This window comes from Petromyzon marinus, chromosome 27 (genome assembly GCF_048934315.1).
Source record: "Petromyzon marinus isolate PM22_M1 ecotype Great Lakes invasive population chromosome 27, UKy_Petmar_22M1.pri1.0, whole genome shotgun sequence".
In the NCBI taxonomy this organism is placed as follows: domain Eukaryota; kingdom Metazoa; phylum Chordata; class Hyperoartia; order Petromyzontiformes; family Petromyzontidae; genus Petromyzon; species Petromyzon marinus.
This window is the reverse complement of record NC_133693.1, coordinates 755,545-820,812: the sequence shown is the minus strand read 5'-3', so window position 1 is coordinate 820,812 and position 65,268 is coordinate 755,545. Positions and strand designations below refer to the sequence as shown.

The following is a 65,268-nucleotide window of genomic DNA, read 5'->3' as shown; positions in this document are numbered from 1 at the left end:
GTTATTTTACGCATGCCATGCATCGTGTGGGCCGTCTGATAACCATATTTCTCTCTCCATAAACAGCCCCCTTTATTTCAACCGGGAAAAGTCCGGTACAATGTTCCGGGAATTATTATGGCACGCCACATCCAATCTTCATCTCTTAATAGGATTACATGAATACTGCGCCTATGATTACATGAATATAAGTGTATAATAATATAGGATTACTATGGATAGGCGTACCGATTACTCATTGTGGTAGTGCCTTTTCGTTGATAATTAATACTCCAAGCCTTGCCTATCATCCTTGAGAAAATAATACGTGTGTAAATTAGTTTGGTAGGCCAGAGGTGACGTTCGCTGAGATTAACAGGCCTTTGCCCAAAACGAAATGCGTCTGTTGTCTGTAGTTGTGTTTGCGCACATGGAGATTGGTAACCGTGAGAGATGGAGACAGCTTGGGGAAGACTTCATCGAGCAGTGGGTTGCTCGTGGCTGATGATGATGTATGGACATACAGGACGAATCATTGTGCAGATGCCGATAACGATCTATATGTTGCACACAGCCTGATCAGTGCACTGCTGGCTGAGACGAGGGACTTCCTTGCACACACACAAGCCGTGCAGGCCGTGGGGTTTTATCTGACCATACTTCACCACGCTGGTCAGTGAAGGTTGGGGAGTGCAGGGAGACAATGGGCTTTGTTGGACGGCCTCCTGTTCCCAAGATAGCCTGCTCCAGTCAGAAACTATATGGTTCAGAAAAGTGTAGGTTATCAAACTGTGATATACAGGGTGACCCAAAAGTCACGACACATTGGAGTATGTTGATTATTTTAATACTGGAATTAAATAATTTGAATTGTTTACTCTGAGTAAGTAAATATTGTATCAATGACTAATTTATTTTTTTCTTCTTCCTTCTCAGATAACATTTAAAAATGGAAAGAAAATTTAATGATTTGAGACGAAACAAAGTTGATCTTAATCTTTTAAAAAAGTCCAAAATTCATTTCAACAGAGAATTCATGACTCACGCTTTGCTGCCAATGGAAGCCAGAGTTTGGACATTTGTGAAAACAAATGGAACACCCCTCTGTGCGACTGGTTAACATAAATAACATTAATATATAACATTACAAATATATAAATATAACAATCCGCTGTGTCTCCTGACTTTTGGGCCACCTTGTATGACCTTACCAAGTTAAATATGAAAAAATATATCAACACATTTATCAATACCATTGCCTTTACATATATAATTGGAGACGTTTCGGACAAAGGCCCTTCTTTATAGCACGTATAGTTAGTTTTTTTATACATCTCTTTCGGCAGTGTGATTGAATAATGTGTAGAGGTTGTCTTTGTTAATCATGAGTATGCACCCGTCAACGCAGCAGCAGCAGCAGCAGCCACACCACACGCCTTTTCAATCTGGCGTCGCATCACAATGATGCCGCGCCTCCGATGAGCACGGTTGGCTACGTACGGTGCGAAAGAAGTTCGACTTACTTGTATACAATGTCTTATCTGCGTGGTGTTGTGTGCGCCGCTGTATGGACGTTCATGTTCATGAAGTGTAGCACGTAGGAGGCTTTCGCGACCAATATCATCCTTAATACAGATTTTTTTATTAGGTTTATTATCATGGATCTATTACAGTCTAACAAAAAAATGCTTTTGTTTCTGTGTAGGAAATGTTATTTTCTAATTGCTTATGCCTCAAAAGTACATAAAATGGCTATTATTCCCCACAAACTTTGCTTTTGTGACCAGGGCAGTTATATTTTGAAATGTAACTATTTTCAATGAGAAAACGTGGTGTGCATTGGTGTCTTTCCTTCACATAAAGTCCTGGTCACAAAAGCTATTTTTGTGGGGAATAATAGCCTTTTCTATACTTTTTAGGCATAAGAAATCAGAAAATAACACTTACTACCCAGGAACAAAAATCGTGTTACATAGCTGCCGTTTACTCAGAACGCTTCCTATTCCGCGTACTCGGCACGGGCTGTGCTTGGTGGTAGCTACCCTTGATATAATTGCCCCACTGGCTTTGATGTATGTGACGTGGTTGCCACCTTATTGAGGGATTCAATTTGAAAGTCAAATGCGGAGGGCAGGTTAACAATGAGCAGCCCAACGTGTTCGCAATCGACTATTAAACAAAAACCCAACACATCTGTGAGTAACGTCGCGGCCTAAAATGAAATAAATATAAACAAATATAGGATGCAAATTCTAGAGCTAAGGCTAAAACGTGTCTTGCTTCAACCAGCGCAGACAAATATACACTTGGGGCTTTGGTGAAACACTAAAATGTTTGAAACAACTTCTTGTTGTTTCAAGTCACGTAGAATGAGAATAAAATAATAAAATAAGACAATACAATTCTCACGACGTTTCGGCCACAACACAAGTAGCCTTCTTCAGGTGAAGGAACAAAACTGTCGGGACGATAGAGCTTCAATGAACGCTGCTAAGATTCGTAGCGTCTTTTAAGCTGGGTGAGAGAAGTGAGGCACCTTGACAAAGGAGTTTACATATCAAACAGGAGAATTTAGCATTGAAATAGCTGAGGGATTAGCTTGTGACTGGTCACAGAAATAGCTATGTTAAAGTCAAAGTTTACACATCAACAGAGGCACCTAGTACATGGACGCCAAAGGGGCTGCAACTACCCAACTATCATACAGTAAACCGATGTGAAAAAAAACTAAGTCTAATTTACATCAATATAATAAATCTCCTCAATATATTCTTCAATAAGCTGAGCTATTAACAGCAACTGGGTATACACTACACTATGTAATGAATACCATATAGTAAACCAATAAAAGGATGTATAATATTCATATAATTTGTGTCTATATATGTATTGCTCTTTGAAGGCCGAGTTGTTTGTATCATTGCCGAGCTTGAGCTTGCACCAATGCCAACGCAGCTTCCAGTGCTGCTGCCGCCGCTGCGTGTCTCAGCCGTTCGCTACAATATTCACGAGCCACTCCGTTTGTTAGTGAAAGGGGCCGTGGCCCATTGACAATGCCGCTCCTCTCGAGCGCGCGGAGCGCCGCCACCACCTCCTCCCCACACACATGTAAACACGCTGCCCTTTGGAAAATCAAATGAGATGCGTGCTCAATTTGAGGGCCTTAGACAAAGGGCATGCATTTGTTAAACTGCAAGTAGAAACAATAGTATTAACTTCCAATGGAATGCAGCTGTTTGAGGTGAAAGCCGCGGCGAGTATTACGTTATCCGAATTCGTGACGAATCACGAAGCCTTTTTATTTGTTTGGGTATGGATCGACGACGACTGAGAGAATGGAAATCCTCACGCGTGAGGATGGCTCCAGAGAGCCGAGCGTGACCGTGAAGAGGTGACCGAGTCTGAACGAAGAGGCGCACCGCCATACTCGAGTCGAGGAGTCATTAGAGACCGCAGTGCACCGAGGGAGAAAGGGCGTGGGAATTGGATGGACGTGGGAATTGGATGGACGTGGCAATTGGATGGACGTGGGAATTGGATGGACGTGGGAATTGGATGGACGTGGGAATTGGATGGACGTGGGAATTGGATGGACGTGGGAATTGGATGGACGTGAGAATTGGATGGACGTGGGAAGGATGGACGTGGGAATTGGATGGACGTGGGAATTGGATGGACGTGGGAATTGGATGGACGTGGGAATTGGATGGACGTGGGATTTGGATGGACGTGAGAATTGGATGGACGTGGGAATTGGATGGACGTGAGAATTGGATGGACGTGGGAATTGGATGGACGTGAGAATTGGATGGACGTGGGAATTGGATGGACGTGGGAATTGGATGGACGTGAGAATTGGATGGACGTGGGAATTGGATGGACGTGAGAATTGGATGGACGTGGGAATTGGATGGACGTGGGAATTGGATGGACGTGAGAATTGGATGGACGTGGGAATTGGATGGACGTGGGAATTGGATGGACGTGGGAATTGGATGGACGTGAGAATTGGATGGACGTGGGAATTGGATGGACGTGGGAATTGGATGGACGTGGGAATTGGATGGACGCGGGAATTGGATGGACGTGGGAATTGGATGAACGTGGGAATTGGATGGACGTGGGAATTGGATGGACGTGAGAATTGGATGGACGTGGGAATTGGATGGACGTGAGAATTGGATGGACGTGGGAATTGGATGGACGTGGGAATTGGATGGACGTGAGAATTGGATGGACGTGAGAATTGGATGGACGTGAGAATTGGATGGACGTGGGAATTGGATGGACGTGAGAATTGGATGGACGTGAGAATTGGATGGACGTGGGAATTGGATGGACGTGAGAATTGGATGGACGTGGGAATTGGATGGACGTGCACATTTATGTGAAGAGCCGATCATATTTTTTGGATGGGTGTGGTACAAAATTTTGCGTGCCACTCACACGAACATTTAATCAAGGAATGGACTACAATGTCTATAAAGTCAACTCTGCTATAATGTGCGCTGCTTTGGTCGACGAGACTAAGGCAATCCACGGACTCGGACTCGAATAAACCTCCGCAAGTTGTAGTCAACCAGATTCAGGCTTTGACTAAAGTGAGAAAAATAAAAGTGCTGGCGACGTTGACACCGACGAAGCGAGTCATGCTGCCGCCGCTGTAGGAGCAGGCGGCTTGACGTTGGTGGATGGCGACGCGGTGAAGAGCTCGAGACGACGCAGATAAGGCGCCGTGAGTTCGTGCAGCGACGCGCACAGCTGTCCGTGACGGGCGTCACATGCGGCTCATCCCGACAGCTGTTCGAGCCACGGGCACGTTGGGGAGCGGTGGTCTGCGTCTCTGATGCGGCCACGTAACCTGCACGTCAATTGCGCCATGTGTAGGACATGTAAATAATCGTGTTTCCCTACACAGTGGCCCTACCATAAACTCTCTTTCAGTCAATTATACGCAATAAAAACAGTGCAAAGAGGCAAACAAAACGCGGAAATACAATCATGAATGTTACAGCGCTTTGAGATACTTCAATATGAAAGTATATTTATAAAATAGAGGTTATTATTGTTATCTCTCGGCTGATACTGGCCTTGGGGAGCCCTTCATCCAGCAGTGGATTCATTCTGGCAAGTGATTACTTACCTGATGTGCTTTCCACTCTTTCTTGTCGCGCTGATGCAATGCTCGTGTGCACACGCAGCGGGGATGTGCGCAACCACGCAGAGTGAACTCCTGAAAACTGCGAACACGACGCAGGGGTGACGCCGCTGTCTTAGCGCAATCTGCGCCTCAGCCCCCTTCAACAGCCTCATCGGGATTCACGAGGCCCCGTCCAAGGCTGATATCAATTGTCAAGTCACAAAAATGCAAAAGTACAGCCCTGCAATTGCTCGTTGACGCCACTGCTGATAGAAGGGCCTCTGCGAAGGGATTTCCAGAGAGCCCCTCAAAATGGTATTTTGTGCCAAGTCTTCCACACTGGCAGTGGTGGTGTGCTCCAGGGCTTGCACAGACAGGTTCACGGGCCCACTTGCTGTACTCTCCCTTTCCAGCACCTGTATACATCGCTACGTGATCCATCGACCACCGTCTCATGAAAGCCGAATCACGCGCACTATTCATCTTAGAGTAAATATGCTGCCTAACCAATCTCGGCGATATGCTCTACAGGTGACGTTTCAGGTGACGGGCCTTCATCAGCAAAGCACACTTGTCCCCGTTCACTCAATTTGTCAACTACTGAGTTCATCGCTTGCAGCACAGACAATCTAAAACGCAACTCTGCAATGCACTGCTCTGGTGGTGAGACACTGGTGGCGAGACACTGGTGGCGAGACACTGGTGGTGAGACAAGGCTCTCTCTGGTGTAGGCGAATCCGTTTCAAAGGCAATGCGTACAGTACCAAAGCATATTTATTTGCATGTTTTTACCACAAAGCATGTGTAGTTAACGTCCGCTTGACGCCTTGCAATAGGTGTCTATTTGGCGTTTGTACATCTGAACACCTCCTGCAATATTGTTGCCGGTAGGGGTAAAGCCTTTCCGTGTCGCACGAGTCCTCTGCAGCAGTGCCCCCGCGTGGTGATGAGTGGGTGAAGCAATTGCTGCCTGCCTCAGGTTGGACTTGCCGATCTAAAAAACGGTGAAGGCACCGCGCACACCGCCCGCGTGTGTTCATAAACCCGCTGCTGGATGAGGGCCTCTGAGGCCGTGTGGACCGCGAGGGATATATTGACCATACTTCACCACGCTGGTCAGTGTATTTGGTGGTGGGAGGAGTGCCCACATCGCCTGTCCTACAGGGTGCAGTCATGCAATATCCGGCTCACGTCACTGCTGGCGGAAAGGCCTCCACCAGAGCGCCCCTCTAGATGGTATGTTGGCGTCCTCTGCCACACTGACCAATCAAAAACTAACATCTCTTGTGCTGTCCCAGCACGCCCACGAAATGTATGTACATATATTGAATTCATTTCGCTCAATACATAAATAAGCCAACTGTGCTAATCGGAGGTGCTCATCGAATTAAGAGCCGAAACAGCTCATTGGGCCCCCCAAAGCACGGGGCCCGGGGTGGTCGCCCCGATATGCCGTGGCATCTGCCGCGTCCACCACTGCTTCAAGTGCCGCGCCGGGCAATGCAAGAGACCACAGCGATCTTCATCGCCAGGACGGTGTGGTGCTCGGCGCGACCCCACCGACACGGCACGCCGCAATTGGGCCTCGCAGGAACGGAGCATTTGCAAAAAGAGTGGCATCCGACAGAGATTAAAATGTGGGTTACAACGGCCAACATTTATTTTAGAAAGGTCAATAATACGTTCAGCACACATCCACGGTTCACATTGCAGGGTGGGGTTTAAAAAAAAAGTAGCCCGTGTCATTATCAAGGACTAAGGATTTATTTGTTGGTAGAAAGAAAATGGTTAATCAGATTTACAAAAAGAAACAAGAAAACCCTCCATCACTGGCACATTCAGGGGCTTTAAAACTGAAACTAATCTCCGTGCACGGAGCACACAGCACACGCCGCTTGAAATATTCACAACCAACACGTATGCACGGGTACATCCAGTTATTTTGTGCTTCCAGAAGAAGTTAGTTTGATGCAGCTTTACAGCACACATTTACAAAAAAAAGGTAATATGCACATTCACGGTATTTTTTTTATTCGTTTAAAAAGGGATTATGTAAAGTTTAAATTGTTTGCTCACCGTAACAAAACTTTTTTTTGCGGTCACGGTGAATCCACTGCACATCGACTCGACGGGCCGCACGCCGCCACACAATTTAAAGAGTACAAAACAGGGAGAATTAAACTACCACTGTTTTTTTTTTGCTGGTTCATAAAAAAAAAATATACACCTCGGGGATGGACACGACGAGAAGTACAAGGACGGAGCGCGGCGGCGGCGGCGGCGGCGGCGGCGAGGGGTGGCCAAGCGCCGAGCGCGAGTCGGCAGAATCGAGGGCGAGCGCGGTGCCACCGTCGCTCCCCCACCCCGCGATCGCGATACGAGGGGGACGCTGGACTCGCCGTTGTTTTAGGTGCCTCCGTGAAGCACGCCGCAGAGACCAAAAGTTCATCACTCGAGAGGCCACCGTGGCCAAAGCCGTCGACGCCACCGCACCACGCCAACGCGTTCTCCCCTCCGCCAGAATCCCGCTGCTGCTGCTGCTGCAGTCGACACGCAGCGACCCGCCCTGACGGCCTCCCACCACCATCTACTCTGAGGCCTTCCATCAGGTGCGGCCGAACGCCGAACACTTGAGAAACCAGGCCCCCCCCCCCACAAAACCTTGGCAAGGTGCTTTGCCGACAAATGCGGTCACCAAACTCTTGGCGATAATTGAAAAGTGGGGCAAGGTGGGTCAGTAGTGACCAACAGTCACAAGCCCCCACAGCGGCCCTATGGGCAACTGGTACACTGTGGGGTTGACTCGAGAATACATTCAGAGGACATGCTTGCTGCTACTTCAGTAACCTCAGTAGCACCCTGTGCTGGGATTCAACTCTCACCGCAAACGTCCGGATGAGCTGCGCCACCTCTCTGGACTTGTGGACACGGTGCAGGGTGCGAGCGGCGGCCCCCGCACCACCAGGAGGCAGTAGGCGGAGCCGGGGCCGGATCAATGAGAGGTCAAGGGGCAGCGCTGCAATTGCCTCGCTCAACACCACTGCTGGCAGCAGAGGCTCCGCTCGAGGTGAGCTCTAGAGACTCCCCTCTAGAGGTTAACTTCGCTAGATGTCTTGGGTGAGGTCGGAGTACCGACACTTTATCCCACCATAAGGGTCCGCCAATCGACTGTGTTGTACCCATTCATGCCGTTGGGTAGACAGAGGCAGCGGTGGGCCAGCGGGCAGAGGGGAAGGGAGGTTCGAGACACTTGCACCGCTTTCAACTGCCACGCCCGGAGATCGAATCGAACCGGTGGCCTCTGGGTTACCAGTTCGATGTGGCAACCATTGGCGCACCACAGCAATAGGGCAGCTGAACTTGACCTCTTTTACCGCCAATGAGTCGGCTCGCACGCCAGCACGGGGTCGACAAGGCCGAGAAGAAGACGTTCACATCACGACCAGGGGGAGTGGGGACCCTCAGGTGGAGTGGGGACACCCACCACCCAGAGTCGGTGAGCCCAGAAAGTCAGCGGCCGTGGCGCTGCACGGTTGGCGCGACGGCGACGTTTCACTCTCCCATGATCACGCCTCCTCTCTCGCGTGGTGCCGCCCGACTTGGAAGGCTCGGTGAACAACGTCGGCCGGACCCAAATGCGCCAACAGCGGCCGGTAGCGGAATATAAACGAGCGAGAACGTGAGCTGCTCGATTCAGTTCCTGGAGAAGTTCCAAGCATGTGGAGCGAAACGTCGGACGTCGTGCAAAATGGCACACGGCACGACCAAAAAACGCATCGGAGAGATGCACAGCCACAGCCGCGAAAACAAACACAGTCAAGTTTCACATCCACCACCCTCCCCTGCCACTGGGACCGGAGCTCACAACACTCTGAACACAAAATACTGAAGCGCGTCGACACAACATGCAAACGTTCACTGCCCGCTAATCACGACGAACCACACGACCACCACCACCACCACCATCATCAACCACAATCGACCGATGTAGGAAACCGCAAATCGTTCGCCGACGGATCCGGTGATCGAGCCGGCGGGCACCACGTGTCGACCCGCCACGGCGAGGGCAGCGCCGCACGCAGCCTCAACGTGGACAGCGCTCGGCTTCCCCCACCGCTGGTGGCCGTGACTCACGTGGGATGCACGAAGACACTCGTGACCCACGTGAGACGCACGAAGACACTCGCAGGACACACACGGAGACCGCCGGGGTTCCCGCTTTCGTGTTTTTGGTCTCTCTCCGAGCTGCCGCACGTTTCACAATAAATACTGCCGCGGCTCGGTTCAATTAATTGTGGCGGCCGGACCTTCCCGGAGACGGACGCGCCGCACTTCCGCGGCACGCCTGCCGGTGGAAGCGCGACACGTCCGCTGGGAAGCAGCGGCCGGCTTGCGTTGTGAACACCCTCCTCCAACGCACCCCGCCCCAATCTCTGCCGACCGTAATCCCAAGCAAGTCGTCGGTGCAATTCGGGATAAATCGCACGCACACGCCGATCTAGCCCAGAGACATTCAGCCACCAACAGCAGCAGTAGAGCAAGCAGAGGGCTCGCGTGCAAATACACCACTCGCGACGCCCTCCCCGAACATCGCAGGGGGCAGAATTAATAAGAGGTACAAATTAATGAATGCACAAGTAAAAGCCAAGGTATTGTGTCGATTAGATTTTTTTTTGTAAATAAACTATTGTGATCTTAATGATGCAGGACTGTTTGTTGTCCGGAAATGCATTAATTTTAATATTTAGTTTAATTTTAATATTTAGTTTCAACGATGCCTTCTTAGGCAGGGCCGGATTTAGGGACCTGTGCCCCCCAGGACACGAGCAATAAAAGCCCCCCCCCCTCCTCACATACACACACATACACACACACGTAAACATGCATATACACAAACATACATAGACATGCACACACATACGCACATACATAGACATGCACATACACACGAACTTGTTATTCATGATTTTGGCTGAGAATCGTATTTGCAAGTCTACACGACTTCATCGTGAGAGAGAGAAAGAAAATGATGAGAGATATTATTCTAATTCACGCATTTAATAGCTTATGTATGTATTTATTTAAGGCAATTCAATAAAATGGTAGGTTTTGCTAGGCCACTATCCATGAGCATGTATCCCTCGCGAATGACGAGGGAATACTGCACACACAAAGACAAAGATCCACCTCATCGCCTTGAAGGGCTTTTGGGGCAGGTTCTGTGAGCGAGCTGTTAGTGAGCCGCCTTTGCCTCTATAGTTTACACACACAGCAGACACTGATCTTAGGCCGAGTCGACCTAGAGGAGACCCAGAACCAGTTCAGATAATTGTCACTGGTGTTAGCCATGAGCAGGAATTGAACTCGGGTCGCTGGGTTCATAGCGCAGCGTAGAGCTAACCGCCACACTACCGCTCTCCACACACTCACGTACGACAATCACACCAAGACACAAAGACAAAGGTCCCCCATATAGCCTTAACATACTGTAGGGGCAAGTGTTGTTAGCAAGCACCTATGAAGGCCGGAACGGTACACGAGGGGGTGGGTGGCCAGCACCACGCCCGACCGCCTTTGTCTCCCTAGTGGCAATGTTTACACACCGCACCAGGTACTCATTTGAGGCTGAGTCGACCTAGGGGAGGCCCGGGACCGGTTCAGATAATCGTCACTGGTGTTGGCCGTGAGCGGGAAGCGAACCCGTGTCGCCGAGTTCATAGCGCAGCACGCTAACCGCTACATTATCGCACACCCAGACGCACATACAGACACATGCACACACACACACATGCAAAGACAAAGACACATATACCCACACACATACAGACATAGACAAATACACACACAGAGAAAGGCACACACACTCCCACAAAAACACATACATATACACATAGATAAAGAAACACACACAGACAAAAAGACATACATGCACACAGAGACAGACATAAACACACAGATAAAGACACACACACCCAAAGACACCACACACAGAGGCAAAGACACATAACACACATAGACATAGACACACACAGGGACAAAATCCACAACCCCCACTATGGGGGGAGAGGGGGCTGAGCGTGACGCGGGAGGGTTGGGGACACAGATGACATCAAAACCTAACTGGAAAGCTCTTAGCAAGAGCAGGTTTATTGACTTGCATCATTCTCGTATTAGAACGACCTGATGAATTAAGTCCAACTTTATATTCCCCCCCTCCCTTCCAATGGGGTCCCCTGGAGTTTGGGCCCTCAAAAAAATGTCCCCGATTGGTTTCCTAAATCCGGCCCTGTTGGCACGACCGGAGGGTTATGCTCCGTCCTGGTCGCTCAGTCCAGCGGAGACTCCCGAATCCCTCTACAACTGGAGGAGACGCTACCGCCCCCCTCCCCCGCGGAGCGCTGGATCGGAGGGACGAGCGACGAGGAATGGGGCACGCGTGCACCCAGCGACGGAGCGGGATAGTGCATTCACTAATTGGGCCCTCCGCGCCAATATTTACACCGACCAATTAAAGCTGCCTTCCCTCCGCCATCCGATCGTGTTCCGTTACTCGTACAAGGGGGCTGTCACGGGGAAACATGAATATTCACGCGGCCATGCAACGGGGCTCAGCATCTCGGAGGCGGCGGTGGCGGCAGCGTTGTACGTGCGGCACCACGACCGGGCCGCCCGGTCCGGTGAGGCCTCCGCAGGGACGGGATGATGCGGACGACTCAGACGACTCGGACGATTCGGACGATTCGGACGACTCAGACGACGTGGACGACGCGCCGCCCTCACCGCCACCGATGGTCGCGCCGTCCGGGCGGAGCGGCGTCCGTCCGTGCGCGCCCCCCCGCCCCGGCCCCCCTACTGGAGCATGCTCTTCACCTGCTTGGACGTGTTCTCGTCGTTCAGGTGTCGCGTCGTGTACCTGCGGTGCGAGGAGGGAGGGGTTCACGATTGACTACTCGCGCTCGCTCGCCCGGGAGAGGCTCGCCAAGTCGCAGGACCCTTTTTGGGGAGGGGGTGATGTTGTTATGCGTGGTCCCTACGGATGTAGGAGGCGATGTTGTTATGCGTGGTCCCAAAGGATGTAGGGGCGATGTTGTTATGCGTGGTCCCCACGGATGTAGGGGTGATGTTGTTATGCGTGGTCCCCACGGATGTAGGAGGCGATGTTACAATGCGTGGTCCCAAAGGATGTAGGGGTGATGTTGTTATGCGTGGTCCCCACGGATGTAGGGGTGATGTTGTTATGCGTGGTCCCCACGGATGTAGGGGTGATGTTGTTATGCGTGGTCCCAAAGGATGTAGGAGGCGATGTTGCGATGCGTGGTCCCAATGCAGTAATTTGCAGACAATGTTCCAGGATTGGAATTTTTAGCCGATACCAGTCACCTTGTACAGTGAGGGAAAAAAGTATTTGATCCCCTGCTAATTTTGTACGTTTGCCCACTGACAAAGAAATGATCAGTCTATAATTTTAATGGTAGGTTTATTTGAACAGTGAGAGACAGAATACCAACAAAATCCAGAAAAACGCATGTCAAAAATGTTATAAATTGATTTGCATTCTAATGAGGGAAATAAGTATTTGACCCCCTCTCAATCAGAAAGATTTCTGGCTCCCAGGTGTCTTTTATACAGGTAACGAGCTGAGATTAGGAGCACACTCTTAAAGGGAATGATCCTAATCTCAGCTTGTTACCTGTATAAAAGGCACCTGTCCAAAGAAGCAATCAATCAGATTCCAAACTCTCCACCATGGCCAAGACCAAAGAGGTCTCCAAGGATGTCAGGGACAAGATTGTAGACCTACACAAGGCTGGAATGGGCTACAAGACCATTGCCAAGCAGCTTGGTGAGAAGGTGACAACAGTTGGTGCGATTATTCGGAAATAGAAGAAACACAAAAGAACTGTCAATCTCCCTCGGCCTGGGGCTCCATGCAAGATCTCACCTCGTGGAGTTGCAATGATCATGAGAACGGTGAGGAATCAGCCCAGAACTACACGGGAGGATCTTGTCAATGATCTCAAGGCAGCTGGGACCATAGTCACCAAGAAAACAATTGGTAACACACTACGCCGTGAAGGACTGAAATCCTGCAGCGCCCGCAAGGTCCCCCCTTGCTCAAGAAAGCACATATACATGCCCGTCTGAAGTTTGCCAATGAACATCTGAATGATTCAGAGGACAACTGGGTGAAAGTGTTGTGGTCAGATGAAACCAAAATAGAGCTCTTTGGCATCAACTCAACTCGCCGAGTTTGGATGAGGAGGAATGCTGCCTATGACCCCAAGAACACCATCCCCACCGTCAAACATGGAGGTGGAAACATTATGCTTTGGGGGTGTTTTTCTGCTAAGGGGACAGGACAACTTCACTGCATCAAAGGGACGATGGACGGGGCCATGTACCGTCAAATCTTGGGTGAGAACCTCCTTCCCTCAGCCAGGGCATTGAAAATGCGTCGTGGATGGGTATTCCAGCATAACAATGACCCAAAACACACGGCCAAGGCAACAAAGGAGTGGCTCAAGAAGAAGCACATTAAGGTCCTGGAGTGGCCTAGCCAGTCTCCAGACCTTAATACCAAAGAAAATCTGTGGAGGGAGCTGAAGGTTCGAGTTTCCAAACGTCAGCCTCGAAACCTTAATGACTTGGAGAAGATCTGCAAAGAGGAGTGGGACAAAATCTCTCCTGAGATGTGTGCAAACCTCGTGGCAAACTACAAGAAACGTCTAACCTCTGTGATTGCCAACAAGGGTTTTGCCACCAAGTACTAAGTCATGTTTTGCAGAGGGGTCAAATACTTATATCCCTCATTAAAATGCAAATCAATTTATAACATTTTTGACATGCGTTTTTCTGGATTTTTTTGTTGTTATTCTGTCTCTCACTGTTCAAATAAACCTGCCATTAAAATTATAGACTGATAATTTCTTTGTCAGTGGGCAAACGTACAAAATCAGCAGGGGATCAAATATTTTTTCCCTCACTGTATGTGTGTGTTTTTAAATATGGGAGGAAACCGGAAAACCCAGAGGAAACCCATTGGAGAACAGGGGGAGAGAACATACAAACTGTGCACTGCAAGGTACCTGAGACGACAGGAGGGAATTCCAAAGTGGAGCGGTAGATGAAGGCTTCCCCGTACCATTTTGTTCATGGGGATTTATTTACCTTACTTTACCACTGGTTGGTTGCATATTGGTGAAGGGGGACACAGCCAGACTGGTTCCGATTGCTCTTGCCACTGATGTTAGCCGTGGCCAGGAATCGAACTCAGGTCACCCAGTTCACAGCTCAAGAAGTAATCAGTTAGTGTACCGCGTTTTGGTCGAGTACTCAGCTCACCAGAGAATGGGAACATAGCTGGTAATGACAATAGTGGAGTGGCAGCCAAGGGATGGGACGCATCCATGCAGAGATGAAGCGATGAAATATGTTCACGATGGCGGTGGATTGGGGAGGCCTTCATCCAGCAGGGGATTTATCATCGCTGATGATGACTCGTAATTAATCATGATAATACCTTGGAGGAATCAGACAATTGCGTTTCCCTACCGGTGAATGTAAGCGTCCATGTGGCGTGCGTCCTTTGTACCTGAGTGCATTTAGCAGACCTTCCACGCTGTTCGGAGGCTGTTCTTTGAGCACCTTTATACAACCTTTCATCTGCAAGAAACCCACACAGATCCGCGCGGTGATCGTGACATCACGGGTTAATCCACGCTCGCGAATGCTGCATTCAAACCCGGTGCACAGAGCCTTCCAACTCAGAGAATGAACAAAGTTCGGTTACCTCTCAGTTTCAGTGCCCTGAGCAGACTCCGGAGGGCAGCGGCGTTGCAGCCGTTAGCGCAGCGCGCTACCAACCGCGACACCGAAATTAAATTCCGACCGTGGCTAACATTGTCGGAGAGTAAAAACGCTGCTCCCTACCGTGTGGTACGGAGGTCACTTGAAGGGATCTCAGAGGTAGCTCTATGATTTCCACTTCCGTGGGCCCATCTCTAAGATGGCTGCACGATATATCAGAGCGGATTCTTCACCTGACGATTCTTAAAAGCACACTCGGGATTCGATTTGGGGTTAAACGTTCGACGGCGTTGATGCGCGGTCACCGGGCGGCATGGCGGTGTCCCGTCGGGGGCGTGGGTGTCAGAATGTCGGTGGCGAGCTCACGTCGATCTTGGAGCTGCGAGCGAACGCGCCCACCGGGTGCACGTGGTCGTAGAGGATGATGACGCCCACCATGACCCGCAGGCAGAAGGACACCGTCTCCTCGTTGGTGAACCGACTCCGGTACTCCCTACGCACACCACCACCACTGCCGCCATTAGCGCCGCGCAAACACCGAGCCTCCACCATCGCCACCGCGTGGCCACGAATGCCACGCACACGTCGCTCGTCACGTGCCGCCAACTCGGCCAACGAAGCGGAAAATATTCTAACAACGATACGCAACAGAAGCAATTAGAACCACTGCTATTCATGATAAATAATAATACACTTTATTTTATCAGGGACCTTTCATATCGAAATATCTCCAAGTGCATTACTGTCAAAAAAACTACACTTCAAAAGTATAGATCAATCCAATCGAAATCCAGTAAAAGACAATAACCATAACAACAATGACGATGACATTCCCAATCAAGAGAGAATTAACAATTACGACAAAAGCCGGCTGTAATAATTGCAGCCGTTACAGTACCTCTTTTCTCGCATACCTCTTTTCTCGCACCCAAACTGTATTCACAAATGGTTGGAGGTCAAACAGTGTTAAGATAACAAAAGGGGTTCCACAGGGTTCCATCCTCGGCCCCCTTTTGTTCTCTCTTTATGTCAATGACTTGGGCACTGACCTGGATCATTCCAGGTTAAATCTTTTTGCAGATGACACGATACTGATTACTGCTGGCCGCTCTCCGGATGACGTGATTGCTAAGCTACAGCGTGATTTCAACAAACTACAACATCAGCTAGTTGCTCTTAAACTAGTCCTGAATACCTCCAAAATCAAGGTACTATGCTTCTCACCAAGACTAAAGCAGGAAGTTATTTTTCCCCAATTACATTCCTTAAATAGTTATCAAATAGAGCAAGTCAAGATCTATAAGTATCTTGGGGTCATCCTGGATTCAAAACTGAATTTTGAAGATCACATTGATTATATTGGTAAAAAGACAAAAATAAAAATTGGTTTTCTGTATCAACACAAGCACTGCTTCCCCCCAATGTTCCGTTTGGAATTGATAAAAGCTACCATACTGCCTCTACTTGACTACTGTGACATCGTGTATAAATCAGCCCCAAGTACTGTACTAAAGAAGCTTGATTCCATCTATCACTCGGCCTTAAGATTTACATTGAACTGCCCATATAGGACTCACCACTATGATCTCTACATTGGGTCAAACTTAACATCTCTTAATGTTCGACGGCTTGTGCACCAGATCATATTTATTCACGATGTACTTACAAAAAAATTCGCAGACTACCTGCTGGATCTCCTCTCTGTTTCAAAGAACAAATTTGACCTCAGGTCTTCGCTCATTTATCAGCTTCACATTCCCTATTGCCGTACAAAAACTGGAGGAAGGGCCTTTGCTATTGATGCCCCCAGGGTCTGGAATGCTATTGCCAATACACTGCAACTTGAATCGCTACCAATGAGATCTTCTCTCAAAACTGCTCTAGAGGAGTTGTACACCCCTAGCTGCCACTGCTATTCAGTGGCCTAAAATAAATTAAAATGTTTCGCTCCGGATGACGCTGCAAAGTATTATCTGTATTTTGATATAGCGTGCTGATCTTAAAGGTGCATTGAAAAATTTGATACTCCGACTGATACTCCTGTTGTTTGTGGAGTGACTCATGCAGCCAGCTATGGCTCTAGGATTTGGTGTTACATGTTATTTATGTAGTTTATTGTAAAAATTCGGTCACAATTCCTGTGATCACTGTTACGTTGCAATAATGGCTTTATTTTTTGGTGATTTCGAAAAGTTTTTTGGTTTGGACGTTTGTTTTGTTGTAGTACGGAGTTAGACTGACGGCCTTAATCTTAGTTGTCTTGTGGTTGTTGTTTTAATTGCATCCCACTGGGATTTATTGCACACAGCATTGGTGTACGGTGCTTTTTTCAGGAATATTTTGCTGTTTTTTTTCATGGATATTCTGTATGCACAGTCACATAGTCACTTTAAGATGTTTATCTTGATTGTGTTTTTTTTTATTGTTTGTTGTGGTTGCACCCGATTCAAGAGCCGAATGGCTCACAGGGCTATACCAAAATAAATAAACTGAAACTGAAGGTAACATACAATCAGACTACAGGACGAGCCATTCCTGATGTAGACAGGCATGGCAGCTTTCCTCCACAGGCTGTGCGTGGCAGCAGAGTGCACGATCGATCGCCCAGCGTCCGCCTCCTTGAGGTCAGTATAGAGAGAGAGAAGGGGCCACTCACGGAGTCTCCAGCATGACCTTGCAGACGCTGGCCATGGTGCTGAGGCAGTCGGTGGTGTTCTCGATGGGGAGCGTCTTATTCTGCACGAGGAGACACACACGGCGCGGAAGCACGTGTTGAGAGGACAAGTCTGGCTCCATCACCTCGCGCAGTCTTAGCCGAGACGCCAGCGCTCCCAGGTCGCGCCCGCGAGTCCCGTCTGTCGTCGTCCAGTCGAGCGGCACTTCCTTCCCAGGCTCGGGTCTCCTAATCGTCAGCGCAACGTCTCAGATTTGTGTTCTGCCCACGCAGGCACGCAAGCTACGAGCGCGTAGACGCCCGCCAAGCGCTGCCGCGTGACGTCTTAACGTCGCCACAACGGCAACGACTGCCGATCAGTGCCAGAAAGGCATCGTGTAAAAGTAACACAAGGTGCGAGTTGAACCCAGGTGCCATTACCGAGCAGCTTCCAAAGCGACAGAATGGCGCACTCCTCTCTCCGTTGTCACTCCCGTTGAACGGCAACGCGGCACGTCGCATGAACGTCGCACGGCGGCCAGTAACGGCACCGTCGGGAGGGAAGCCCGAGAGCCATCACCCACCGTCCCTCCCATCGGCGCTCCGCCGCGAGCGGGTCTTGCAGCACGCCGAAGGTCAGCGGCGCTTCACCCAACGATTAATTGCGGCGGGCAGAACTCGCGCTAATCACGGTGACCTCGGCCGACCTTCAGACGTTTGCGACCGCGGGGCGGTAGGAGCGCCAGGGGAGGGCGCCCAGGCCACGTGTTCCGAGCACCGCGTCACGGCACCGGGGGCACGCTCACTCTGCCGAGCGACATTCTCGGGGCGGGAGGTGTGGGGGGTTTGGCGACCTACTTCAGAAACGAACTTCGTGGTAACGTCGCTGAGGGTCTTCAGCATCGGGGTGGCCTCGGCGTAGAACAAGGACATCCGGTTCGCCATCTCGTTGTTGACTTCGTTCTCCGCGATTTGCTGTGGATCGTCCGGTAAAGGTTAAAGGCGCAGCCCTGCAATTGCTTGCTCGTGCCACTATTCGAAGAAGGGCCTCCCTAAAGGGGCATACGGACGGAGTTGTAACCAACTCGTCCACGCTGGCCAGGCGTCTGGGAAGAGTCTTTTATTTAACCAGGAGATGAATACAGACGCTTCGAGACACGTGAACATCGCCTCTTTTGCAAGCGTGACTTTGAGGTCGAGTACCCACACTTTACCCCACCACGGGGGGGACCTGTCGATTGGCTAACTGCGGGAAATACATTTAACGCTGCCGGGTGGACGCGGGCGTGGGATTTAAGAAACCCGTCGCGTCGTGTCCACTGCCGTGCCCTCCAGGAGACCAAATCTTCGATTGGAGACCAAATCGAACCGGCGACCTCTGGGCTGCAGCACGCCGCCCGCCACGACACCGGCGCATTCATACAAACACGCGCGGAGAGCGCCGCGTCGCCGCGCGCGTCTCTCTCCGCGCGTACGCTACCGCACACTCACGCGGCGAAGCCGTAACTCGCGAGTGTGTTGACGAGAGACGCAGCGGGCGCCGGTCACGTTGCCCCCAAAGGTCAGAGGAAACGAGGTGCGGGAGCAGGCACAATACAACGTGGCTGGCCAAGAGAGCCCCAATTAGATGGCCTCGTGTGTGGCGAGATAAAAAGTTGTCTTTCAAAATGAAGCGCTTTTTTTTTTTGTTTTACGGCTTGGCGAGATTTTTACGCTCCACAGAAAGCTCGAGCCAACACTCATCCGCGGCATCAGCGCGGAAGAGTCGCAACTCCGTGCGAACCCCGAACCGCTTGCCGTAGCATGCTCTTGCTGTTTACTCGAGGGTTACCAATGGGGGCCAATTTTTACAACTCGCGAACTATAAACGGCGGAGGCGTCCCGCGATGGCGGTGCGTAACGAGCCGCGCGTTTTTTTTTATTTGGGCCGTGCTGATGGCGGGGGGCGTGGGGGTGTGGGTGTGTAACACGCACGTAGGTGTTGTTTATCCTGTTGCGGCTCAGCGTGCGCCTGTAGTAGCTGAAGTCGTTCTGAATCGCTGGGTTCGTCATCTGCACACAAAGCGGCAGCAGCAATGCCGTCATCAGGCAAACGCTCTCGGGTGGGAGATGGAGAGAGACAAACTCGTCTGCCGGAGCGAGCGCGCGTGGCCTCATGTAAACGGTGTACAACACACTCGGCACGATTTCACGACATTGACGAACCACCGTGGACCATGACTCTCCCGTAACATGCAGATTACGCACGATGACGACGATGAACCATATGTAAAAGCAGAGATATCATACTGCTGATAATGTACACCGACGGTGATGATGATATCAGATGGTGTGTGTGTGATTGGCTTGTTGCAGAGGCTTGCATACAATACGCACCGTCTGTTTCACAGTGGACATTCAGGTACCCGTGACGTCATTAGAAAACAGTAGGCTATTGCGATCTGGTGTCACGATCCAATTTTACCAAATTGTAAAAGTTGCCTACAAATTACTTCATTGGGAAACACAAAGCAACATCGCCTAGCAACATCGCCCCCTCATGCGAAACGATGGCAGCCTGTGTCCGTGAAACACAGCAGCACCTTGCTTCATGGTGAACAATAGCATCCACACCGAGCGTACTCAGTGATTGTTACATCAGAGTGTGTGGAGGGGAGGAGAGTGAGATGAGAGGGGAGAGGTAGGGGAGTGCGTGGAGGGGAGTAGAGTGAGATGAGAGAGGTAGGAGAGTGCGTGGAGGGGAGTAGAGTGAGATGAGAGAGGTAGGAGAGTGAGGGGAGTAGAGTGAGATGAGAGAGGTAGGGGAGTGCGTGGAGGATCCCAAAGACGCTCAGCGGGCGATCGTCGAGGACCGTTCCTCACGTGCGATTCATCGCTTCAAGGAGCGAGATAAACGGACGAATCGACGCGCACCGGGCGGCAACAGCGATCGCTCATCGCTGGAGTCGTCGTCACGCCCCCCGCCCCCCGTGCCCCGGCGGCGGGCACCTTGAGCTCGTCGAAGCGCAGCGTGAAGTGGAGGATCTCGGCGAACTGCTTGGCGAGCGCCTGCTCACGCTCCAGGTGCTGCGTGGGCGTGCAGGGCGGGCAGGTGAGCGCCGTGAGCAGGCTGCGCAGCGCCTCCGCTACACGGGCCCCGCACACACCGTCACCGCCACCGTCACCATCAATAACACCGTCACCGCCACCGTCACCGTCACCATCAATAACACCGTCACCGCCACCGTCACCATCAATAACACCGTCACCATCAATAACACCGTCACCGTCACCGTCACCATCAATAACACCGCCACCGTCACCGCCACCGTCACCACCAATAACACCGTCACCGTCACCGCCACCGTCACCATCAATAACACTGTCACCGTCACCATCACCGTCACCATCGTCACCACCGCCATCAATAACACCGTCACCATCTTCACCACCACCATCATCGTCACCATCATCACCATCTTCAACATCATGATCACTATCATCGTTTAGACACTATACGAATCCACATTGTGCTGTCGCACAATGTTCCACATTTAATGGGAGGGAACTATGTTGTGGTTGTGCTAAATCCCAAATGAGCAATTTGCATGCAATTTTTCAGCATTGGGATGTTTGGTTTCATTGTGTGAGGGATCTTATTAGCTGCGCTAAGAAACCGGGGAACTCGGGGGAAACCAACGCAGAACATGGAGGGAACAAACTCCACACAGTAAGGTGGCCGAGTCGGGAACCTAACTCAGGTCCTTGTTGCTGCTGAGAGGTACAAATGTTACCGCTGCGCGTCCGTGCCCTGCTGTAGGCAAGAGCTGGGAGAGTAGGAGGCTGGCTTCTTACCCAGGCAGAGGGAGAACTCGTAGTAGCGCTTGAGCTTGGCCACAAGTGGACACACGGCCTTCCACGCCTTCTCCTGCAGCTCGACGTCGTTGGAGTTGGATATCGCCTGCGGCCCGGCATCACCGCCACCACAGCCACCGCCACCGCCGCCACCGCCGCCACCGCCGCCACCGCCGCCACCGCCGCCACCACCGCCACGCGCAACAAAAAGGAAATCGTTTTAGATGTCACGAGCGTTGTCGGCTCCACTGACCCACCACGCCGTGTGGCATAAACGCCGTGAAAAACGTGCCCGGTGGCTCCGCAGAGTGACCGCTGCCACCTGCAATTTGTAACGCGCGCACGTGCGTGTGTGTGGAGGGGAACGCTGCGTATGTCGCGTGCTATGCACATGACTGCAACCGCGAATGCCGATTATCCCGTGCATCTCCCCCACTCTCAGCCGGTCCTGGCTGTGCATGCTTTTGTGTGTGTGTGTGCGTGTGCGTGCACATGTGTGCATGCGTGTGTGCGCATGTTTATGTGTGCATGCACAAACGGTCATCCATGCATCACAAACAGGGTGAAAATAATTACAAACTCGTCACGTTTGCTCTTGACGCTGACTGTAATGGGAAAACATGCAAACGGCGTTTTGGGCGACGGTTCCTCAGAAAGGAGAAGGCAGAAATCAACAGCGCATAGCTAGACAGACGAGGACATGTCCCCCCGCATCCCTGATGCCCCCCACTGCTTCCGTGCCGTGTGACACCGTGTCCCCCGAGCCCCCCCCCCCCCCGCATGTGGCTCCATGTGACCCCCGTGCCCCCCGTGCCGGCCAGGCCTCCGCTGCCGCCATGGACCGGGCCGTGAGCGGTGAGCGCACCTCTCGGATCTCCTGGCCGGCCCCGCGGTAGGCCTGCAGCTCGGTGAGGATGCCTTCGCTCTGCTGCAGCACGCCGTTCACCTGCTGCCACGAGTCCCGCTCCGCCTCGGTGGGCTGCGCATCTTGGGGTACACGCCGAAACCACCACCGCCGATTACCATCGACCGACCCGACAACCACCGCCACGATCATCAACCACCACCAGCCACCACAGCCATGCCACAGGGAAGGAAATGCGCTTGATAAATGTGTTGTTGTGGAGATGGACGCTGCCGTGCACGGCTCCCATGCACGTTTCCTCGTGGCGTTTAGCGACTGACAAACGCTGACCTCGGGCGACACTGCACGGAAACACACAGCCTCAGTCTGAAATGTATTAAACAATTTAACGTAACCGACTTATGACGACGACGACGACGATGCTGATGATGAAGATGACGACGATGACAACGATAACGGCAATGATGATGCCGATGATGACGACGATGACGTCTACGACGATTATGACAATGATGACGAGGATGACGACAACGGATCTTTGCAGAGCGCCATGCGATGCTCCGCCGTGTGCCACAGCCGTTGTCCGGCCTAGGCTGCGAGCATGAATCTCACTTTGATCCATAAATGGATGACCGTGCAGGCGGCTCTCGTGCGTGCACTACCCAGCAGGAGCGTTATCACATGCGTGTGTGTGCGATGATCGGCATGCGTAAACAACCGGGCGACTAAAAACAAAAGTAAAACTCGTAACAGCGACATGCATGACGGCATTCGGGAACACTGCAGAAGTAACGTTGTACATAGGCTGGCTCCGATCTCATATTTGAAGTCTTATACAATTGGTTTATTTTGGCAAAATGCATCTCCGCAGCATTTGTCAGGACGACAATGAAGGTATGCAGTGCACGTTTCCTTTCCAAGCACTGCTGGATGGCGCCAGGCCTATGCACAACGTCGTACGGCAAGCGCGGAGAAACCCAGTGGAGGACGTCATGGAGCGGACAGGACAAGCAAATGCGTCACACCGACGACGGCCGGCTCTCACTTTCAAAGTCAAGGAAAAAGTTTGGCCCCTGTTCAAGGTCTGTGCAAGTGAGCACTTTTAACAGGTTCCCCATATCAGGCACCTGTAGGCACAGAGAGAGAGAGAAGAGGAGGAGGAGGAGGGAGACGAGCACAGATAGCGAGAGGGCGAGAAAGAGAGAGCAGGAGAGGGAGAAGAGGAAGAGAGAGGGGGACAGAGAGCGCAGAGCAGACACAGCGGCGGCGCGTTTAGTGCAGTCCGGCAAAGCGAGGCACGGCAGCGTTGATTCTCAACCTTGGGCTCGGGGAACGGCGGCGGGGGGGGGGGGGCGTGGGGGGCATGGGGGGAGATGCCAGCAAAGCCACTCAACAACTGTGGCGATCTCGCTCGCATGCTCTCTGGGGGTTTTTGGGGAAACGCCGCGGTTCACGGGGTCCATGTTGACAATCTCCGCCCACCCCCGGCAGACGCCGGAAGCGGTGCCAAGGAGGGGGCCACAAGGGCCGCGAGCCAGCGACGCCGGACATCGCTACGTACGGCGCAAAGGCAACTGGATGACGTCCGAAGCAGCAGCTTATTTTGTCGTTTATGAGGACATCTGCTGCATTGTGTGCAGAAGAGTAGGCCAAATACCCCCCGTTCAGGGGATCTCTAGAGCTCCCCCGAGCCGAGGAGCTTCTGCCAGCAGTGGCGTGAACGGGAAATTGCAGGGCTGCGCCTTTTCACATTTATCTGCTGCGTCGCGCGTTTCTAACCGTGCGGCGAGCGGCGCACGCGCGGCCGCTTCCGAATCGGGGACGCGAGCTACATTTTTTAAATGCGAGCGATTGACATCGAGGGCGCGCCGTCGGCGGAGGCCGCTGCTGCAGGAGGCGCAATCCGCGTGGCCGCTGTGCAAACCGGCGCAGGCGTGACGCCTGTGCGGAGAGGACGGCTCGGCCGCTCTGGCCGGCCGGCGGGTTCGGCTCGTTGCCAATCGCACAACCCCGAGCCCCGGGACCAACTGCAGGCGCCGAGGCCTGTACCGCTCAAGGTGCTGCTAATCCCAGAGAGAGCAAACCTCATTGTGTGATCGTTAGCCGGATGCCCCGTCTCAAAATATACGTTGCTTGAGAATTCGCGACTACGACCCAAATGCGTGTTACCCTGGCGGTGTGTGCGCATCGGTGTTGGACACACCGTGTGCTGTTAGGGCGCTGCGCTGTCAAAGTAGCGACCCGAGTGTGATTCCGGGCCGCGGTTAATATCAGTGGCACGTGATATTCAAAACTGATCCTGCCCTTCTCCTCCCCTTCACCAGCCCGCACTGCCCAGCGTGGTGAAGTTTCGTGGGGGAAAAAAACATTGTGCGGGGGAGGCCCTAATCCATCGGTTTTGTATAAGAAGAAGGGGGGGCGCACCCTCCAAAGATCCCCTGAGTAGGGGGGGGCCTTCCACCTGCAGTGCTGTCAGCAAACAAGCGCAGACCTGCACGTGAACCTCTCGGCGACGCGAGCGTTACGCGCGCGTCCAAGCCACGACATCGGGCGCTGGAGGAACGCAGACCAATGCGGCCGCTCGTCATTAAATTGGGCAGTGCTGCTAAAAAAACGCACGGGGGCCCGCAAGCGCCGTCTCCACCGTCCACTCGTCGCTAATTCATCGGCCGCATGACCGGCACTACGGCCACGGAGCGCGTGACCGCGTGCCGACGCTGCGAAGGAAAAAATTTCGGCGTTGGAAAACGGCGACCCCCCCCCCCCCCGGCGCTCCCTCGGCACGCGACATTATTAACCGCTCACCGCGGAGGGAGCCGGTAAATGTTTATATCTTTAACGTGCCTGGAGGTCGCATACAGGATTAATACCGATAGTGGAAAATCTGCTTGGAGTTTACATTACAAATAGCATTATTTTCCCCAAATATGGAGCCTATTTCATGCTTCATCAATATTCATAAAAACGAATGCAGCAGAAGCTGGATGTGAACAGGGCACGTGCCTTTACCCCCACCCCCTTCCCCCCCCCCCACCAGAGCAGTGTAATAATGTATTGCTTCTATCAGAACTGTGCTTGTACCCAGATTCTGACACGCAGTAGAATTGATGCAGTGCAAGGGACCTGCCTTGGTTTGGCCGTGCGTGTTGTTTGACCTGCGTGTGGTTTGACCTGCGTGTGGTTTGACCTGCGTGTGGTTTGACCTGCGTGTGGTTTGACCTGCGTGTTGTTTGACCGTGCCAGTGAATGACTCTCAAGCGCTCGTACATTTCTACGGTTCTGCTCAATCTGTAAATTTGCCAACACCCCGGTGGTCTCACGTCGTGCAAATCGGGCCCTGGCATGGGCCCCCTCTCTCCCCGACCGGCACCGTCCTCTGCGCACGCGACGCACCCCCCCCCCCCTCCACCTCGCGCGATCATTCTCTCGTTTCCGGACGCAAAAAAAAACTTACTTTCAAAATCCAAGAAAAAGCGTGGAATATTCTCAATATCCTTGGATAGGACCTTTAGCAGATTACCCATTCCACAACAACCTATGCAAAAGAAAACATTCACCGATTAGCGCAAATTCAGCGGGGGGTTAGAGCAAGTCACGGTGCGCGTCATTCAACACAACATCGCGCGTCATTCAACACAACATCGCGCGTCATTCAACACAACATCGCGCGTCGTTCAACACAACATCGCGCGTCGTTCAACCGCGGCAGCGCAAAGCAAACAGCACAAGACGACCGCGCTCGCCCCGTCTTTGTTCTCTTTCAAATCAGAAAATGCTTTTCACGTAAGAATCAAGCGGAGTCCGGCATGGCGCGCGCGTGTGGAGCGGAGGGCCGTGCCGCTTCCCGCGCTGCGTCGCACGGCGCTCCCCGCTACAAACCGCCGCGGCCGGGGACGTCACGAAGCACCGTCGCACGCGCTGCCCGCGACTCGGTTACCACCAAGCCAGGCGTGGGCATCCCACGGCCCGAGGGCAACCCCCAGCCCGTGGCTTCGTTTCGCAGGGCACGTGGTCAGACGAGGTCTGCCGCGTCTCCACGGTCCGCGCGACGACCAGTCCGTGTCGGTCGCTGCGAGCGTCGAAGGTGCACTGATCGGGTGCCAGAGGGGAATAAGTTCGACCCGGCAACCACGCCGTGTTTCTAACTTTAGCCTCGCGTCCACTAACCTCTGCCATTGCAGTGAACACAAGAGGCTGTGGTGCAAGCGTGTTAACAGCGTGTGGTCCAGCCAAAGGTGTTTATAAATCCTCAGTAAACAAACGCACCTCTGTACTGGACTCCGTAGCACTGTCAACGTCAACCAGTCCGCGTGCCCAAGTGTTGAGGAATGCTTTCTCGGTGGTGATGCGCAGCTACTGCTTAAAATCCTTCATTTCGAGCGCTGCACGCCAGGAGCCTTCCGACGACGAGGGCTGCTTATTATGTGGAACGACGGCTACTCGCTTTCCACTCAGCAGTACCGATGTTATCTACTCTACAGAAACTCTGGCCCAAGTTGACCTTAAACTCGCAACCTTGTGATTGCAAGTTTGCCACTCTAACCTTTACTGCCACCTGGCCGCCAAATGCATTTCACCCAGCGCCAAGCTCTTATAAGCGCACCGGTCAGAAGCCTGCGTTCGGAACGGATGGGGCAACGTGCACGGCACCCCGAGGCGCCGCGTTGTCCTTATCCTTCATACTGCACTTGCAATGTCAAACATGCAGGAGGCGGGAAGGGAAAACATTAAATATATATAAAACATGTAAACGCCTTCCAACTGAGGTTGAAAGCATGGATGCAAGAACTCTGTTTGTCAGGGGGAGGCATGAGAACCCTCATCAGGATGATCACAACTGCAGGGACTCGCCCGAGAGAAAACCGGCCACGTTGATCAAAGAGATTCCCGCGCCCTCTCCGGCAGATCCGCCGTTATCCGAGCGCCGTGCGGCTTCCTGCACGCCCGGCACGAACGCTGCCGCTACCGTGGCTAATTAAACTCCCCCGAGGACAAACGCGCAGTGGCAAGAGAGGGGAAATCAAGTCGACAAAAACCCTCGCATGCTCGTTCCCAGAAACCGGCTGCTCACACTCGGGGCTGTTCCCTTCACCTGCGCGCCGTGAGCAGCTGAGCGACCCGGGCACGTCTTCGCACGCTGGGCTACAACAAACGCTCTCCCAGTTGGCACTTTCCATTCACGGTTTGTGGGGCAGCTTCGACCGCTTGTCCATTTATGGTAAAGTAAGCAAAATTAAATTATAATAGGCTCAACCGCACGACAGCCGACATGAGGCGATAGGCCTTCGGACGCGTTCGCGGGTTTTTGTCACGATTCGTTCCGCACAAAGTCCGACGTTTTCTCCACGTGTTTGGGGGCTTCGGGAACCGAAGGATCGGACATCGCGCCGAATGACACGCGGCGTGACCCGAGAACGCCTCGGAGAGCGCGACTGCAAGATGACATTGGTGACAAGTCTGCTGCAGGTGAACACGTAAGCTTTCACGATCAATATTATTCATCATAAAATTACAGCAAAGAGGGTGAGCGGCGAATCCGCGTGACCTCAGTGGGGTCACCGCCGCTCGCCCGCCCGCCCATCCCAAAGGCCCACCAGCCGAGTTCGTCCGTTACGTAATGTCACCCAGACGCACCCACAGAGCGCATTCTGGGCGTGCAGCGTCGCCAGGCACGTGATCGCGAGCGCGCTTCTATAAACTGCACTTAGGGGTGTTTTTTTTTTTTAAAGCAAAATAACGTCTTAGAAAACGGTCGTTCTTCAGCAAGAGAAGGCGATGCGATAAGCGCTCGTTTTGTAGATTTGAAAGAGAAGTCGCAAGCGGCAAAAAGGGCGGAGGTGAACGGAGGGGAGCGGAGGGTCACCCTGGGGTGTGCGGGCAGCGCTCTCGGGGCGTGCGGCGTGACAGCGTGGCACTGCCTCCACACGCGCTCGCCACTCCTGCGCACCGGACACAATATACGCGGCGCGCCATCATGCAGCGAGAACCCGGAGCGAGCCCTCGCCATCGGCGCCGCCCGCGTGGCCCCTTTCTGCGGTAACGCTGACCTTCTGTTTTGCGGGACTCGGATTAAGCCGGCGCAATTTAATTCCCGAAGCCACGGAATAAACTCCGGCGCACACGATGCCTTGAAGCGTGCGCGACCGTGCACCTCCGCTTTGTAACGCGCCGACACACCGATGGGCGCGAGTCTCCTCCCGCGTGGCGCGTCATTCCTGGCCACGCTCGGCGGCGCGGCCCCCGTGACGGCAGCGGCGTGGGGGCCTCTGCCGTGCAGTCCCTCCCTCGAACAAACTCCAGTCGTACGACGCGTTTTCCGACACGACGTCCGACATTTCGCTCCACGTGCCGGGAGCCGCTCGAGCGAAACGTCGGACGTCGTGCCGAACAGCTACGGTAGAACCTGGACACGCGTCGGAGAGCCGTACGGCACAACCGCAAAATCCCGCGCAGCAGTAATGTAGACCGCCTCTGATGTTGCGGTGAAATGGGCCCCTTTTTTTAGATGGAGCATCGGTGCAAATAACAAACCATGCGCCCACTGGGACAGCTGCCACTGGGGGTGCCCTTTCAAATGTGTTGAGATGCGACGTGAAGTGATCTGATACGCCCCAGGGTAGCAGTGGGCGCTTCATCAAAGACAAATCTTTAGAATTAACCCTGCAGCATTTGCTTTATTCTGAAGCCGAGACACAGAAGGCCGAAACTGGGTCAAAGTTTACTTAATGAAACAAATGCTGCTGGACAATATTGGCGGATTGACTGTAAGATATTTGTGTTCACGTGTAGACACAGAATGGGGTTCTGCTCATGCAGAGTGGCGATTCCACCTGTGTCCAGCCTGAATGCTGCGGTGGGAGCCTCCTGGCAAGGTTTGCCGCTTGGGAGATATTTCCCACGACAACCTCCTGGTGGTGGTTACCTCTGATAAAGGGAAGTCTATAAGTCTTCCCAGGGCATTAAAAGTCGCAGTTTTTTGTACGTTGTCTAATAATGCACTTCCACTGGAGAATGCAGATCTCTGCTGGTGCAGTGAGATGTTCTTCTTTCCATCATATGTCCTCGTTTTTTTGTACTCAGTATGAGGGTCGGTTAAATAGAGACACCGCCGACGCTGATCGTGTTACTTGCGACCACGCTCCGAACAACTACACCAGATGTGGGCAACTCCACCATATGTGGGCAACTCCACCAGATGTGGGCAACTCCACCAGACGGGGGCAACTCCACTAGACGAGGGCAACTCCACCAGACGGGGGCAACTCCACCAGATGTGAGCAACTCCACCAGATGTGGGCAACTCCGTCAGATGTGGGCAACTCCACCAGATGTGAGCAACTCCACAGGATATCAGTAACTCCACCAGATGGCGTAGGCTCCACGGAGGAGGTGACGCAGGCACGCGCCACTGTGGGCCGTGGGGGCGGCACGAGGGCCCGTTTGGCGACCTCGCGGGGCAGCGCCCCCCCCCGTACGGATTGCGCTCCGCGAGACAGAGAGACCTCTGGGGGGGAGGGGCTGAGGAGAGCGCCGCCAATTGAAAAGCACGCGAGGCACGCGAGGTCTCGCTAGCGCGTGGTAGAGGTGCCCCCCGCAAAACCTTGAGTGGGCCGCCCCCGCAGTCCCCATCAATCTCAGGTCTCGCGGCGGCCGTTAAAATATTAACGCGAGATAATGATGCGCGTTGATTTACCACAGCTCCGGGACCTCGCGACATCGCGCACCGCCACTTCAAAGCCACCTTGCTGGCGCCGTGCCACAGCGGAGAAGCGAACGTCCGCCTACCCCCCCCCCCCCCCCACGATTCTCGTCAACGTCGGCGCTGCGGCACGACAGCGCAGACTTCCATTGCTGCTGGCCTCTCCGCGCCGGTTCTATCAATTGTGCACTCTCGCTGTCACGTCACGTGATCCTGGGGTATTTCGTGACGTGGGGTTGGCGATCAAAACGTTGTATTTACATTGGTTCTGCACTAAATTTGGCTAAATTCCTGCTCTGAGAATTAAGAAGCCGGCTTGGCTGCCGTGCGTCGAACATCACTCTCATGCGCAGGGCGGGTGGGACAGCGATGCCCTCCACGGTGTGCGCACCACTGGCAGCGGTCTCAGAGGTAGCTCTGCAATATCCACTTCCACAGGGCGTTTTCCGACGTGAAGGGTTGCGCCACTCAGCGAGGTTTACCGCGCGCACGCTTCGTCTCGCGACGTGAGGCCAGCGGCACGATCGGGGCAACGTGGGGGGCGGGGGGTAGGGGTAAATAACAATCAAAAGAGGAACCTTCAGCCGCTCGCTGGCATCACGCTCTACTTTGGCAATGCCTCCATTTTGTAACATCATCAAAGACCGACTCATCGCCAAGCCGACCACACGCACGTAATGCCCAAACCGTCGACGAGCTCGCTGGCCGGGCACCCCGCGTGCCGTGTGGGCGCGCGGGGTGTAAACTCACCGCCCCGCGGAGAGTTACAACACGGTGGAGGCACCGCGCGATAAGCGGTTGGGAAACAACGGACGTCCCTCGTCGGGTCGATACCAATGCTTGCGGGCGACGCGACAACCCTGGCGGGATCGTGACCGCGGGCCGGGAGATGCGACGTGGGGGGTGGGGAGGTGAGGGCAGGCCACGGGGCGAGCGGAACGGCGTGGAGAGGGCATCGGGGGGGGGGGGGGGGGGGGGGGGGAGTGCACGCGAGAGAGCGAAGCCGCGCCGAGATCCACGGTGACCTCCGACAAAGGTTTCAGTGACCAGCGCGGTGAAGTATGGCGAGTTGATTGACAAAGGGCAGTAAGTGACGATTAGTGTTGCTTATGAAGAAAAGCAGCTGTGGATCGCTACCCCTAGAATGAAGGGGGCAGACACATAAGAGTGAAATGTCTCGCACTGACATTATAACCCAGCATGGTGAGAACAATTTCATCCAAGTGCCATGCTGCAATGTAGCGACGAAACTGGTTCAGTATGAGCACATGCGTTCGGTCTGAGGCGCTGATGACAATGCCCGAGTCCCACATCACCGCAGGCTAAATGGCTGGCGCAACCGGCACAATGGCAAACAAAGGCAGGCAACAAAACACCTGTGAATAATGCAGAATAAAGGTGGCTTTAATTACAGGAGTGGGGTGGAGGGCCCAGGTATGAAGGACGGCGGGCACACGCTCACGCCCACACCCCGCGGCACTCGCATTCACAAGCGCACGCAGACACTGCCACATTCAAATGCGCCGTGGTGGTGGTGGGGAACAATCACACTGCAAAAGAAGTTCAACATCCATCCTTCATTCAACAAACACAGTGCTGCTGCAGGGCATCTGCTGTTAGCGAGCATCAATCAAGCCTAGAAAGGCATTACAAGTGGGTGGAGTGTGGCAAACGCCACGCCTTGCCGCCTTTGTATCCCTAGTGAAGATGTCGACCTAAAGGAGGCCCAGGACCGGCTCAGATATTCGTCACTGGGAATTGAACTCGAGTCGCTGGGCTCGGAGTGCAGCGCACAAACCGCTCCACCACTACTGCTCCCCACAAAAGATAAAGATCCCCTTTACTATATCCTTGATCGACTTTTGGGGGCAAGTGCTGTTAGCAGGCACCTTATAAAGGCCGGCACGGCACACGAGGGCGTGGGTTGCCAGCAGCACGCCCAGCCGCCTTTCTCTCCCGCGTAGCAATGTTTACACACTGCACCAGGTACTCATTTGAGGCTGAGTCGACCTAGGGAGGCCTAGAACCGGTTCAGAAGTATGTATGTTGAACTTATTTCACACCGTACGTAGCCAATCGTGCTAATCAGAGGTGCCATGAGCGGGAATTGTTGTTGGCCAAGAGCGGAAATCGAACTCGGGTTGCTAGTTTCATGGCGCAGCGCGCAAATGACCACTCCCCGCGATACACACACACACACGCACACGTGAATGCACACACACACACGTGAATGCACACACACGCACACGTGAATGCACACACACGCACACACTGAGAGGGGTGCGGGCAGCTCGCAGGACCCCGAAGTGGACGGAGTGCATTCCAACGCGCGCCGCAACACGCCGGGTGTGCTTCGCCCGTCTGCCGAAAATGCAACGGCAGCCCTGCACGGGCAGCGATTTCATCGATCCATCTCCTCTGCGGCCGATCTCTCTCCTACACATTTCCTGTCTTGGCTGAACATGCAGAATTTGCAATAAATTGTTAAAATCACAACAAATTATCCGGAGTGGATCGCCGCATCCCTACGGAGTGGATCGCCGCATCCCTACGGAGTGGATCGCCGCATCCCTACGGAGTGGATCACCGCATCCCTACGGAGTGGATCACCGCATCCCTACGGAGTGGATCACCGCATTCCTACGGAGTGGATCACCGCATCCCTACGGAGTGGATCACCACATCCCTACGGAGTGGATCACCGCATCCCTACGGAGTGGATCACCACATCCCTACGGAGTGGATCGCCGCATCCATACTCATCCCACTTACAGGGGTTCATTGTGACCGGCATGTCATCTTGTCACACAAGATCAAATAAAATTCCAAATAAATTTTACTAAAACATTACATTTTTGTTTGTGATAGGCAGCACGCATACGAAGGATAGAGCAGTGCCACAGTGAATCCGGTGACCACATCAGTGGGCGAGTGACATCAGAACCAGTCCTAAGCCCTCTAACCCCCTTCACCAACCTCGCACTGACCAGCGTGGTGAAGTATGGCAAAAAAACATCCCCATGACTGGCATGGTGTGGGGGAGGCCTTCATCCAATGGTGTATTGAGAGAGTGGCTGTAATTGACGTTATTTTCTGTAGAAGAGGAAAGTCAAACCGCAGCGCACATGTTTGTGTGTGCGGCTGTCTGCTTCCTCATGATACAGCCCTCTCGATCGACCAAGATTAGGGCAACAACATTTCCCAAGTTGCCGTTTAGGGCCGGCCCTCCACACGAAATGGCGGGAATAAAAAATATATGTGTCCAGTTCAGAAATATTGTAGAAACGTAGCCGTTAACAACATACTTTTAGATGCTGAGCTTCTTTAAAAAACATGGGCAGGTGTGGTTTTGTTATTTCAAACGAAACGCTTGTCACACCGTGGCGTATGCCAGCAGATCTACATTATGCGGGGCCACATTTACATCCATCAGCCTATGGACTCTTTACAGACAATTTTTGCCCAGCGGTGTCTGTTTACGCGATCACGCTCTGGACCCGGTCAGGATTATTTAGCATATGCTATTGACAAGTGCATATCAATGATGGAGCCCTGTCAAAAGAAAAACATTGTTTGTGCGTTCAACATCACGTACCTAAACGTTCCGTTTCGGAACACATTTACAGACGGATAAGATTTCAAGGAATGTTTGCATCTTAACCACGTTTACTCGCTCCCACCCAGCTCACATTCCTCCACAGCTCACCGAGAGAGCTTCACTCCTTCGCACGTTGCACCGGCGGCGCTCTGCGTGACCGATTTCAGGCCCAACCGAGGCCTCCTATCAGCACAAATCCCGGAAAAAATCCCCCAAAACAACCGCGACACCCAGCAGGTCACGCGCTTCACCAAGCTGCCACCGCTAAAATTATTCCGGGCGCCGACCGCTTTCCGACCTCGTGACCTCACCTCCGAGGTGCCGTGGACGTGCACCTGTCATTTGCCCCTAACGGGATCGTGCACGTAAAACTAAAATCTCACGCAAGGCGGAGAGTGACGACCCTGAGCCAACCAGAGCGATGTTAGATGTCATCTCTCAGTTTTTTAATCACAGTTGCAGAGCACAGGGCCCAAAGGCCAAACACATCAAGCGGTCAGCAATATACAGCGTTATCAGAGATGTTACAGATTAGGAGTCAACGTGTTTCTTCAATTGACCAAAGGTTATTACGACAGCTATGAAAGAGACGATGGGAGGGAATTACAGAGTGGAGCCGTGCGAGATAAGAAGTGGAGAGAGAATCCTGTGAACAGCAGTGTGGGTGAGTGGGTGTTTGAATGAGCGGGCGAGTGAGCGAGTGCGTTGGTGTGACCTGCAGTGTGGTGGCCGAACAGTGCAGATGAGACGAAGCGCCCTGCCTGGTCGCTAGACCGAGTCCTCAACACGGGTGGATGAACCAATGAGCGATGTTCACGTGAAGAGTAACCACGGCAGTGGCAGCCATAGAAGAGTGATAGGGAGGCGACCGAGCGCTGGCAAGGCGACGACTGCCACACCCAGCAAGCAGCGCTTGTCGTCTGAGACGAGGGCGCACGCAGGCGGTCGGCAGGGTCACATGGGCGCCAAGTCCACGAGCTGGCATGGAAGCCGCGAGATTGCTCGATTTCCTGAACACCCGTCGCGCCGCTTGCGGTCGCGCGAGCGAGCGCGTGTGCGCATGTGTGCGTGTGTGCGCGTGTGCGCATGACGCCCGATAGAATTTTCTCAACGAACACTGAGCGGCGTTTGCTGCATTCGCGGCCGTTAAGAGAACCCCCTCTTCGTAAAGGGCTACACCGACACCACCATCACCGTACGTCAAAGCGCTGGTCGGTGCGGGCGCGGGTTTGAGAAGGGAACACGTGCTACCTCGTCTCTCGCCGAGCACGTGACCGGCAACGCGTGCCCCCGCGAAGTCCGACAGCGGTCCCCGCCGATCGCCGGCCTCAACGCAACTCGAGTCATGGAGACCTCCGGGCCAGGCGGCGCTGCCTCGCTCAAGAGTCGGGAGGCTGCGTGCGTTCATGAGAGGGCGGCTACCGGCCGGGTGGCTCGGCCGTAGAGCTCGCCATCGGAAGGTCGCGAGTTCATACCCCGGTTGGTGGGGGGGGGGGATTTTACTTGGCTCATCATCCGTCCGGGGTCGATTAAGGTAGCGCCGCCTATTTGTGGTAAAATCAACAGCGGCTGTCCTTTGGATAGACTGGAATTTCCACGCCATGTGAAATTTCCACCGTGGGCTCAGGAGCAGGCTGTGAACAGGAGATGAGCGCCAGTGGCCTCAATGCTCATTTGAGCATTGAGGCCACTCGAGATCACTCGAGATCACTCGATTCGCGTTCTCTGCTCCCGCGTGCAGGAATGTGAATCTTTTCGGAAATGGCTCCGGGTGGATTCGTTCGAGACAAGGGTGAGCACGACTTGGGGCTTCATGAAAGGAGCTTGCAGAGCCACCCCCCACCCACGTGGCTCATACGGAAGGGCCACAGTCCCGCTCAGCTGGCGGCAATCGACTGCCCTCCACGGAGACTCGCAGATAGCAGAGTGTGCAGAACCTGCGCCTTCCATCTCGCACGCTAGGCCCGGGTGCAGTGCAGACTGCGTGCCCAGCACAGCAGCTCTCGCTAAAGGTCAATGCAATGCAATGATGCAAAATCAATACACACACCACACACGCACTCGTATACATACGTACATTCAGACATTCACACACACACTCCCATGCAGTGCACAACAACAAAGATGCCCCGTATGGCCTTAACAGACTGTTGGGGCAAGTGCTGTTAGCGAGCACCTATGAAGGCCGGCACATAAAACGAGGGGGTTGGTGATGTTTACACACCGTATCAGGTACTCATTTGAGGCCGAGTCGACCTAGCGGAGGCCCAGGACCGATTGAAATAATCGTCACTGGTGTTGGCCGTGAGTGGGAATCGAACCCAGGTGGCCAGGTTCATAGCGCAGCGCGCTAACCACTACCGCTCCCCACATACACACACATAATCATACATACACACATAATCACATATACACACTAAAATAAATATTCATGGCAATAGGTTTGAAGCTCCGAGCGCAAGAAGCCGAAAAAGCCCTAATTAGTAACTTCCCGTGGAAGCTATTCATTAGGCATTTCACGACCCCCCCCCCCACCTACGCGCCCCCACCCCACAGTGATTTAATTATCACGATCCGAGGTCTCCATTCGAGTCGAGATTCAAGAATCAAATTGATTCTCAATTGTTGTGTCTCATTTGCAGTCTTTGTTTGACCGATTTCGCCAAAATGTAACATGAGCAAAATAATTTTCGTATCGAAGTTCAGCAACGGTGAATGATCGACTCTTACACCATCCAATCCGGCGCATGTATCAACGGCATAAGGATCGATGTCAATCAAGGAATCGATGCATTGCTACTTCAGTTGGATACGTTGCAGCCCTCCATCAACCCACTGCTGCATGAAGACTGCCCCTCCACACACCATGCCGGCCATGTGGATTGCTTGACCATACCGCGCTATGCTGGCCTATGCAGGTTGGTGAACGCGGGGATATTCCAGAACCGGTTCAGACATCGCTCGCCGCCGACGTTAGCTACGGCCGGGAATCAAACCCAAGTCGCCGGGTTCAGAGGTCAGCGCTCTATCCACCGCGCCCGTATCGTTACGTGCCGCCTATTGATTGCGGGGGGTGGTCCTGTGGCTTCATCTTCCCCCTTCGTCACCATCTTCCCCCTGCGTCACCACGCCCCCCCACGAGACGGCAGTGGAAGTGGCGAGCGATCGCGGGGCACCGATGAAGGGAACGGTGACGTTCACGCGCCCCCACCCGGGGCTCAATTTCTCACCAAGTATTTTCCGGGTGGCTGGGAGACCCGAGTAGGTGGTGACACGTGGCCGGCCGCGGCCAGAGCCGGAGTGAAGGGGAGGCCAAAAAATCTGTCCTGCGCAGTGCCCGGAAAATCCCCCTCGTCGCGACAAAAGCATTACCGGCAGATTAGCGCCGGGCACAGACGGAGTCTCGTGCTGGATTAGTACCAAAGCTCGTGTCACAATGTGTCATCCTTAGGCCACCATCACCAACATCATACACCATGGTCCATCCACTCCTAGGTAGAGGCATCCCCATGCAATTATCCTTTTTAATTAAAAATGTGGATTTAGGTCAATGCCTGATGTGAATTTTCAACGTTTTATTTTGACTTGCCTGACTTATGTTGCAGTTATAATTGAACAATAAATAATAATTAATTAAACAGTTTTGTTTAACCAGGTTCGAGCATATTTTTATTTTACCATATCTCGCGGAAAAAAAATTACCCGGTTTAGCATCGTTACCAGGGGACATGTTGATGCAACTGCCGTGCATCATGGGAGCCGTTCCGGATTGGAAGCGCTGGCCGTGCCACCCACTCGTGGCGTGAGCACACAAAGAGGAAGCAAAGCCAGGACGCCCTGCCTCAGACAAACAGAGACCTCGTTTAGAACCTCCTAGCGGTCCCAATTCTGGGTGGTGGCAAGCAGGTGCAGTGGTAACACTCGTGGCCTCACAGCTAGAAAGCCTGGGTTTGATTCCCAATTCAGGTGCCTTTGTATGTTCCCTCTCTCCCAATGTTCTCCATGGATTTCCTCCTGGCCCTCTCTGTGTTCCCCCTATAGCGAAAAGACACGTACAATGTCACGAGTATTGGCCATAAATCCCAACGCTAAAACATTACCTGAAACTTACTCAATTGTGATCACGCACCGCAACATCGCCCCCTACTGTGAAAACTCGGTGAGGCTTTTATGGATAAACAAGAGTAATAATAAGAACAATATGGAACTTCCTAAGTGAGTAATCGTCAATTCTCACAAATCAGCTGTCGCAAGATATCCGTGGGGCCGCTTGAGGAACATGCGAGGACAGAGGGACTGGGAGGGTCTCGGAACGGGAAAGCAATTTATGTCGAAACGAAGCTGCGGGACAGAGGCATTTAGCCCCCTCCCCACTACGGCCGGGTCCCCGAAACTTGGCCCGGGCTCGCTCGTCCACTCAGCAAAGCGCAAGGCCGGAGGAGAACGTGGCAGGTAAACAAAAGTCAAACTGATCTCCGGCGCCAATGAGCCTTGAGGCGGTGCGCTCATCTCCTGGTTACAGTCCTGAGCCAGTGGTGGAAATTCCACATTCCTATGCCAGGGGCAAGTCCCTCCAAAGGGAAACCATCGTCGACTTCCCCACAAAGCGGTGCAGACAGGATCAGGCAAGAGACGGTTGCGCTGGGCGGAGCGTATGCGGGATGGCGGGAGGCCGGTTGGTGGGACGGGCAATGGAGCCGTCTTCACGAGTGCGGAGATCCAGCGGGAAGACCCCGGGGTGGACGACGGGCGACTGAGCTTGTGTCGACTGGGCAGAGGGTGGAAGGCGTTGGCGAGGTGCGGTCCCCACGGTCACCTCTTGATTTCGATCATCCGCTCACAGGAGGAGGTTTACGCTCGACAGACGACGCCGAGGGTTTTCAGAAACACCGAAACGCGTGGGGTGGGCTGCCAGATGAACCGCGTCGGCGCACATCAGGCACGCTTCGTCGCTCAAACGAGCCGCGGCGTTTAGCGTCTTTTCAGCAAATGTCAACGCGGGGAGGAAGCGCACTCGGGGCGCGGCGAGAGTCGCCCCCCACCGTCGCACATTGCAGCACATTGCGGTGGAATTGAGAAATCTTCACGATGTTTCCTTTTACAATCTCAATAACCAGATACAGCTTCACGGAGGTTCTTTCATCATGCAAAACATCACCATGAGATGGCCTCAGTCATTTCGCTTGTGGGCCCTAACGTAAGCACGCAATTAAAAAAAAACACACTTCACGATGTATGCTTTATATATATAAAAGTATTTTACGAAGTAACTCACTTGCTGTGCGGCGAGATGATAGGCGCAGGGGAACTATAAAGACAACTGACGCTGCTGCAGCTACCGACCACCCACACACCACTCAGCCCCCGCCGCGCGCACACCCCTAGGATAGCTCACGGCAAAGGTGCAGTCCTGCAATTATTTTCTCACGCCACTGCTTGCAGAAGGGCATTCACAAGCGCGAGCACTAAAGGGCATCTCTTCCCCGATTCTTCCACGCATTTTGGAAGAGGTTGAAACACCCCACCACACGCGACCTGCCGATAACCGCGGTGCATCGATCGATACCGCCGGGTAGACGGAGGCCGACATTTGGGCAGCCCGCACCGTCGTCACAACTGCCGCGCCGGGAGATTGAATCGAGCACAGACGTGAGCACAGACGGGCTCACCACGACACCGCTGTGGCAGCGTGCAGGGTACGGTTACTCCGTTCCACTTGTCGGCCACGGAAGCGCCGCGCCGGTCCGTCAACGTGCGACAGCTGCTCGCGCTCGTGCAGAGCAAGGGGACGCGGGAGCCCAGAGGCCCCATCCGCCACCGAGCCGGGCACCGCAATACCGATTGCGGCGTGGCATTCAACGCCTCCCCCACGCGATAGCCGCTCATCGCCTCGAACTGTGCACGTTTTGAATCGTCAAAGTCAACAGCCAGAGAGCGATCTCCTGCTCTATGACCATCGAGGCGGTGGCCATCTCACGGTTACAGTCCTGAGCAAGTGCTGGGGAATTCCACATTCCTGTAGCAGGAACGAGTCAGTGCTCCCTAACAGCACTTTCTCTACAGCTAAACGGGGGCTATCTCCGTCTCAGTACCAAGTGTTGTGAACACCTCTACAGGACAGCCGCCGCACGGCGATGCCCGTGCGTGACGATGGCGCCCGCTCTCTCCTAACAAGCTGACGAGCAAATCACGGCCGATAATGTCCCTAATTAATTATTGAGGCTGAGATCCAAGCCGCAGTGCTTCCTGCGTCGTGCAGCTCCGTGAGCCCCGACTTCCCAGCAAACAACAATAACACAGGGACAGTGGCGACTCGCTCGCGATGGATCGCGGAGACGAGCGGGCAGTCCACTTGAGGATCATCAATGGCAGTGGCAAGTTAATTAAACTATTCAAACTTTTTTTTATTTAACCAGGTAAGGCCCACTGAGCTATATAGCTCTTTTTCGGAAGTGATCTGGCCACAAATCATAGCTCAACGAAGTGGCTTATCACGTGGGAATGTATAGCAGGATGAATACTCTCAAACGCATGTTTCTAAATATGGAGGGAAAAACAGGAGGCCCAGGAGACAAATCCAAGCAACCACGGGGAGAACGTGCACACTCCAAATATACAGCAGGTGTTAGGGTCAGGATCAAACCCATGACCTCCTGCATACCAGGCGAGGGAGTTCACATCTCCTAGCAACAGGCCCCGGGGCCAAAATCGCCGAACGGCCAGCAGCAAACAGTGTTATGAGAGTTATCAGGGGCAAGAGCTAGAGATTATTTGTGGAATCAAGCAAGGCTAAGATGAGAACATGGGAAGAGAGACGACGGGAGGGAATTAGACCATGGGGCGGAACGCGTGGCGCTGCGCAGGCTTCGTCTGATGGTATTGTTGTCGCCCGACTCATTAATGGCACAGAGAATGGTATGCGCTTGCTAGCAATTAACATTCAACGATTTGACCTCTTAGAGATCCAAGGATTTGCAACGATGCGAGGTTGCAATTCAATAAAAAAATAATTTCTACTGTTTCTCCTCTGTATTGTTTCTTGACTCGTTTGTAAAATCTCTTTCGCTCCAGGAGCCTCAAAGTAGCGCGGGCACGTCGTTCAAGTGAACAGGCAGTCGCCAATTCTCAAGCTTACGCAGAGGCTTTCACGACCCAACGTCATGATTCACATTTCACGATCCCTTTGCATGGATGGCCGCGCAGGTCTCATGCCGGTCTTCATCTCTGCCCTCTGCCGCTCAACAGCGCCAATAAAATAAAATTGTCGCGTGGGTAAAAAATGGAAATTGATTTGGTTTTTCAGCGATCCAGAGAAGAAATGTTTAAATCTCAAGCGCAGCGCTCGCGAGTGCCGGGCTGCTAGGTGCCGTCTCCAGCGGAACCTCGTACACAATTGTCAACATTTTGCTTACCTACAACGCTCAAAATGATGTTGCCAATCGCAATGGCTCCACGTAAAATTACAAAATGTGTTGCCATTTTTTCATCTCTCGTTGCCGCTAAAAGCGTTTGCACTGCACTTTTAGTTCAACAGAATAACGCAACGAGCAAGTGATGTATGTACACACACACAATGCACATTGTGTGTATGTACACACGCACAATTCACATTGTGTAAAACACATTTCACATCTCGTAATTTTTCTGGAAGACCTCCAACAAGTGAATGAGCGACGAAATTAAACATGAACAATATTAAACATCACAGATATAATTGTACCGCCTGATTTAACCCTCTCCTACTAAGCAGAGGAATCTTTACTGCCGGAATTAATCACGTAAACATTTTTTTTAAATTCCCATCTGCCCGAGTGCAAATAACATGACGTCTGAGCCACAGTGTGTTCCTCTTCCCGTATTGTAGCGATATTCCACCGTCGTGGTGGCAACCCTAACCACCACCATGATCAACCCACTGCTAGATGTAGACCTTCCCAAAGGCGACTCGCCTAAACAATTTTATCAGTCCCATCGTTTTGTTTTTGTATGTTTTTTTCTCCTGCAAGATGTCGGCGAGGAAGGTTCCCCGTGCGCCGCGCGGCGTGCGACTGTCCCGCCGTCTATGGAAGATGCCGGCAGCAGGGAGGGCAGCAGTCGGTTTGGCTTCCCCGCACCCCCACGCTCGCGCTCTCCTCCCCACAAGGCTGCAAACACTCCGTGTTGTGTGCGCGCAGCGAGTGCGATGCCTTCATTGTGCATTAAAGCGCGCCGATGGAATAGGAATGCATGCATCAAGCAGCCTCTTGTGTGGTGACTCAGACAGAGCCGCTATTAAATAATCCAGCGGCAAGCCGCTGTGGCTTAGCTCGCTAATACCCGGCCTTAATCGTTAACAGTGCAAGTTTATAAAACGTGCAATTAGTACCGCGTTTAGTCTATGAGAAGCTTTATTGGAATGGCCGAATCATCGACCATTGTGCTACCGGTTCTGTAGCCAGCGAGTGCGCAGGCAGTGTAACTGCACCGGGGCACACGGCCCGTAGGGGAATTGGACATTCTAGGCCCCATTTCATCGCTTGCAGCAGGACTCACGCTACGGGACCGATACCAGGGACTTGACTTGGTTCCTTCGGTGGACGCAGTTCATTCCGGACGTCCCCAACAACGGAGCTGGATCCAAGGGAAGGAAAATGTTATCGGCATCACAAAAGAGGACTCCCTCCTCCTTGCAGAGTGCGATGTCACAATTCCCGACGAATTGTGACTTGGCGAACATCTCCGCACGACATACGGAGCGACCCAGGCGAAGCGACGCGGTTACCCGTGGCCACGTTACCCGCACGTTCCCACCGTCTCCACGCCTTCCTCGCCCGTGCCGATCGCTCGCTCCCCCGCACGGCACTCGGGAGGCTGCAGAAGACACGTGCAGGTCTGATGAGTGGACGCGTCTCGCAGGGTTTCCATTTCGTTACAGCTGACATTTTTTACAACAAAACATCGCAAGTTCGTATGCAATTGGTCAAAAAGAAACATGAATTAATAACAAGTCAGTGTTTAAATCATTGTGAGACTTGTAAGAATTATTATTATTTGGTTTATCCAGAAACAAACGCCTCGCTGATTATCAGCACTACGTTGAGATGTTTGCACAATTCCATTAATCATCGTTTGGAATGTGGGAGGAAACCGGAGCATCCAGAGAAACCGTGAAGGGATAATGCTCAAAGCCCCAGGGATTTCACAAAGAATCCACATCTCGGCTACTGCACAGCGCACACCTACAACGCGTGGCACTGCCAGACAGTACTAACCAGGCTCAACCCAACTCAGTGGCAGACATCTCACGAGACCGGGCGTGCTCGGGGTAATTTTGTAATTTCAAAACAACCTTCGGGTCAGTGTCCACAATGCATGCGGGGCCACGGCAGGCGGATAAACCTCACTGGCACCACAGCTCACAGGCGCACACGCAGTTTTATGCAACATGAAGGACAGCCGTATTGATTGAACGGTCGCCGAGTGCGTGGTTTCTATTGTGATGCACGACGCAGAGAGTCGCAACTTTGAGACTAAATTATTTTTTTATTTTAGCAGGTAGGGCCCATTGAGCTATGTAGTTATTTTCAGAAGCGACCTGGCCACATATGATAGCTCACCGAAGTGGCTTATCATCATGTGGAAATTTATAGTAGCCAAATACAACAAACGAACGTTGATTCTAAATGTGGAGAGAAAAACCGCAGGACCTGGCGGAAAATCCACGTGGCCACGGACAGAGAGACACGCAAACTCAAAATATACAAATAGGCGTCAAAGTCGAGATCGAACCCACGATCTCCTGCACACCAGGCGAAGGAGTTAACATCTCATAGCCACCGTGGTGTCCGTTTGGTCTCGTTGCATCCCAGAGCGCCCACTTCCAGCGCAGTTTGCGAGGCGCCGCTTCCGCCTCCCTCTCCGACAGCGGCACGGATGAGCGGCGCACGCGGCGACTCATTCTCTCCTTCGACGCCTCGCGGAACAAAAATGGAAAGCGGCGCTCGTGTGCGGTGCAAATCAAGCGCGTGCCTTGCCACGCTACCGCTGGCACATCCGCGGGGCGGTTCGACGTAGCCAATTTATCATTTCGTTCGTAATTTAATTTTTTATTTCATTCACGCCGATGTCATAGCGAGGAGCCATTACGTGCAGATGTAAACGCTAAAATCAACTTACTACCCCAAAAGAGAAACTGAAAACAGAGATGGCACGCCGTGCTGGACCATCAGGCAAATTCCCGCAGCTTACAGTGGGAGTTTATCAACGCATCCAACCGCACAGCGGCGTAGGTGTGAAGTGTACAGGCGGTGCACCTGCACGGGGGCCCATGTGCTGGAGTGGCCGAGGCGCCGGGCTACGTAGATGGGGTCTATTGTACGGGGCGGCCCATTTCGTATCCTGTATCAAATGTACGGATGTTTAACTTCCTTCGCACCGTACGTAGCCAACTGTGCTAATCAGCATGTGGAGCGAAATGCTGAGACGGTCGACCCCGCGCTCATAAGAATCGTACGCAGCAAATACTTTGCCTCCGTAATTATCGTTGAGAGTGAGGAGCTGACACGTACCAAATAAATCACACGCACGCCACCTGTTTTATTAACAGTGAGCAATGAGAGTCACCATCGTAGCCCCCCGAATCAGCTGCATGCAACGACATTTACTTAACCTTGTACGGACACAAAGAGATAAATCTCTCCCACGCGCAAAGACCGTTCAAGGAAGGGACTGTTAATGTACATATTCACGTATTATCTCTAAGTAAAGGGTTGATCATTTTTAAATTACGTTACGTCTAGGACACTGCATCACTGTCCTGTCATCCTACGCTTATCAATCATTATCAGCACGCTTTGGCACCCAACGTTTCCTGACAATGTCATTTCACATTTCCAGAAATTCACCGTGCGACCACACCTTGAAATCGTCCACCGGCTCGCTCAGCAGCCTCAACGAACGGATAAACGTCACCGATCCACTCGGCGCAAGTACGACAGAAGACGATTTTATAAAATTCAGAGCCACAGCGAAGCTCCGTCACGGCCACAACACTCCACCCCACAGCTCCCAGCAGTCTCCGGCGAACGCCGGGGGTCACGCCAACACCAAATAAATTAGCCGCTACGGAACGCCCTCTCGGCGAAGTAACCGGGCCTCTGGCATTGACGGCTCCTCCGCTACGGCGCGGGACGAAGGGTCGCGACCTCATCCCCGTGCTCCCCCAGCTCTGCTCGGCGACCTCCAAAGCCATCGCCGCCTCCCACCGACATCACGGCGCAGGGCGCGTGGCTCAGTTCTACCGGGCCCCGTCGAATTCTTTGAGCGCGCGGCGCTTTGATGCGTTAAAAAACGCTCTGGACAACAAAACGCACGTATTCCCCAGCCTCACACTAAGCCCCAGACACTTATATCAAACCGCACGCAAAATTACATTGTCATCAACATTATTCACTCTGCATGCTCACTCCCAGTAGCGAGTTGTGCAATTTGTGGGGTCGAAGAGCAGCGCATCATCTATGAAGCGGCCCCGGCCATGCCCCCCTTCACCAACACGCATTGACTGGTACGGCGAAGTATGGTCAAACAACCCCCATTGGACGACAGCAGTGGGAAGGCGTTCATTCAGCAGTGGATTGGACAAGGATTTGTAAATAATTATTACTAATTGTAGTGCAATTGTACGTCACATATGTATTTGTGAGTATTCATCATCATCAAAATCAGCTGTGATCAATCGACTGCTGGATGAAAGTCTACCCAAGCTGCTGCCATCTCTCAGGGTCCTGTGACGTAACGATCCACTTGGCATCGACACACGAGCCAATCTCATCGCTCCATCTCAACGTTTTGTTCAACCTGGGACGCAGCATTTCTAACCATTCGCATGAACAGAATAGAAACAACTTCGCCTGGCTGTGCAGTGTTGACGATGGGGAAGAAGGAAGCATGGATGTGAGGAGTTGCCGGATCCCTTATCCTCCACGTCGCCTCTCCGGGCGCCCAGGGGAAGGAACCAAGATGCCGGTGCCCAGCTTCACACAGCTGCTGTCATCGATGATGCTCTTCTGCTGTCATCGTTGCTGCTGCTGCTGCAGCCAGGGTTTCATGTCAGCAGCAATGAACCCGGAGCGCGTCACGCACGCCCAGGCCCGGACACGGTCCGCTCACCCCGCTGTGAGAGGCTGCTCGTATGAAGGGGGCGCGACGCTCCGTGCACTCTGTGCGTGCCGGTACCGGTCTGGCGAGTGGCACCCGAGAATGGGACCTGGACAAAGGGCCCTCTCATCATCAGCAGGCAGCGGAGTCTTTGAGGGGACCTGTAAAATGCCCCGTGACAAATGCTAAACTGCTGCCATTTCTATTGTGCAGTATTTTGGCGGTTTGAGCCGTACACAGCTCTCGATGTGTATCAGAGTTGTGCCGCTATGTGCTGTTTGTCCAACGTTTCGCTTGACGTGCCGGGAGCATGTAGAGCCGGAATAGAACTGCGGCTGTTTCTGTATCGGCAAATGACGGAGTGTATCACAAAGCCCTCCGACCATTGTGCCACAGCGGTATTTAATAGTCCTCATCAATAAAGGTATTTAATAGTCCTCATCAATAAAGGTATTTAATAGTCCTCATCAATAAAGGTATTTAATAGTCCTCATCAATAAAGGTATTTAATAGTCCTCATCAATAAAGGTATTTAATAGTCCTCATCAATAAAGGTATTTATTAGTCCTCATCAATAAAGGTATTTAATAGTCCTCATCAATAAAGGTATTTAATAGTCCTCATCAATAAAGGTATTTAATAGTCCTCATCAATAAAGGTATTTAATAGTCCTCATCAATAAAGGTATTTAATAGTCCTCATCAATAAAGGTATTTAATAGTCCTCATCAATAAAGGTATTTAATAGTCCTCATCAATAAAGGTATTTAATAGTCCTCATCAATAAAGGTATTTAATAGTCCTCATCAATAAAGGTATTTAATAGTCCTCATCAATAAAGGTATTTAATAGTCCTCATCAATAAAGGTATTTAATAGTCCTCATCAATAAAGGTATTTAATAGTCCTCATCAATAAAGGTATTTAATAGTCCTCATCAATAAAGGTATTTAATAGTCCTCATCAATAAAGGTATTTATTAGTCCTCATCAATAAAGGTATTTATTAGTCCTCATCAATAAAGGTATTTAATAGTCCTCATCAATAAAGGTATTTAATAGTCCTCATCAATAAAGGTATTTAATAGTCCTCATCAATAAAGGTATTTAATAGTCCTCATCAATAAAGGTATTTAATAGTCCTCATCAATAAAGGTATTTAATAGTCCTCATCAATAAAGGTATTTAATAGTCCTCATCAATAAAATAATTTAATAGTCCTCATCAATAAAGGTATTTAATAGTCCTCATCAATAAAGGTATTTAATAGTCCTCATCAATAAAGGTATTTAATAGTCCTCATCAATAAAGGTATTTAATAGTCCTCATAAATAAAGGTATTTAATAGTCCTCATCAATAAAGGTATTTAATAGTCCTCATCAATAAAGTTATTTAATAGTCCTCATCAATAAAGGTATTTAATAGTCCTCATCAATAAAGGTAGTTAATAGTCCTCATCAATAAAGGTATTTAATAGTCCTCATCAATAAAGGTATTTAATAGTCCTCATCAATAAAGGTATTTAATAGTCCTCATCAATAAAGGTATTTAATAGTCCTCATCAATAAAGGTATTTAATAGTCCTCATCAATAAAGGTATTTAATAGTCCTCATCAATAAAGGTATTTAATAGTCCTCATCAATAAAGGTATTTAATAGTCCTCATCAATAAAGGTATTTAATAGTCCTCATCAATAAAGGTATTTAATAGTCCTCATCAATAAAATAATTTAATAGTCCTCATCAATAAAGGTATTTAATAGTCCTCATCAATAAAGGTATTTAATAGTCCTCATCAATAAAGGTATTTAATAGTCCTCATCAATAAAGGTATTTAATAGTCCTCATCAATAAAGGTATTTAATAGTCCTCATCAATAAAGGTATTTAATAGTCCTCATCAATAAAGTTATTTAATAGTCCTCATCAATAAAGGTATTTAATAGTCCTCATCAATAAAGGTAGTTAATAGTCCTCATCAATAAAGGTATTTAATAGTCCTCATCAATAAAGGTATTTAATAGTCCTCATCAATAAAGGTATTTAATAGTCCTCATCAATAAAGGTATTTAATAGTCCTCATCAATAAAGGTATTTATTAGTCCTCATCAATAAAGGTATTTATTAGTCCTCATCAATAAAGGTATTTAATAGTCCTCATCAATAAAGGTATTTAATAGTCCTCATCAATAAAGGTATTTAATAGTCATCATCAATAAAGGTATTTAATAGTCCTCATCAATAAAGTTATTTAATAGTCCTCATCAATAAAGGTATTTAATAGTCCTCATCAATAAAGGTATTTAATAGTCCTCATCAATAAAGGTATTTAATAGTCCTCATCAATAAAGGTATTTAATAGTCCTCATCAATAAAGGTATTTAATAGTCCTCATCAATAAAGGTATTTAATAGTCCTCATCAATAAAGGTATTTAATAGTCCTCATCAATAAAGGTATTTAATAGTCCTCATCAATAAAGGTATTTAATAGTCCTCATCAATAAAGGTATTTAATAGTCATCATCAATAAAGGTATTTAATAGTCCTCATCAATAAAGGTATTTAATAGTCCTCATCAATAAAGGTATTTAATAGTCCTCATCAATAAAGGTATTTAATAGTCCTCATCAATAAAGGTATTTAATAGTCCTCATCAATAAAGGTATTTAATAGTCCTCATCAATAAAGGTGTTTAATAGTCCTCATCAATAAAGGTATTTAATAGTCCTCATCAATAAAGGTATTTAATAGTCCTCATCAATAAAGGTATTTAATAGTCCTCATCAATAAAGGTATATAATAGTCCTCATCAATAAAGGTATTTAATAGTCCTCATCAATAAAGGTATTTAATAGTCATCATCAATAAAGGTATTTAATAGTCCTCATCAATAAAGGTATTTAATAGTCCTCATCAATAAAGGTATTTAATAGTCCTCATCAATAAAGGTATTTAATAGTCCTCATCAATAAAGGTATTTAATAGTCCTCATCAATAAAGGTATTTAATAGTCCTCATCAATAAAGGTATTTAATAGTCCTCATCAATAAAGGGATTTAATAGTCCTCATCAATAAAGGTATTTAATAGTCCTCATCAATAAAGGGATTTAATAGTCCTCATCAATAAAGGGATGCTACTGTGGTGTAACGGATTTGATTCCATCTCCCAGCACAGCAGTTGAAGCAATGCTGCAGGTTTCTCAACCCCCATCCCCTCGCAGGTTTCTCAACCCCCATCCCCTCTGTCCACCCAGCAGCAGTGAAACAAATGGGTTCTCACTGCAGTTAGGTCTATCATCATGTCGCGCGTGGTGGGGTAAAGTGTGGGTATTATAGAGTGGAGGAGTATGCCAAAACACCCTCTCGAGGGGCCCTCTCAAGCTTCCGCTTATGGAGGCCCTACCGCCAGCCGTGGCGTGAGCAATGATGCCGGTACTATAATGATGGCACTTTGATGGTGATGGCACTATGATGATGATACTATGATGGTACTCTGGTGTTACATGCCACAGTGGCCCAAGCTGTACAGTATAATCATTTTTATTTCACCTGAAATGGAATTAAAATATGGATTTTCAATTAAATATTCCAGTCCCCTATGGAAGTGCAAATTGCTTGAGAGCGGAGAAGTTTAATTACGTAATATAATGACAGCTCTGCAAAGCGGTAGCGGGCCGAACCACGTCTTGTCTGGCACGATGCCCGACGTTTCACTGGACATACTAGTGGCTTCTTCAACACATCGAAGCACAACCGTGAAACCCCACGCAGTGGCATTCTAATCACAAGCTGGCCAGGGCTGCGAGCTCCCAGTCAATGGGCAGCACAGCCATGGATGCGGTCTACAGATAGATTCGGTCCACTGAATGCATTGAGCCTGTCTGTGGAGTCCCTATGTCCGTATGTTGTCCGCCTCGTGCGGGTGGGTTTTCACCGGGTCCTCCAGTTTCCTCCGTTCATTCATTGAATTTGACGAATGTCCCGATCCAGGACCCTCCTGACAAAGTCTTCTGAATAGATAACTGACATCAGTAATTGACACGCAGCAGATGTTTAAGGACCGTGCTATCTATTTAACTTTGGCATTTAAATACAGACATTTCATACGCAGGTTCTGCCCTTCGCACCAACCCAGGGCACGTGATTTAGTGCCCGATGCTGTCCATCACGTTTGCACACTTAAAAGCCTTTCTGATAAGATTGTAGGAATCAATCAACGTGCAGCCCTCTAACAGGTCGCTCACGCCACCACTGGTGAAAATGCCTCCACTGGGAGGGAGCTCTCGAGCACCCCCACACAGTATATTGGGCCGACTCTTTCACGCCGGCTAGACATCTCAGAAGAGGTATTTTATAGGCTGCGAGAAACATCTCCGAGCGTGGCGTTAGAGGTCACGTCCCAGCGTCTGCATGCCCTTGAACGTGCAGGCATCACACACCACGCTGCAGGCATCACACACCGCAGGCATCACACACCGCAGCGGCGGTGTTCCACAAGCGCTGGGTCCTGGCCCCCTTCCCCCGTGCATACAGTGAGCAGAGGCTGTACGCTGTGACATTATTACGCTGCGGCTGTATGGCGATGTAGTCATGTAGCCTAGCAACCACGCACACTGTTGACTCTCTTGCCATTTCCCTAAAGCAATGCGCACGCCGACATCTGCTAATACAAATGGCTGGGCGGCTCACGGCCACTCAAGTGGTCTAACATGTTTGTGTGTGTGTATGACCTACCGAGGCCTCTAATGGACCAACACCTCCCTCCGTCCAATTCCTCAGAGCATCGACACCAAACGCTCGCCGCCGCCGCTGCTTTACCAGCGTCGGGACGCGACGCCGAAACGTGACGCTGAAACGTGCACGCGGGCGCGTGCACGTGGCCCCGCTACCAAATCCACTGCTGGATGAGGACCTCCCCGCGTTGCGTGGATCCCGGCGGCAAATTTGACCGCGCTGCACCGCGCAGGTTAAGACGACGCGGGGATGCTTTGTCGAACGAAAGAGAAATGGTCGTGGCTAAAGAGCGAGCCGTATCGAGCGAGACGTGCAAGCGCTGCGGTTTGCCTCTCTTCGCGTCTCCACGTACGAGCCATTTTTTATTATTACGTATATATAGCACACGACCCACACTGGAAATGGGGATCATTTGCAATGGTTCAGGAGCCATGCGATCCAGGAGAGGCGATGCTCGCAACACGAAGCGTTGCGAGCAGAAACGGATTTCAGAGCTACATCCGAGATCTCTTCCAGTGACCGTGGCCCACACATCAGGCGGTAGCACTGTCCCACTCCCGCTGACACTCAGAGCAATGTCCATCGCATGGCAGTCAAGCCGATACTTTTCATTCTCAGCGCTGGCATTCAGTCAGAGTAAATTCAGAACCTAATTAAATACTGCATAATAATGTGTTTTATTATTGATGACCAGGCAGTGACCATCCACTTGCTACACCTGGTTTACACTCACAGGCAGCCGAAACCTGGGTTCGAACCCAGGAACCTCAACGGTGCCGGCTTAGCGCCCCGGCCACCTCGCAGGTCACGACGAGGAGAGCGCGGCGCGTCACGCGACACGCTGCATCTTTATAGGGCCCAAAAGCGTCGGCGGAGACGAACGGTGTTCTCGCTCCGTCCCCGCAGCCCAATTCGCGGAAACGTTTTGCCTAAGCAGGGAGAGACAAATCATCGCGTGGTGGCGCCAGGCTGCTTTATTGACGAGCCTCAGCTGCCGTTGGGAGCTCTAAATTGCAATCGCGCACGGAGAGAGCAACCTTTGCTTTTGTTTTCAATCGCGCACCACGCGTGTTCCGATAAGTCGGGGTGCGAACCGGCCTCCGTGGTTGTTACCTGTGCGTACGAGTGCCCACCTGCCAGGGTGCTCTGTGGTCTGGAAAGTGCCTCTTCGGTGGAAGTTTACGATGGGATCGGATGGCAGTTGGGCATTGATCAGTCTCGTGTTTTATGTTTCTGCTCAGACACAGCGTGTTTGGAACTGCCAACGACGTGGATTAGACGCAAGGCCATGACGCGTTGCTCAGAGTTCAGTCGATGCTCCTTGTCAATGGCTCGAGACACGCGGCTTGTGGGAGTTTTTTAATAAGGACGAGGGCCTTCCGAGTGCCGTGGCCACGTGTTCTCGTTACGGAGAAGCAAAGTCCCCCCTCCCCACCTCCTGCACTTCTGTGTGAACTGCATCGCAGCACCACTGGGTGTCACGAACATCACGCTGTGCCAAAATAAGTGCCATCTCTAGACACGGGGTACACTAAAGACGCGTTCTCGCAATCCTTCACTAAAGCTATCCAGTGACAATGCACTCCACTACGCTACAAGATCACAATGTCCATTAAATCAGTGCGTATGCACAACAAGAAGTAGTGATATTAACAAAATAAAAGAATAAAGTCCACATGGCCAAATGTCGCCCTTGCCAACCCTGCTGACCAAAGCATTCGGCTGCCTATCTTCGAACAATTACCGTGTACCGATTTTCCAAGTAAAAGAGCAAGTGAAATCATTTTCTCTTCATTGTACAAAGTGGTGCACCATAATTAAAGTTTGAAAATCCGCACGTGGTCAAAGGGTTTAAATATTGGCACACGACAGCCCGCAAGAGTTGCCGAGCATGCAATGAAACGTTCTGATAATTTCACACGGACGGGAGCCACCGTGGTCAACGGAAGCGTCCCCGCTGAGCGCGACAATGACGAGGTCGGAGCGACATGGGAAGCGGGGCTGGGCGAGGCTGCTTCTCTACGGCTCGTTTGCAAAGTTGGCCGTCGGCGGGCCACGTGCAACTGCCGAGGCATGCAGCGAGCGGTGGAGGGGCGGCACACCCAGTCATCGGCACACACACACCCTCCCTCTCGCGCACACACACACACTCCCTCTCACACACACACACTCCCTCTCACACACACACACTCCCTCTCGCACACACACCCTCCCTCTCGCACACACACCCTCCCTCTCGCACACACACCCTCCCTCTCGCACACACACACACTCCCTCTCGCACACACACACACACCCTCCCTCTCGCACACACACACACACCCTCCCTCTCGCACACACACACACACCCCCTCCCTCTCGCACACACACACCCCCTCCCTCTCGCACACACACACCCCCTCCCTCTCGCACACACACACACACACTCCCTCTCGCACACACACACACCCCCTCCCTCTCGCACACACACACACCCCCTCCCTCTCGCACACACACACACACCCTCCCTCTCACACACACACACACACACCCCCTCCCTCTCGCACACACACACACACACATACCCCCTCCCTCTCGCACACACACCCCCTCCCTCTCGCACACACACACCCCCTCCCTCTCGCACACACACACACCCTCCCTCTCGCACACACACACGCCCCCTCCCTCTCGCACACACACACACCCTCCCTCTCGCACACGAGCGCAGCGAAGCGGCAAAAGGGCACGGCCGCCCCCCACCGTCCCGCACTTCCTCATTCCACTTGCGGGGCGGTAATGATCGCGAGAGCGCCGCGGGCCCGCTCCTCGATCCCCGCGTCGATGGCCACGCTTCGACGCTTTCGACCGCCGGACGGCCGGCGCGGCCGCCCGCCGTCCATCGCAGAGATTTCCACAACCGGGGGTTTGACGCGGAGGTGGCCCGGGACGGCCCAGAGGTCAGAAACCCTGAGCTGCCACCGCTGAGATCGCCAGGTTCCACTCTTGAGATGCAGCCACCACCCGCGATTAAACCAGGTTTTTCAAGTGTAGAGAGTTGGTAGTCACAGCCCCGGTCACGAATCGACCGCCCAGGAAAGAAAAAGCTGTCACATTTAGTTTGGTCATGCACTCAATTTGGCTAAACTCCAGCAGAGAATTAAACATTGGTTTGGCTATCATGCGACGAGGAGGACTCTCTGTGGTATGTCGGATTTCACCCACGAGGTTTCCCACATCTGCCGAAAACATCACGAGCAGTGCCGCTACAACACAAACGCATTTACAGCCATTCTCAATACCCCCCCCCATGCCATGTTGATCATGATGTGGTTTTCTTTACCATACTTCACCACATTGGTCAGTGCGGGTCAGTGAACAGGGGTGGATGTCAGGACCGGTTCTGACATCGCTTGCCGCTGGTGTCAGCCGTGGCAGGGAATCCAACACGGGTAACCAGGTAAATGGCGAAGTTCGGCAACTACTGCTCCACCCCACAATGTAGATACCCGATGCAAACGGAGCAATGGCATTGCTCTGCGAACTACAGGTCCCCCCTTGGTGGTGTTGGCACCGTGGGCCTAGGAACAAACTTGGCTGTTAGGCTGAGAGCCTCTTCATTGTTTTAATAGCTCAGTCATGAAACAGTGGAGCGGCGGTTCGTACATTGCAGTCTGAACCCAGCGCCCTGAGTTCCATTTCCAACCATAGCTAACATGAGCGGTGAGTCAGCATAAACTAGGCCTGGACCCACCACCTCTGCCTGCTTCACCAACTGGCCCCGACCAGCGTGGTGAAGTATGGTCAAACAAACCCCACACAGCATGGAGATGCCTTCATCCAGCAGTGAACTTAGATGGTCTGGAATGTACTATTCAATGTATAGTAGTATATTATACATAATGAACAGATGTGTATATATTATACACACGTACATACGAATAATTTAAATAATGTATTCACACACAAGTACAGTACATTATGCAGCTCTTTCCAAATATAGTACCATACACAAGGGCAGGACTTCATTCAACAAGGCTGCTAAATTATGATGATGATGCCTCCAGCAGAAGGAGAGCTATCGCAAGACTAACTTACTCAGCTGGCCGTATCACCTCCCCGAGTGTCACAAGAGACGGGATGTGCAGGGGTTCAGAAGCTGAAATAACATTTGATGACAGTTGGAAAATGCCTCAACTAATTAGCCATTCATCTTGGCTTTTAATTGGCAAACGAGGGAATACCGGGGGAATCTATTAACGGAGCGATGTCGCCGTCTTTTCCGCGTAAATAAAACATGAGGCCGTTAGGCGTCTCGCGTCGTCCCCATTAGGTTGCCATGAATGTCCGCAGACGAATCGCGGACGGGTTCACACCCCGGCCTGTGTCTCTGCATTTAGACGCCCGCGTCTCGGAGCACGGCCGCGTCAGTGCGGCCCTCCCGCGGCGAGCCCACGGGACTCGACGGCGCTCCTCGGCGCTCCTCCGCCCCCCGCGACAACGTAGCGATACGCAGGCAACGCGGAAGGGACCCTTCTACTTGAAAGGCTGCACAATCACGGATGTGCAGGGATGCCCAGAGGTAGAGGTGGTGGGGGAGGGAAAAAGGAGGCATTGTCCCCTCTCCTCACATAAAAAAGGACCCCAAGAACAGGCCTGGCTTTTGTCACTCGTTAGTAAGGCTCCCTCCACCACTCACGCGTAAAGTGCAATTCCACCCGAGTCACCAGCAACCTCTGTGGCAGCACTGGCTGTGTCCACGGATTCCTTTACAATTTGACTTTCGTTGATTTTTTTTTCCCCCCACCACCTGAGGGTGTGCGGGCAATGTTTATTTCTGCGTCACGATTTAGCCGCGGCGTCTGGGTGAGAAAAATGACAAAGCGTGATGACCACGCGCAGCGCATAAATGACTGCCGCCGGGTTCAATAGTGCCCCATCACAGTCGGACCTTTCTTTTCAAGGACGGCATGAAAGCGCCCGATTCCTCCCGCTGCATCGAGCGAGGAACGGGTGAGGAAAGACCCTCGCCGTTTAGGCCTCGTCGCTGGAGCGCGAGATGGAACGCGCGCGGCCCCTAAGAGAAACACGTCGATTTTTTTCCGCCGACAGACGGTCCCCAGATGGAGCGGTTCCATCTTTGTATTTGCTGCGCTTCGCGACGTACCATTTGCGCATTACAATTACGGCGTGCCGTAGCAGGCGCTCGAGGAACAACAATCTGCAGCGTCATGCCCGAGAGGGGGGGGGGGGGGGCGCTGCCGCAGCAGCAGCAGCAGCGCTATCGCTCTGCAACAAGTGCAGCGGACCGCAGGGCCCCCGTCGCCATAACGGCCGAGGAGTGGCCCGGTCACCTGGCAGTCGGTGAGCACCGCATCTTCGTAATCCTCCGCCAAATCCGACAGCGAGGAGCCCCCTCCCAACACACCTCCATCATCGTCAACCCTCCCCGCGCTCCTCCCTCGTCCCCGCGAAAGCCCAGGCCGGCGGACGTGCCGACAAGCGTGCCGATTATTTATTTGCCTTCCTCGTGCATTCCTTCTGATCTTCAGTGCCAAGGGTGATGGAGACCTCGCCCGAGCAATGAAGAAGGGCTGCGCGAGTATGAAGAGCTAATGGCCTTAAAAGCTGAGAGGTGGCTGTGTGGATCAGAGGTCAGCGCACTGAGCTGGCAAGACTGAGATCCTGGGTTTGAATGTGTTTCGGCCGCCTGAGATTAAACCGGGTTCCCAAGTGTAGCGAGTTGAGGGTCTCAGCCCGGTTACGAAGGACTGCACACAAAAACCATGGCATGAAATTAGTGTCTGCACTTAATTTGGGTAAATACGAGCTCTGAGAATTAAATATATCGGGTTACTCTCAGAAGCAGAGCGGTGGAAGAGTGCAGCCCTCCACTCTATTGGCCAGAGGTCACTTGAAGGGATTTGAGGGGTAGCTCCGTGATATCCACTTCTGCGAGCCGTTCTCTAACATTAATGGTTGCACTGCACTGTGAGAGATCCGAACGGATTCGTCATCTCGTGACGCGATGACTCCAGTGTGCTGCGCCTTACGAAGCGAATGGATTACCACCCGCATGAGGCATCAATTTGACAAGCAGGAGAGGCAATGAGTGAGTGAATGAGTGAGTGAATGAATGAGTGAGTGAATGAGTGAGTAAATGAGTGAGTGAGCCCACCCTTGACCACGTGCAAAGTGTATGGTGGCGACAGAGAGCAGGGAGGACTAGGATGTGCCCATAGTTCCACGGCGCAGTCCAGGGCCATAAATCGATCACCGGAATGTCACCGAGGTGACAGGCACTGCATCAACCGCGAGGGGTTTTGAGATTTCCTTGTTTCAGCTTCCTGCCCATTGCTGTTGCTGCCTGTGGCAAAAAAAAAAACGTGAGGAAAAAAAACCACGCCCGTGGCTACAACCTTCAACGGCCAGAAACTGGAAACCGATGTCCATTTGCTTGAAAGCGTCGCAGTAAAAATGTTTGCAGGGAAAACAAGTGGGGAAAGCTGCCCTGCCGCCACGCTGCTGCTGCTGCTCCTGCAGTCAGAGTGCACATAGACCGGGGAGGGCCGTGAGTGTGCACAGCTGCACGGGGCAGACGCGGCGCGACCGTGCCGCTGCCGTCGCCGACTCCGACGCAGCAGCGATGGCCTCTTTATTCACGGAAGCAGTGGAGCGGCGTACAGTAAAGGAGCCCACGGAGGGCACGCGCTGACATTGTGTAAAACGGCAGTGGCTGCATTACACACAGGGCTGCGCGGTGCTCCGATTTTGTTGGAACTGCTTGGCATGAATTGAAAACAAAACGCTTCTTTCCCACTTCACAGTTAATTCCTGCGAATGCGGATTATTTGCGTCTGGCATTTTCTCACTGGGATAATAAGAGGGGCTTCTTACTGTTCGTAAATTACCAGGAATTTATCAACTGCCGGCAATTTCAGAAGTGCGTTGTCAAATCTAGGCCACAGCACAGAGTCCACGGGGGTTGCATTGCACTTCCCGTGCACCTGCAGATGCAAAGTTTGGTCTGTGATAACAGGAGCTAATTGTCAATGTGATTCCTTACTTGAACGTGTCATTTTGAAATTTGGCATTGGGGCAAGACACCGCCACACAATGGGCTACTCCTGTAAACAGTGCCAATAGCATCTGTAACATCCACATCGCAACACGGAGCAGACGTTGGTAACTTGCCTGACAAAATTATCAGGACGCTGATGGAGTCACCACGCACTCGATACAAACGTGGCAGAGTGGCGAGCATGCTTACTTAACAGCATTGTAGCGAGCAACTTCAAAATGCCCAACGTACACAATACAATACACCTACTTCTTTGGTTCTTTCGGTAAAGTCATGTAGAATGAGAATAAAATAATAAATTGATAAAATAAAATAACACAATAATATAAATTTATTATTTTATTCTCATTCTACGTGACTTTACCGAAAGAACCAAAGAAGATGAATCCTTGCAGTCACGAAAGCTTTAAATCGAAATACACCTACTGTGCATCCAGTTCCTATCTCGCTGTACTCGACAGGATTCAACGTTCAGCAGTCGGGTTAATCGATGGTCCAGCACTCACCGAGTCACTCGAGTCACTTGCTCACTGACGGTCAGTCGCATCCTTCTCACTCTTCTATTTCTGCTACCATGGTTACTGTTGCCATGACATTCACGAATTAAATGCCTCCTCCCAATGTTGAGGACTCGGACTCATTGTTGTACTGCACATCATTGCTTAACATCCGTTTCCCACCTGAACCGACCGGCACTCACCAACGTGGCGATGTACGGTCAAACAACTCCAATGACCCACACAGCATGGTCTGCGGAGGCCCTCATCCAGCAGTGGATTAGCAAAAGGGCTGTGCATGCACGCGCACACACACACATCCAGGACTAGTCGTCTGCCCATACGGTGTCTACTGCGGATGTCCTACAGAACGATGATACTATGAATGACCTGGTGGCAAGATGGGTTGACTTGTACCATGACCAGGATTTGAACTTGCAATTTTAAGCTTGAGTCACGTGCACTAACCACAGCACCACGAGGCCGGATGCTTACACTCCTACGCAGAAATAAATCACGGCCACCTTTGCTCGCCTAGAACGCTGAATATGTAAAGATAACATAGGTTCACTTTGGAAGCAAGACGCGGAGGAATTCCATAAACTCTGAAATAGCGGGAGTATTTTTAGAATTACAGTAACGTAGATACAGCATTACAACGAAAACCCCTAAACAATGAGGCCATTGTTTTCAAGCCGAATTTGTATGTATTCGCATTGCACTATTATATAATTACAGTACGCTGTAGATCCGACCTTCACATCCGCCCTGACCAATTAACCGCCCACATCCATTGCAGTATCTGTGCACGTTTCAGCCGTCATTTATGTAAAGATGTCCACAAATTCATCCTATTTCACACACAGCCATGTATCCGTAATCCCACTCACACGTTCTGCCCGATTCTGAAGCACAGCCACGCACTTCCCATATTTAAGACAGTGGTCGCTTTATTAGTGCTCGGCAACCTGTTTGGGCACAACAGCGTAACCGTGATGTTTTAAAAGTGTTCCCATATCCGGACCTTGTCACGCAGGCACCTGAGTTTCCGAGCGGGTCAGACAGCAACGGTGAACCACGGCGCAGCACCGTGTGATGCTCTCGCTGTCATCAGCCACAGAACAAGTGCCGCAGCGTCATGCCGCAGCGCGATGTCTCACCGCTCAAAAAAAACTTTCGACCGCCGCCCAGCCTTCAAGGCTGCGATGTGCGTGCGTTATCTCCGTGCCCCACACATCCCCGTTGGGAACTGGCCAAAACGCGCAAAATATAAGACGCCATTCATTCTGTGAAAAATGCGGAAGAGCCTGTCGCAGGATGAGTGTGTCAGCCGCAACCAGAAAAACGCGGATAAATGGCAATCTCCCTTATTAATGAATGTCTCCGAGTGTAAACTACACGTTTCATTTTGGCCATGTTCTGCCGATGGAAGCAATGCATATTTCATGCCTGTTGAATTTTATTTGGTGAGCGACCCTCCCTGTAATAATCTCCTCCATGTGGTCTGCTCTCCTATAATCGTACAAGGGGGGGAAGTTGATCAGCAGCATATTTACGATGATGTCGAGGTTCGTGAGCAAGACAGTGAACAGCTTCAGGGGTAGCCTCATGGTGACCGTCTGGAACGCTGCCAACGAATGGTTGAAGCTGGCAGTGGCGTTACTGTTTGGTCTGTGATTTGAGATATAGATTCACGCAGAGATTAATAGCCTTCCACAGAGACCCAAATATTAATGCAGACACCCAAAGACTCACATACACACTCGTAGACTCAAATAGAGTCTCAAAGACTCCTATGGACACTATTTTGTCAAGCGTGGAGATGAGCAAAGTTTCTACATTAGCTTGTAGGTTGGTGAGCGAGCCAGTGGATGGCTTCAGAGGTCGCCTCGTGAATATCTGAAACGCTGCTAGCGAATGACCGAAGTGGGCAGTGGCAATGCTCTGTAGTTCATGGTTTGAGACTGGTGGACACTGTCACAATGTGGGCAATTATTCTCAATTAGTGTAGAGCATAGCCACTTCTGTCATGTGCCATCAGTGCGCACTCGACAGGTAGAAACTATCATGTGGCAGGCACTCATTTGTTAAGTGCTAGACAGAGGACAGGTAGACACGTGAAGACCAGACAGAGACGCACTAGGAGAGTATGAACTGGACCAGCGTGCACTCGACTGCCAGTCGCTGGACAGTGGCGTAGCACGGCCAGCATGAGGTCTCGTACAAGGAATGACATTGCCTCCCCACCGCTACCCCCCGTATCCAATTTCGTTCTCCGTAGCCGCACGTCTGAGACCCTTTGGCCTGTGGGCCCCAGTGCAGTTGCCCCGCCTGCACACTCAAAGGCTGCGCCATTGGGCACCAGACACAGACACTATACTGGAGAACACCGAGCAAGGGATAGGCACACTCAGTAGGTATATTCTCAGACGCATCATCGGTGGAACACTGCACTACGAACCCAACGTGGATTTAAATACTGGCCATGGCTAACATCAGTGGTGAGTGATATATGAACCAATACTTGGCTTCCCCTAGGTTGGCTCAATCTTAAATGAGCAGCTGGTGCAACGAGTAAACAAATTGCACTGTGGAAGCAAAGGTGGGTGAGCTTGGGTTGGCCAGCATCACAAACAGGTAAATGCTCATTAAATATACAGACGCTAACCAGGTGAACGCGAGACAGGTAGGTGCTGAACAGGTAAGCACTGAACAGGTAAGCAGGTTAATCATTTACCTTTGCAAACACTCCCCCCCTCCACGTGTCTAAATAGTCTGCAATGTTTCCAATCATCACTGCTGTAGCAAACACTGCAATGCCATGCAAAGGTCACTCCCCATAAAACACAAGAAGCTTGCAATGTGCAGATGTATACTTGCCTTTACTGATAACGGCATGTTCATATACAAGTCACGATTAAATGAGTCTAATGCCAATTCACACACTGAGAATTCGCCTTGCTTCCATATACCACATAGAGCAGGTAAAGCTAAGAAATGTAAGATGAATAGACAAGTGAGATACATGAATATGCACGCGTAGATTAGAGAACGTACGCAGATTAATAACATTCAAACGTGACTGCAGGGATTCATATGCTTGGTTCTTTCGGTAAAGTCACGTAGAAGGGAAACAATAAAATAATAAAAATATAAAACAATAAAATTCTCACGACGTTTCGACTGCAACACAAGCAATCATCATCAGTCGAAACGTCGTGAGAATTTAATTGTTTTATATTGTTATTATTTGATTGTTTCCCTTCTACGTGACTTTACCGAAAGAACCAAGAATATAACATTCAAACGGTTAAGGAGAGGGAGTGGTGCGTGGAAAGGACACATCGCTGGAAGGCGCGATGGCTCAGGGTCAGGAATGCTGTAATAACGGAGTGGCAGGCCAGGGAGGGACGTCGACCACGGAGATGGAGCGATCAAGTCAACTCGTGCGACGGTGCTAGCCAGGTGGATTATTACATCGCAGGAACATGATATGACAATGGCTTTGGGCTTCATCCAGCAGTAGATTAATCATGGCTGATGAAATTGATGATGATGGCAGGTGTTGCCATCCAAAGCATGTGCAATATGCTAAACATGTAGTGCGCTTGATATGCGTTGTTCAGCGCAGTGTACGCGGTGTCAGATGAACGACGGCTGTGCCGCAGTGTGCATGAAAACATGTTTTAGCAGAGCAAAACATTCCCGTGAAATGTCACGGATTAAGGCCCCCATAAAGACCCCGTTTCCCACAGAGATTTAGACGCGACCAAGGATCCCCCATCCAGCCTGCAGAGGCTGTTGAGGCAAGTGCTATTAGCGAGCACCTGTTAAGGTAGACACAGCGCATGAGGATGTGGTGTGCCGTGGATCACACCCTTCCGCCTTTGTCTCTCCAGTGCTATGTTTAAATACTGCACCCAGGTACAGATTGAGGGCAAAGTACGCCAACCACTGTACTAGCGCTTCTCACATATACTGGTGTACACAAATGCATACAGAAAGAGCCCTGTATAGCCTGAACAGACCGTTGGGGCAAGTCTTTTTGCGTGCAACGATGAACGCCGGAACGCCACACGAGGTGATGGGTGGCCGGAGCTATGCTCGGCCGCCTTTGTCTCTCCAATTATGTTTACACTCATTCACTCGTTTTAATGCTGAGTCGACCAAGAGGAGACCCAGGAGCAGTTCAAACATGAACTGTTACTGTGATTGGTCGTGAGCGGAATCCAACTCGGGTAGCTGGGTTCATAGCGAGGTGCGCTTACGAATGCACTACCGCAAACACACGCACACATACAGGTACACATAAAGTACAGAACACACAAGAACTCATGTGAGGTGGCTAGGAATGTTAGTACATAACTGGATTATTGTATCTATCTGTGCTACGCTACGCGTTATTCCTTTGCAGGCGTGTTGGGTTTCTCCGGGCTATACAGTTTCCTACCATATGTTGCCAAACTCTCATTGGTGGAATTAACCAAACATCCCAATGCAACAGCAGCACCGTCCTGAAAAAAAACATCCTTGAGACTCAGTGAGGCTTTCTTGGCTAAATAAAGGACATTATAATTAGTATTGCTCTTACATACATCAAGTAATATTATTACGCATAAACAGAGCTTATACATGTTGCTGCGCCATGAAGCCGGAGACATGAACATTTTGCATCTTCGTCAATTAAACTGCCTTTTAAATAAAAATATATATAATAGGCGAGGTTTCGGGCAATTTGTTATGAATGTGTGCCGAATAAAGGGGCTGAAATGTCTCCTTTATATATTTTATTTTAAGGTCAGGGTGTTATTATTAATAGCGCGTGTGCACCACTGCCAACACAGCAGCAGCATCATCAACACGTGTTTAATTACAGACACATGAGTTAAAGTCCCGGCCATGGTTGAGATTAATTACAGACACGTGAGTAAAATTCCCGGCCATGGTTGAGTTTAATTACAGACACGTGAGTTAAATTCTCGGCCATGGTTGAGGAGGAAGTGAAACGCAGGTCATTGTATTCCATCAGCAATTTGCCCAGCGCTGGATCGATAAGCCACGTCTTCGACACGTGGTATACACACGCACAAGAGCAACTCCTTGTCAATCCACTGCTAGATGAGGGCCTCCCCATGCTGTGCGGATGCGCGGGGGTTATTTGACCATACTTCACCAGGCTGGTCAGTGTGGGTTTGTGGAGGCGGGGAGCATAATAGGCATGGGGCGCACACAGTAGTACAGTACAATAATTGATTGTGCTGCAATGCCCTCTGCCGACCACAAGCCCGTCGCAGCAGCGCCTGTCGTATGCTGCTGCACAGTGGTCGCCAATCCAAGCACTATCCAGGCCCTACATCTGCTTGGCTTGCGAGAATTGAGGAACCTTCTTCTCCCGAGAGGCGGCGCCTTGCGGGTGATTTCGTGCCAGGCGACCGCGTGGGTCACCCCGCCCCTCTCCAGAGACGTGCGGCTGCTCTCGAGGGCTCCCTCTAGTGGAGGCTCCTTGCACCAGCAGTGGCGTGAACGAGCAATTGCAGGGCTGCACCTTTTGCTCATGTTGGTATGTGCATGCGATTATATTACATTTAAATGATCGCAATCGTAAGGCATCAGGAAGGCTACCAAGATAACGTGCATAAGGAATACCGTCAGAGGTGGGGATCGTCGGTCTGGTGATTACGCAACGTGTGAGTGTGAACGTGTGCCGTACCACACGCTGTGTGTGCAAGGCGTCGTCGGAAAGCATCAATAATTACAGCGCTAATCGTTACGAGAGTGAGCCTAGCCACACGGCGCCAAGGAGAATGGGTTGTCAACACACACACAGGAATGCACACACACTGTGTTCACTCGACACACACACCCTACATACACCCGTCATATATGCATACGCCTGAACACGTATACGTACACTCATCGATGCGTATACAATCAACGCGAACGCACATATTCATGAACACATACGCTCAACATACCCATGTACACATATACCACACGCGCGCGCACACTGAACACAATTTTCGCATTACACCCAGCACACACACACACGAACTTATTTGAATACACACACGCGCGCACAGCATCCCTTTTCCCCCAGCTATGCAGCATCACCGCCATTCACAGAGCCTCTTCTACTTTTAGCTATAGGCGGCACCACCACCATCACCTGTCCACGCATAGCCCACCACCACGAAAATCATCGGCATCATCATCAGCCGCAGCAGCATCACGCACATGGGAAGCCACAGCCGCCAAAGTGTGGGCTCGGCGAGAGCTGCCGTGGTCATCACGTTTGGCGATGCGTGAAACACGCTCCCTTCGCTGCTCCCTCTAAAAAACAACCAGCATCATCACCACCTCGACCGCCACCACCATCGCCGTGACTCAACACGCGCTCACCTCGCTCAGCCTGTGCTGCGCCTCGCTGCCCCTCGCAAAGAGCGGACGGGAGCGGCGTGCCGCGTCCACTCTCTCAGCAGCAGCGAACAAATGTGACGACCTCTGTTCTACGGCGCGTCGTCCCTTGCACGTCCGACTACTGCCGCCACTGACACGGCGCGTGTAATCGCAACCCTCCCTCCCTAGCACGCTCGACGGCTCCGCGTGTTGTGATGATGTGTGTCACTGGTGATATTCCTGCCTCTCTCCTATGCGCTCACGCGCTCTCTTCTCTCGGTGGCTCCAATTGCACAGGAGCTTGCATCTCTCGGGGGCACATCGAGGCGGCGCGGGCTTCCTCCTCCTCCTTCCAGCCCCCCTCCCTCCCTATCACCCGCGCGTGCCATTGGCTCTCGCCGATCTGCGGTGCTGTGTGGATATGGGAGGGGTGGCTGGATGTTTGTTGCTGTTGCTGCTTCTACTGCCTATGCCATCTGTGAAATCCAGAGCCACGCTGCACCGCCCGTTCGCGTAACGGGCGGGGCGAGCACGCGTGAGTGTAATCCCTTCTGCACGTCGTACATAGAGTAGTGGTGGTGGTGTTGTTGTTTATCGGGATAATGCGCTCTAGGGGACTGGGAGACGGGTGTGTGATGGGTGGGAAGATGCACTCAGAGGGTGATATATGTTATGTAATATTCTATTTTTGTTATTCAACATTTCACCTGGATAATCCCTTAAGATGGGAAATATCGTTTACAAGGGTATGAAGTGACATTGCCACACACAAGGAATGACGCCCATATAAAGATGCAAATATATACCATTTATACAGTATACGGTTATAGAAAGATACGTACGTAATAGTGCACTAAGATGGGAAATATCGT

At 51.5% G+C, this 65,268-nt stretch overlaps 1 protein-coding gene across 9 annotated transcripts; it reads right to left on the bottom strand.

Annotated features, from left to right (window-relative positions):
* Positions 1-6,749: 6,749 nt before the first annotated feature.
* Positions 6,750-64,800, bottom strand: CYRIA (CYFIP related Rac1 interactor A). 9 transcript variants are annotated; one of them, XM_032961881.2, is made up of 13 exons: positions 64,400-64,800; positions 42,337-42,425; positions 42,108-42,185; positions 25,733-25,813; positions 22,279-22,400; positions 21,414-21,519; positions 20,568-20,704; positions 19,554-19,631; positions 18,438-18,554; positions 17,583-17,662; positions 15,293-15,419; positions 14,712-14,782; positions 6,750-12,032 (listed from the first exon to the last, which is right to left on the bottom strand). In XM_032961881.2, exons 4-13 carry the CDS (start codon positions 25,800-25,802, stop codon positions 11,969-11,971), a joined length of 972 nt encoding a protein of 323 aa, XP_032817772.1. In that variant the 5' UTR covers positions 25,803-25,813; positions 42,108-42,185; positions 42,337-42,425; positions 64,400-64,800; the 3' UTR covers positions 6,750-11,968. The 9 variants fall into 9 exon arrangements, with proteins under 9 accessions (XP_032817772.1, XP_032817773.1, XP_032817769.1 ...); XM_032961882.2 differs by lacking the exon at positions 42,108-42,185 and having other exon boundaries at positions 42,366-42,425; XM_032961878.2 differs by lacking the exon at positions 42,108-42,185 and having other exon boundaries at positions 64,400-64,799.
* Between the last annotated feature and the right edge of the window lie 468 nt (positions 64,801-65,268).

What these genes read in the sequence shown, in the direction of transcription:
- CYRIA (XM_032961875.2), bottom strand. Translation starts at nt 23,396, where the DNA reads ATGGGGAACCTGTTAAAAGTGCTCACTTGCACAGACCTTGAACAGGGG. An exon ending in CCACGAAGTTCGTTTCTGAA is followed by an intron (nt 17,663 to 18,437) that starts GTAGGTCGCCAA and finishes CTCCTCGTGCAG; the next exon opens with AATAAGACGCTCCCCATCGA. An exon ending in CTCGCAGCTCCAAGATCGAC is followed by an intron (nt 14,783 to 15,292) that starts GTGAGCTCGCCA and finishes GGTTTCTTGCAG; the next exon opens with ATGAAAGGTTGTATAAAGGT.